Consider the following 72089-nt stretch of genomic DNA (forward strand, 5'->3'; position numbering starts at 1 on the left):
AAGATATAGCTCTCACGATGAGCTATATTATCAATGCTATCCACACCACTAGGTAATTCACTAGGAGCAATTTCGTTATGCTCAAACAAGATATAGTTCTTAAAGAGTGAAGGGTTTATACATAAAGAGGATGTAGAACATGAAAGTTCACTCTCTAAAATAAAATTAGCAAGCATCAAAGATGTTGTAAACACATGATTTTTCCCATGAGCCTAACTAATATTAAGATCTTCACTAGAGGACATGGTCAAAAGGTCACTCCTAGGTCAAAAGGTCACTCCTATTTACTTGATCAATATTTTCAATATCATCACTCATTTAAGGTCCATTAATCACATCACCCACATCCTCAATTAGTGGTAAAGTTTTGCACATAAGTTGATCAATATTATTTTCACAAAATGATGTACTATCATTCAACACAATGGCTTCAACACTAGGTACACATAAATTGATCTTACAAGAATAGTCAATTCAGTCATTAATAGGATCAACTAGTATATCCACTCTCACAACATGTTCATCATCATCAAGAGGTAAAGAATCATTACACTCATATGTAGGTAAGATACTACTCATACTTAATGGGCTACTAGCCACAGAATCATCATTCTCATGCACAAGAGTGTAAGAGTTAGCTATTTTACCTTGAATTTCTTGAGCATAGCTATTTTACCTTGAAGTTCTTGAGCATATTCTTTTTCACCTTGGTTTAAAGGTTCTCCACAAGCTTTGGAAACATCTAATATTATCCTCATCAAATCTTCAAAGGGAATTTTTTCTTTTGACACTTGTTCTCCTACGATTGCCATATTGGTACACAAACGTCTTTATTAAAAGAAGGACAAACAATGTTAGCTTTGGTTTGTGGAAACCCCCTTACTTCACTCCTCACTACCTCTCTTTTTTTCTCTCTTAGGTTGCCACCTAGAACTCACTTACTCCTCTCAATCTTTTATCTCTTATTTTCATAAGGCATGGAGTAAATGGGCATCTTTCCTTGAGATTTGGGAAGGGTAGGTGGAAAGAGATGTTAATCTTAGGCCAATTTTGCACATTTAGAACTCTATTCCTTACAAACCAATTGGTACCTAAGCATAGTTGTCCGTATTCTAATTGGAAGATATCACACCAAACCTCTTCATAGTATCCATCTCGGGTTTAGGAAACCTTCACTCTCTTGAAAACCCTATATCTATCCAAGAAATATAGGAAGGATAAGGATTTTTTAGGTATCCCTAGATAGTCAACCAAAGAAGGGGTGATGTAATTTTTCATTACAGCAATCATCAAGGATAAGAACACATCTCGAAACTCCATAAATCTCTACCCATCTTGAATAAATTTATCTTCTTAGATCACTATTATAAAGCTTTATGTTACCCCTAGGTATATAGATTGACCTCAAGAACTCTTTAAAGGCACCCTATGTTTGAGTGGGATTCTTACAAGTGTACACCATCCTAAGGCTGGACCTTGAATGTACTTAAGAGAATATGTATCTTGTTCAGCTCCGCTCATAAAATAATCCTCGAAGGTCCTTTCTCATTGTCATTCCCAATCAAGGTAGACTTTAGGATCTTGTTCTTATTTAAAGATGGAAAGAGTACGAAGACAATGACTCCTACTATACCCTCTATTTCTACCATGGTTCCCGCTTCCACATGTTTTAGCACTAGAATAAAAAACTTGAGATATAATATCCCTAGTCTTTGGAGATGGACATGTACTTAGTCCCATAGAGAAACCTCTACTATAGTTATTATAACTATTCACACAACTTTGACATTGATAAGAAGCATTACAAGGTGAGGAATATGAATCTTCATACTCCACTTTTGCACTCTCACCATGAATCTTTGAAGGTGCATAAGAGAAAAGGCTATAATTTATATTGTCATGATGTTTGGAGTGTGAAGTGTAATACTCCTCACTTTCCCTATCTTCTTCACAAGAACCCTTACAAGGCTCTTCATCATCTCCATATTCACTACAAGAATTAGGGTCACCATTTATCTCACATTTTCTTTTAGAATAGTATCCATCATTCCTACACAACTCTTGATCAAGGCTATATTCATAGCCCCTATAATCTCTTTCTTCTTCGTATACATAACTATCTTTACCACAATCATAGTCTCCTATGTCGTAGTCATAATTGTCTGAGTCTATACAAGACATGATTCCTTATATCACCATGTACCAACAAAATAAAAAATAAGATTAGTAGTAAAGCTCTTACCAATAATCATAATTATCTCACCTTTTTGATCATCACAATTGGAGTGGAAAATGTTGAAAGTTGCATATACTCCGGTGGACAATAAGGTGTCAATCTCTACTTTGCGGCCGGAGTGGATTCTTGTTTGAAATAACTCAAAGAAAAAAATGTACAAACTTGATTCAAGAAGCTATGATGAATTAAAAACTAGAAAGACTTGAAGTAAAAGGAACGTAGAAAGAAATAGGAATCAAGAACTCATCATCTAACTTAGTAGGTGAATTACTAGTTGTTGATAGTTTTAAGAATTAAGAGTTGAATTTAGGAATCAAGGAATGAAACTATGTAATCAAACCTGAGTAAATTGGAGTTTAGAAGTGTTAGAATGTATTTGGAAATTGAACTGGATGTTGGGAAGGCTTGAGATGTGTTTGAGATGAGTTACATACCTTGGGCGCACCTCAAAGGCATGTCCAGCTCATGAGAGGGCTACCTTGACCTGCTGGATCACCTTGGGCGCATGTACAACACATTTTGGGCATAGGTGAGTATCTTGGATACTTTCTTGACATGTTGCGGCAGCTCAGGCATAGCTGCAAGGCAGGCTGGGCGCAGGTCCAAGGCAAGTTGGCCGCCCCTTGCTTGCTAAATGGACAAAAATGCCTTTTTGTGGTCCTCTTTACACTTTCTCTTCAAATATGCTTGGAATACTTTTGAGATGCTTTAATAAAAACACTTTTACACTCTTTTTCTTACTTCTTTTTGGATCAAAAAACCAATTTAGGATGAACTTTCAAGTTGAAGATAACAATCACTCCAAGAACACCAACTATTCTAACTTTTTCTCCTTAGCTCGGAATGAGTTGAAATCCTAGACACAAGTAGTTCTTAGCCTTGTAAACTCATTCCAATCATCAATTTGCACAAATTATTCACTAAAATATTCAGCTTTTCAATTCACTTCAAACGTCTTCGACCTAAGCTTCCAAAAATAGTAGAAGGCACAATTTTAATCTGATTTAGCTCAAATTTGATTTATAGACTCGTATAGTGTTAGAAAACACAAATCTAAAATTAGAAACACAAAAAAAATAAAAAATCAATAACTCAAAATTTAACCTAAGAACAAAAACATGAAGATTAACTTTTTTGGGATATTCAATTTTTTACACTTCTTTTTTGTTGATTTTCAAGAAAACAAACCCAAGATTGACTCTGGAGGAATGAAATCAAGATCTTCTTTGATACCAAATGATACACAAGTATTCTACAACAACAAGAACAAACACAAACACTAAAGTAACAACGAAATTAACAAACAAAAAGTCAACGAATTAAAAGGATAGATGATAGAAAAATAGACACAAGAAGATAAACCAAAGGGTGTATCAAACCAAAAGACCTCCCTTATTGATTACCTATGAGCACCTATATCTTATGTTGACCGAAATGGGGATCAGGTCTCCCTCACAACCACCATTTCTAAACAAGGTGCAACCTTGGCTTTTCCAAGTACTCAACACTCACAATGTAGTTTCATGAATTCATCATCAATGTTAAATAAAAACTAACTAATGAAATGCCTAAGGCACCTATTATAGTAGTTTCCTTTGTACAACTAGCCTATTACAAAAATAGCCCAAAAGTGGCTATTTCAAAAATAACCCACAAGGGCTCTGTTTATTCCTTGCGTCATGGCTTTCATTGACTCCAAGCTATCTTTCAAATATGACATTGCTTGATTAAGAGCTTGGAGAAGGGCCTCCAAGCATATTATTGGATCCTTAGGGCGATCAAGGCTTAGAAATCCTTATGTTAGCCTCAAGTTGTGTGATCAAAAGTGTTGACACCCATTTGACTTGTATCACCTCTAAATCACATCCACACTATCATACTTAATTTTGAATCATCAAAATTAAATTCTTGCATACATTATTTCAAACCTACTAATTCACCTTTCTTACAAATAGCCCTACGGATTCAAGGTCTACTAAATCTAGACAAACATTATCCCTACTTTGCTATTGCTAAACTTCTAGGTTCATGCTTCTAACTCTAGATCATATGCTATCATAGGATTCTGAGAAAGGTTCTATGAGCACATCTAACTTCGACTCAATGCATAATTTTTTATTAATAATAATAAACACTTTCAAAGTTTGGAACATAAGGGCACTGATGGAATACTTTTTGAGCCAACATATAATTCCATAACTGTCTGTGGGGACTTTCTGAGAAAGTCCATCTATAGGAATTTAAGAGTCATTGTTTTTATTACCTTGAAAATAAGGCAGAGTTGACATGAATAGAGTTTGAAGAGAAACTATATAAGTTTCTTAGAGACCCTTTCTACAACACGATTTGACATATAAATGAAGGGAAATATTTTTTAAATTCCCTGTAGCCTCTCGAAGAAAAGTAAATACGTCTTCGTATCATTCCACAAGACTCTATTAGAAAAAACTTCATGGACACCCTAGGACACTTGAACTCTGCTCTCTGGTACTAAGTTTTTCATGACCCAAAACTACCCCTAGTCGTAACACAGTGCTAGGAACCACAGGTGATCCAAAACTAACCCATAAACTGACATACTGCTTGAGAAACTAATTCTAAATTGTATAAAAACTAAATTTGCTGAGCAGAAGCATGATCATAAGTAAATCTGAATAAGTATAATACTATAAGCTTACATCATGATAAAACTAAAAAAAGAAACTTGAATTACATGTAATGACTCTAACTAACTATCTATGAAGCCTCTACTATACTGACTATAGATAGCAAGGACATGCCTCCAACTATAACTAATCAATACATATGAATAATAATAAGATAAAATATAAAATACAACTGACTAAGTTTAACTGGACATTATTTCTGATAGTGCTAACATGATCATAAATATCTGAGTATAATAATAAGGTTCTTGGCTTAACTGACTTATTACTTGAAAATTTGAAATTATGTGAAACACATAGGTATCGGGTGTTCATAGCCTACAAGCATTGAATAATTATAAATATGATTTCAAAGCTTAAAACTGTAGTATGGAATCATGGTTCAAAGACCTAAAACATGAATATTTTACCAAAATAAGTGAGAAGCATAAACATGAACATGGAAATGTCTTAAACATGAGAAAACAACATGATTACATGACTCAATTTATAATTCGGGGATTTAACATGAAATCACTGGACTATGACATGGAAACTAGCAATTCAAAACCCAAAATAGCATAATTCACTTGCAGACATAACTTTTAAATCGATTTAGCATGAAATTCATAAAGTAGAATAATATTTATACTTGTAAGTAAAAATAGGGATTTTGGACTCAATGGGTGAAAGGGAACCATTGATGAATATATACATACCTTATTTGAAAGGATTCTTGAAGAAATCTAGAAATTGAAGCTTTAATCCTTGTGTTCTTGAGAAAAAAAGTTTGAATTACTTTTCTTGGGAAAGAGAAGGGCTTCTGTGTGAGTTATTTTGAGGAAGATGGGCAAATAATGCCCTTTTTAGTGTTATAAACTTTACTTTGGACTTCTGAGGTTGAGGGGAAAGGACTAAATTACCCCTTAGCCCATAGGAAGCTGAAACAATAGGGGAATATCCCATGTGGTGCGCCCCCTAGTCCGTGGGAGTAGCCCCCATGATGCAACCCTTAGTCCTGTGGAATAGCCCTACGAGGCAAGCCTATTACGAGCCCTTACTGTTTCTCACAAAAATGGTCATAACTTTTTGCTCGGGCATCGTATTAAGGAAAAATTGGTATTGTTTGAAATTTAATTCAAATATATATATTTTTGGTGGGTCTTGAGCTGAAAAATAATCATAAATAAAAAGTTGTACATATTCAAAGTTGACCTTTGTAGAATTGAATACCAAATTTTAGCTAAATAAAAGGCTCTTAGCTCAACTTTGCTCTTACAAATTCCTACAAATATTTTTCTCCATTATAGACGTTTACACACTAGGATAATGATCATGACATATGTATTCAAAATCAAATCATGGGATTAGAGTTAACATAGGTAGGAACGACGATTCAATGTCAAGCCCAAAAATGCGGGGTGTTACAGTTGGAGAAATATATCTTGATACAAAATTTTATCATTAAGGAATAAATCAATTATTTGCATCAAGTTATTCAAGCTTGAGTTCTAGTGGGACAATATTTGGAGGCTTTATGGAAAAATATTTCAGCTTTGGCGGCTAGGTAGGCTAGACTTATCCTACCTTTAGATTAAGCTTATTTATTAAAATTGTGTTTGATTATGCTAGTTTTTGATAAATAGTTGTAGTTGCATACTATTATATATATATATATATATATATATATATATATATATATATATATATATAACATGCCATATTTATTCAGTTAGGACACCATTCTAAAATATGTTGGTATTCTCTCTTTCAGTTTAATATAACATCTAGCACTTTTGGATGTGGAATTAAGTTGCAAAACCTTGGATTGTTCTTCTCTTTAATTAAGATGTGCATATAGTTAATTAAATGTATCTTAGTTCTAGTTCAGGTTCAATATATACTTTATTTGTATCATTGATTGTGAATTTCGGTACTACTTTGGCATTAGTTATGGTATGGTTTGAATTTTAATATTATATTTTTGGTTTGATCTTGACATATGGTTGTGATGGTTTGGGAGTTCTGGTACTGATTATGGTTGTTTTGGGTTTTATGTTTTCACTAAGTTTTGGTTTGAGTCCGGTATCTGATTATGAGTTCTGTTGTATATCATATATGTGGCCTCTCATTATTACCCATTATTTCCAATTCAAATCCATATGGCCTCTTGTTATTATCCATTACTACTGGTTCAAACCCAGCATTTGGTCTTTTGTTATTACCTATTAGTGTCGGTTCATGTTTGATGCCTATATGGATGACTATTATGATTTCTTGGGATCAACTCAGATACAAATTGTTCATATTTATTTTATTTAATGACTTATTGTGTGTCCAACTAGCTTATGGGTGTACGGTTTGGTTGATTGTCCTTTTTAATGTGCCTAGCAAGCTTATGGGGCCCTAGTTAGGTTCTGTTTGAGTTGTCTATTATTACTGCATTATTTACTTTTGGTATCGCTTAGGTTTATTCCTTTACTGCATTAGCATAGCTTTGAAGTTATTTACCTTTCTATAGAAATTTATTGTTGACATTGATTTCACCATCGCATTGTAGTTATACTTTTTCTGTATTGAGCTTAGTTGATCGATGATTCCTACTGAGTACCTGCTGCTTTTGTACTCATACTACACTTTTCCATCTTTTTCCTGACGCAGATTTGGGTACTAGTTGTTGGCGTTGATATGGTTCTTACCTTTCGTACTAATTTGGAGTAGGGTGATCTTACTGTCGTCCGAGGCTAATCCTTCTTTATCTATTCCAGTTTAGTCTTTTGTACTCAATACTTCCTGTATAGGTTGTGTATATTTTGTATTTTGTCTAGTACTCTTGTATCTTTTAGTAGTGGCTTTAGTACCGACCTTACCACGTCTTGGAAGAGATCCCTTTAAATATTGGGTCCTTTTCCCTTCTCTTATTTTCATATAGTATGTATGTTTTCATTCTATTTATCACTTGTTATTAGTATAACTATCATTGTAAGTGATTTTTTTATTTCTATCTATTAGCACATTACCTATTATTTTGGGATATGGCTTGGCTTGCTTAGTAGTGGGTTAATGTAGGAGCCATAATAACATGATAAATTGGGTCGTGATAAAATAGCTTGGAGAATCATTTGACCTAGGAGAGGACCTTGGCCTTAGAGGTTTTGTCTTTAGCTAACCAGATGGTAAGGCTTGATATTTTGATAGCTTGGCATGTTTTGGCATTTGTGGAGGCTATGTATTTTTTATTAGAGAAGATTGAGCTCATCAGCTTGATGATGCTAGATTGTGGTTTGTTTTAGGAAAAGGTGTTAAGTGGTGAGGCTAAGGAAGCCTCATTCAATTCTGATGGTGTTTTAAGGTTTGGGGGCCGATTTTATATAGTAAGAGTGTGTGATTGGATTAGATTAATTTTAGAAGAGTCCTATTGTTCTAGGTTTTCTATCTATTCGGGATTAACTAAGATGTATCGTGAATTAAGGTAGCATTACTAGTGGGGTGGTATGAGGAAGGATGCAGTGGACTTTGTAGCTCATTGCCTATGTTGCCCACCGGTGAAGGCTAAGCATTTGAGGCTTGGTGGACTATTTCAGAGGTTACCCATTCTCAAGTAGAAATAAGAAGGATCAATATAGACTTCATAACTATATTTCCTCGCAGTGCTCATGGTTTTGATAGTGCAGGTCACTTTCAGTACTGAGAGGTTAGCCCGTATCTACATTTGTGAGATTGTATGTCTTCATGTGGTACTAGTGTCTATTATTTCATATTGGGGTTCTATGTTCACATATCTCTTTTGAAAGACTTTTCATGATGAGTTGGGTACTCGGGTTGATCTTAGAACAATATTTCACCCGCATACTTACGGTTAGTTAGAGTAGACTATCCAGGTTTCGAAGGATATGCTCAACACTTATATGATGAATTTTGGTGGATAGTAGAAGCAATATTTACCCTTAGTGGAGTTTACATATAATAATAGCAACAATTCCAGTATTGATATGGCTTATTTTGAGGCTTTGTATGGTAGGCATTGTCATACTTCGATGGGTTGGTTTGAGGTTTCTGAGGTTAAGCCTTGAGGTACAAGCTTTCTTTATGAGTCCTTGGATAAATTTTAGATCATTCAGGATAAGCTTCATGTATCTCAGAGTAGGTATAAGTGTTATCGTTCCTTGAGATTTAGTGTTAGTGATCCTGTTTTCTTCTAGTTTCACGCATGAAGGATCTTATGAAATTTGGAAAGAGGCGTAAGCTTAGGGCCAAGTATATTGGACCATTTGAGATTCTTCAAACTATTGATGATGTGACTTATGATTTTGCTTTACCCTAATTTTGATAGCTGTTCATCTAATTTTTCATGTTTTCATGCTTCATCGTTACACTTTTAATGAGCTCATATCGTTTGTTGGAAGTTGGTTCAGTTAGATAAAAGGTTTGTTTTGTTGAGGAGCCGATCTCCAGATTATTTGACCTATTTACCTCTCCCCGTGGCTGTGTTGTGGTATTTCTGGAGTGTGGAGATGATTGGAATGGTTTCCAATGCATTTTGGTGCCATTTATGTGGTTCTGTGGTTTTTGGCTGCTTTGGGTGCCTGATAGTTGATTTCTTTTGATATACTTTTATCTGTGCAACGTACTACGCTATTAGATCTGAAACATCAATTTTAGGGTGGCAACATGATTGGTGTGGTTTTATGGCTTTCAATTCTTATTTTGACCCTCGGTTTGGAAGGTGTAATTTTTGGTTTCAGGGGTCAACTTTGTGAATATGACATTTTTTTCAAAAATCTAATATCTAAATTAAGTCGGGAGCATGGAACTTGATATGTTGGCATAGTTTGTTTGCATTCACGGGATTTCGAATGAATCTCGAGGGGCTCACGGAGACTTGGAATGCACCAAGTTCCCAGCTAGTGCACCAGCGATCGTGATGCTCTTGTCGCAATCACGATTGGTCTTGCAGTAGGAGTGTTGCAGCTATGATACCCTTTGTGCAATTGCGATACCTTTGACAGGATATGTATTGCAATCGCGACCCTGGACCGCGATCGCGAAGCCTAACTGTATAAATATTTGATTTTCACTATTTTTGAGACTTGGAGCTTAGGGTTTCTTGATTTTGAGCTATTTCTTCCACTTCTATGCTTGGGTAATCTCCATAACACCTATTTCAATTATTTTCTTCAATCTCTATCGTCTAATTCTTGTTTTAAACTTGAATTAAGTATGGAATTTGGGGATTTTGGCTCGTAAGGCCTAAAAATTGTAATTCTCAAATTAAACCCCAATTTCTACTCTTTTCACTTGGATGAGTTTCTAACCTCATAATTATCAACTTTTTCTCAATTTTATCTTCAAAACAAATTCAAAGGAACTCAACATTAGATATGTCTCCTTTGGATGGTGAGGCATGAACATCATCATCTTGTGAAGCCCGAGGAGGACTGGTAGGGATTAGTGGAACTCCATGAGGGGTAGTACAGTTAGGAGTAAGGACCCTAGACTGGGTCTGAACTCCATAAACAGGGAGAGTTTCATCCACATAGTCTTCAAGTTGGATAGAAGAATTTCTATGAGCTTCATATCTTTAAGGAGGTATAATCTAAAATGTGATCAAATTGAGATTAGAGGAGTTTTCAAGACCTTAGAGTCTATAGATCGAAAAATAGATCACAAGAAATGGATATATTCCTAAATGCCCCGTAGCCTCTCCCTTATAAATATGGCGCGCTACATACCCATAAAAGAGACTCTACTTGAGATGGCTTTATGGACACCCAATGACCCTAAACCAATGCTTTGATACAAACTATGTCACGTCCCCAACTAGGGTGTCATGACGCAAACCAGGTCCTGGCCGTTACGGGTATATCAAGTCCATCGAGGACTGGAGACCACCCCCATCACCTAGTCAAACCGAATACAATTCCCAAAAGAGGTTGAATTCCAAAGATATAAAAAAATAATATATAAAAGCTCAAAGGAATTCCAAGATAACTAAATATCCAACAACCAATAACCAAAACCACCCAAGTCCATAACAATATCCAAAAAGCCTTTAAGCAATACCTAAAGCCATTCAAATTCACTAATAATAATGTTAATGTGAACTCTTAAATTCTAGTATAGGAAACGAAACTGATGAAACAAACAAATCTTCCGGTGGATGGAATCTCACTATTTTACCACCAATGACTGACGAACTGAGCCGATTCGCCTAACACTGCACAGGAAAAGTTGAAGTATCTCCAGTGCCTACATCACATGGGCATATAACACTCAGAGACGGTTAGTGGGTTGAGCAATAGTATGAAACTTAGGGATAGAGGATAAAATAATGCCATGATCCATGCTAAAATTTATTCAAAATCAATACACATAGCCATATATATATATATATATATATATAATATAAGTATGTTATAACGGGACAGAGAACAAGGCTTAACATAAAGTAAACTTTATCTTGGACTATGTAGCTCAACCTTCATAAATAGGTACCCACAGGCTATATGGGTTTAGCTCTCCTTGCTGAAAGGGCCCTTAGTACGTGTTGGCATCACAGACCAAAGGTATCAAGAAAGACGAGGTAATGCCTCGACCTTACTTACGTTAATCCAAGTACAAATATATCAATAGTGTGAACTAGATATACTGGTCATTAAGACCAAACCTTACGTTGGCATACATGAGTTTCTTGTACAAGTCATCCAAGACCCACAAATTCACGGTTCTACAACATAACCCCCATTAAGCCCAATTCAAAACAAGTTTCAAATAACCCATTTATTAACCAATGAACCAACAGTTAAGGCACACCATGGGTATCGTCATACTCGTACACTTGCAAAATTACCTCTATCCCATAACAATCACTTTAACTTGAGGGAATGCCTCGACCCTCTTTGTTCATTAAATCAAATCATAGCTAACATGACTTTTAAAAATCCATTTCATTGTTTATTCATTTATGCAATTCAATAACATGGGTGAGTAAGTCAAACCAAGTGACAAGTTCACAATACAAAGCCATTAGCATAAGGGGGTTGAGGGAACACAATATTTCATAACCAATTCTAATTTCAAAACTTAAATTTGGGGAAAACCATGGCCCCTAAGTTTATTCACCATTCGCATGCACCCCACAAGTTCAAAACTATTAATAAAGCATAAAAAATGCATAATAAATCACGGGATAACAATTTAAGTATCAACCATGTCAAACCCTCAACCACATAAAAATCCACATTCAAATCCATGTAATTTAAACCATGTACAACACATACTTTTCATAAATTATGAATTGGGGAAGAGTATCATGCCTGAAATACAAAATTTTATAGAGAGAAATCAACCCTTGAGTCATTAGACCAACTTCTTAGAAACCCTAAGTATCTTGGCCTTGGAGAGTTTTAAGAGAAGAAAGTGTATTCTTATTGTGTTATGAATGAAAAATAACCCATTTTAGTGCTTTAAGGATGTGGGGTCTAAGTAAGGGAAAAAGTGAATTGACCAAAATTCCCTTAGTAAAAAGACTGAAAATTGATTCCCTAGTCGCTATGACTGACCTTACGGCTCATAGATTTACCTTACAACTCGTGAGGTCCCACTCGTAGTCTAAACAGTGTCCATAATCACAAATATTGACATGGCTATGAGTCGTACCATATGACTCGTACTCAGTCATTACGAATCACATGGTCCAGTTATTGTAAAAGCAGAAGCAATTGGGCATACACTGGTTAGGCTATGAAAGACACCATATGACTCATTTTGAGTTTTTACGACTCGAATCCCCTAGTTGTAGCCATAATAGAATCTCCAGACCAATATACTAGACATGCTATGATTGGGTTCTTAAGACCCACCAAGACTCCCTACGACTCGTATGTAGAGTCGCAGTCTGGGCATTGAGGATAAAATTTTAGAAATTTTTAAGGACCAAGAATCCGGTGCGTTACATACTCCCCCTTAGGATCATTTATCCTCGAATAATAGGATAAGGTATTTATTAGCACGATTTGACTTCAAACACAACCACACTTACTTTAACAAAGACAAAGTTATCAAGGAATTCACAATTTCCTATAACAAAGTCAGAAAACAAAGATGCTAAAGAATACATATATCTAAGCATGATTATCAAGAAAACAAAACAAGAATGGGAACTTGGACTTCATGTCCTCTTCGTCTTCCCAAGTGGCCTCTTCCACCTTATGGTTCCTCCACAGAACGTTTACTGAAGTCACATCCTTAGTCCATAACTGACGGACTTGCCGAACCAAGATTTTCACTAGGACTTTCTCATAAGACAAGGAATCCAAAACACTAACACTTTCCAACAAAAACACCAAGGATGGATCACCAACACACTTCCTCAACATCGAAACATAGAAGATCAGATAATGGAAACCCATACTCGAATGCAATTACAACTCATAAGCTATATTGCTTACTCTTCTAAAAAGATAATATGGACCCATATAATGAGGATTGTGCTTTCCCCTTTTTCCAAACTGCATCACTCCATTCATGGGAGACACCTTCAAGTCAAACACTGAGTATGGTAGCCTTACGTCTGCACAGGACTTTTGGCAACTTTGGGCAGTCTTAAGCATATCTCAAATTACCTTCACCTTTTTCATAGCTTGGTGAACAAAGTCGGGACCATACAACCTATTCTCACTAACCTCAAACTACCCAATATGAGATCTATATCTCCCACTATACAAATCTTCTAGAGGAGTTATCCCAATACTAGAATAAAAGCTATTGCTATATGCAAATTCAATGAGAGGCAAATGATCAACCCAATTTCCACCAAAATTTTTATCACACAAGATCTTAACATATCCTTTAAAATTTGTATCATTCTCTCTGCCTGCCCATCTATCTGAGGGTGGAAAATGGTGGAAAGGTTTAACTTAATTCCCAAACCTCTTTGAAAGAAATGTCAAAAGTGAGATGAGAATCGATATGATGGAAATAGGAGCACTATGAAACTTCACGATCTCCTCAATGAAGAGCTTAGCATAATCATTCGTTGAATAGTTAGTCTTCATTGGCAAGAGTTGAGCAAACTTAATCATCATATCCATGATGACCCAAATGGAATCAAATTGATGGCTAGACCGTGGAAAACCAGTAACAAAATCCATATTAATCACTTCGCATTTCCATATGGGTAACTTAATATCTTAAGATAAACTACTAGGCCTCAAGTGCTCAGCTTTCACTTGTTGACACACCATGCACTTAGCCACAAAATATGCCACATCCCTTTTTATATTATTCCACCACTAAATTTCCTTGAAGTCATGGTATATCTTTGTTGCACTAGGCTGAACAATATACCTATACTCTAAGCCTTAGCCAAGATTCTCCTTTGTAGTCCATCCACACCAGGAACACATAATCTACCCTAGTACCTCAAGATACCATCACCACCAACCTCAAAAGCCATCACCTTGTAATGACCCACATCTTCCTTGATCCGCAATGACAGCACCCAAGTACACACGCAAGTGTACGTGGTCTACCAAGTAATATAGTGTCCTTAAACAAAGCCGAATATCAATTCCACGGGGACTAGTTCCAACAACTATTCAAATTCTAGTTCACATATTAAGATTAACTTGACGCGAAGTAATTAAAAAGAGCTTGCAGATTAGTATAACTAACCATAAAGTAAACAATGCATAAAATAAAAGACTTGAGACACTCAATAGAGTAAAGCCAAGGTTAAAGCACTTTGAACAATCTTATTATGCTATTGATCTTCATTCGTTAAATCATTTCTTGGTTATTAATTCGTAGGGTTTATCGCATGATTATAGTCTTACTACCTCTAATCGTTCCTAACTTGGACATAATAACAACATCATTGAGAGGGGATATAAGAATCCAATTAAGTGCATAAATCTATCATCCTACATGTGAATCAAGTTAGGCTTCTAGGTACATCCCTATCCTAGATGCCAATTCGAATTTCTTATTTCATAGAGGAATACGAACCTTACTTTTTTTATCCCTGCGTCTATCTTTTTAATCCCCTTTCCGAGATCATACGGTCGACAATATATGTATTCTAAGGTTAGATACTCCTTAAAATAATTAAAACAAGGATCAACAAGCAACCAAATATGATAAGCAATTCAAACGAAATCAATTCAAAATGATAGAAGTCATGTTCTTGGCTTTAACCCCTGAAAAGGGGCATTTAGCCACTAATCGACACAATCATGATCTAAATAATTGAATACATAATCAAAGCAATTAAAAAGTTAAAGTTAAAGAATAAAAACTCTAAAAACAAAGTGTAGCAATGCCTTAATTTTTCTAAGACATTCCAAGATGATTTATAATGTGTGTAACATGTTCTATTTATAGTTGAATGGGTTTAGGCCGACATGTAAATGGAGGGGGCGTCTGCTCCTATTAAGCACTACACTAATGGGGGGATGTGTGGCTCTAGTGCACCACAGTAAAGGAGGATTAACAGGCTCTAGTGCACTGCAAAGGCTAGGGCCTTGCAGGTTAATCGCCTCCACACATTGGAAGTTGCTTCCTCAATTTTGTCGAAGTGTTCATCGTCCATCCTTTCTTATGATGTTATTTTGCCTTCAATTCCAAATTGTTCAACATCAAAATATCATCTACATCAACTCCACAAGCATCTTAAGATCAAAGACCATATATTAGAGTTCAACACAACATAACATTCACAACGACGAGTACGAAACACGAGCTAAGACTAGGCTTGCTTACTTGATCTTTGACATTATTTTGGCTCGACTTGACTAAATTACACTTTGCACATTACAAACAAATTGTTCCACATAATATTACATATTAAAAAGATTAGGAATTTATTTGACACCTTACAATCTATCACGATAGACTAGAACAATACCTAACTCAAGCTAGTAAAACTAGTTTTCTCGCTAAACTCTTATTGATCGATTTAAGTCCAAACTTGTTTGAAAAACCTTTCACTACAAGAAAAAAGTTTATTTAAGACCAACTTTCAAGGACGAGTTAATAATTAGGTCTCTAAAAATATAATTATTAGGACGAGATTAAATTACGATCCTTAATATTATATTTTATTGCGAAGGTAAAAAATCGATCCCTATATTGTTTTTAGCTGGTCCCAAATGTTAATTGGGAGCTTTGACGGGGAAAAAATAAGACGCCAAATGTTATTTACGCGCCATTCTTTTTACTTTTGACATTACTGCTGGAAATTAAAAGAAGCTAAGGGCTCGTCTTTATTTAACCCCCCCAAAAAATTTGCAAGGTCTGCTTCATCTGCTTCTCTCAAAATTGCTAGCTGGAAATCCAACAATTTCATCTGCTTCTCTCAAAATTGCAAAGTCTGGGTCTCTTAAATTGCAAGATCTAGTTCTCCACTACGTCATCCGGCTAAACTATTATCAGATTTTGATATCATCTACATTATCAGGTAACATTCAGAGTAAGTTAGGTTATGGCGTTTGATTATTAAGTTAATTTGTTAATTTTAGATTATGGGGTTTGATTATTAAGTTAATTTGTCAATTTTAGATTATGGGGTTTGATTATTAAGTTAATTTGTTAATTTAAGATTATGGGGTTTGATTATTTAGTTAATTTGGCCTCTGTAGGTTCATCGATTGGTGGTGAATAGAGATCCCAAATTCACCAACTTTGTTGAGGTAATGAAGTCCAGAATTGTTAATCTTTGATTAAAGCTGCCAATTTTCTGCTTTAAGCACTTTAATATCTATGGAAATGAGTTTAACTTGATTAGCTTGAAATGCAAAAGGCTAAAATGTGATTATATGTTTCTATTTTTTTTTCTTTTCGATCGACAGAACTCCATAATAAGCAAATTTGCTGCAATTGTGGTAAGCCAAAGGATAAACTTTTTTGCTAATCTTTAATTTTCTAAAACTATTAATGTGAAACTATCTTATAGTTTGAGTGAAAGATGTCTTCTTGGTGAATATTACCTTGCTTTCCCATCCTAAGTCTGTATGTTAGCATAGTGATACTTCACATTTCTGATGAAGTAGTATTATGAGGATTTATCGTATTTATCTTGTTGTTATTATTTCATTTACCGTTGTGTTTTAAATATTTGTTCCACTGGTATCAAAGGAATAACTTTGTTTAAGGTTTAATGGATGTGTGTGGGGGGGAGGGTGGGGGGTGGGGGTTCAAGAATGGTTTATTGTTTGATTGCTAACTTCTTTGTAGAGTAACCTATGTTATGGCTGACTATAAAATTCTTAATTGAGTCAATTTCTCCATATCTACATGTTTCCTAGTTCAATCTCTTGTCGTTAGAAACTTAGAGGTTGGAAGGGAGTGGAGGAAAGGGTTGGTTGGTGGTGGTGGGGGGGGGGGGGGGGGGGGGAGTCAAGAAAAAAAAGTCTTTTCCTTTTAGCTTGTGTATGATAGGATGATATATTGAGAATCATTTATCGACTACTTTTTATGCATTAAGTTTGGCTTAAATATTGAAGTTATATTCCTGGATCTGATTTCTTAAAGAATCAGTAATCTTTAACCTGCAAAAGGGAACGAAAGATGCATTGCGTTTTAACTTTGTTGAGTAATCATCAAGATGCTTCATGATCGATAACCTACTATTTGGAAACCCCTCAGTGACAAATTTACAAAGCAAGATGTTGGAAAATAGATCTCTTTTTACTTAAATAAGTGATCTATGATTGGAACTGTAAGGGGGAGGTAAAGCAAACGAAGGGAGAGAACAAGTTTGAGGTTTGAAGTTTGAACTTGTATAATCTACTTCAACAAAAAAAAATTTGAACTTGTATAATCTTCTTCATAAAAAAAAGGGTTTGAACTTGTATATTATATTGAGTAAAATAAGAGAGAATACAACAGAATGTGAATAATAAAAGGGAAACCAGTACCTTTTGTGCTGAAACCTGAAAGAAGTGAACCCTGTAAAGTTTTTGCTAATGATATAGCTGCTTTACTTATTTCAGTAATAGGTTGCATGAGATTTACATATCTGGCTGTCACTATTAGTTTTCAGTCTCTACTTCTTTTCATTTTTCGTGAAGATATGTTCCTTGATATGTCACTAATGGCTAGCACCTGCTTGTGATCTCCTCTTTGCAGTTCCGTACCCACAAGGTAATATACAGAAGATATGCAGGAATATTTTTCTCACTTTGTGTTGATATCACGGACAACGAGTTGTCCTATTTGGAGTCCATCCACTTGTTTGTGGAAATTTTGGATCACTTTTTCAGCAATGTCTGTGAGCTGGATTTGGTTTTCAATTTCCACAAGGTTAGACATTTCTCATCAAACATTGCTACTTACAAAAGCAACAAAGTTCATTACATCATAGAGCCAACATGGAATATCTTTATTGCTATCTATCTTTTATGTTTATGGCATCATTATATTATTTGGTTTGTCTATCCTCTGTTGTTTCCCAATAAATTTACTTGATTTTATAATATACCTTTTTTGTTTTCTTATAAAAAGGATGGATTAAATGTTCTATTACCTGTGTGAGATACGTGTTAACCACTTAAAAGTGTTGCAGCTCACTTTGTGAAGAGAATAGCTAGTGTAAAACATGATGGTACTGTCGAATTTGATATCCCGGATGATGTTGAAACCACCAGTGTGCTTGGAACTAGATCTGAAAGTGTACATTCTGCAGTTGAGGATGAACCTCTTGATGCAACAGAACTTTAATATTTTCCACCTATGCAGATTGTGATGCTTATTGTAGGAACATGTGGTGATGTGCAGCCCTTTACTGCAATTGACAAGCGTCTGCAGGTACTTCAATATCATTTGGTAAACAGATTGTATGTGTACAAGCTAAGGTTGTGTCTAATTTTTAGAACGTATATAGGTGCTCTTTGCATCTCAATTTGGTGAGAATGGATTTGTAGATCTTTCTAATAGGTGTATCTATTTCTCTATGTATTAAGTTCTGCAATGGAACATGGCCATGCCGCATTTTCTTTTCTTTGTTTCCATCTTTTTCTTTTGGCTGCAAGATTAATAATTTATAAAGATCCAACATTCTGAACGCTAGATCTTGGTACTCAACATCCTGCTCCCTCTCAACCCTTTCCAAATCTTATTGCATTGCTGCTGGTTGTCTGGCCTAAATTTTGTTGTAGAAATTGGATTTGATAACTTCTTGTGAAAAAAGATCTCGTAGTGATTTTTCAATCCTTGTCATAGTGGAAAGTATGATGTGGTCTATGTTAGTTTCTTGACAAAACTGTTGATGCAGGATTTTGGCCATCAGTGAGGTTGGCAACCCATGCAAATTTCAAAGAGTTTGTCTTGACTGCTGGATTGGAATTCTATCCGCTTGGGGGTGATCCAAAAATTTTGGCTGAATGTATGTTCCTAAGTTCCTGTTTGTTCTCTAACCGATCTGGCAATGTACTTCTGGTCTCCTGTCTTGCTTGTCCTTTGTGCGATCGCTGCTCATTTGTCAATGGATGTTTCCTATTTTTGTAAAATTTGAACTACATTGTGAGATTGAGTAGCTTGTTCATCATGATCTTTTTCCACTGTGCTCAGCCTGAAATAAATGGGGGAGAACCAGCTTTGTCTTGGTTTACATGCTTACAGGAGAACCTTGACATTAAATTATCCCCAAGGAGAATTTAATGATAAGCCTGCACTTCAACTTCTTATTATTTTTCTAATTCAGATAAGCATTTTATTGCGTTGCTTAGACTCACTTCATTTTTTTCTAAAACTCATTACAGATGTGTTCTGTGGGACTTGTCACTTTATGTACCCTGCAATAAACGACTGCGTCTTTTGTCCCCTACTTTGTTGTGCCTGTAGATTTTCTTTTTGTGATTTCACTTGGACATGAATTTGAGGAACAGTATATCATTCATCTTCATTCTATATATTATTTGCAAGATAATTTCATACTTGCATTTATGCTGGTCTATCTGGCAGTGTATATCTGGTATAGGCATCCCTCATGCTTACAGTCATCAAGTGTATAGTTCGACCATATGATGTCAGTTTTCTTTTTCTTGCATCTACAGACATGGTAAAAAATAAAGGATTCTTACCTTCCGGACCTTCAGAAATCCCTACTCAGAGAAATCAGATGAAGGAGATTATATACTCTTTACTTCCAGCCTGCAAAGAAGCTGATATGGATACAGGAGTTCCCTTCAAAGCAGGTGCAATTATTGCTAATCCCCCAGCATATGGTAAGATTAGTTGGTTATCTACATCTTTGATACTATTTAATTCATTTACTTGTTTATATATATTGGCTTGTCTCTAGAGGCGAACCCAGAATTGAAGTCTACGGGTGCACTACTAGAGGTCGATGTGTGTTAGTACAGTGATGTGGCGCCACGCCTTAATGCTTTTGTCAGAAAAGTTAAAACTGCTATAAAGCCAAAGGTATCCAAATAAATATTAATTATTGATGTGGCGCCTCTTTCTTAGTGACTTTCTAAGGGCTATCTTCACTCCTCAGGTATATGCATTAATATCATAAATAGTTGTAATTCTCACAGTTTTTGATAAATGATTTTCCTTTTCATGATTGAAGGCCCATTTCAGTTTCTCTGAAACTGGTCCTGTGTTTCACATTCTGCTTCCATGTTCTGTTGTAATTCAGGTCAGTAATACCCTCTAATGGATCTGCTTTGCTATATACGAATAGTATTCTCATGAAATCAAAATACATATATTGATGGGCCCTTCTTAAAGTTATAGCTTGATGACATGAGCCATTTATGTCTTCATGGTGAACATAAAAGGGTTAACTGATTCAATTGAATTCTCATTTGTTCATGAATCTATAAGTTTAATAAATAATAAGTTTTTCCTGCAAGCCTTGTTTTCTAGATGACAAGCAACTACTCTTAATTACTTTCTATAAATCAGGTTACAAGGATCTGGGTGATGTTATCAATTTTGAATGAGTGGGATTCATCAATTGACAACTAGACTTTCAATCATGTTCGCTGTAGTAACATGTACAATAACTCCGCACTTACCTTGAAGATCAGTTCTCCTCGATTGGCTTCAGTCAAACTGAATTGTGGGTTGCTCAAAATAGCAGTTGGACTTGGCACTTTTCAGACAAAGAAATTGTTGGTGTTTGAACTCAAAGGGCCTAGGTAGTCGGATAAAGCCAACAAGACATCTATATTTATAGTATTAGTTAATAGAGAATGTCAATTTTCTTTTTTCCATGAAGTATTTGTGTAAACAATGACATGACTGATGTGTGTATATATATGGTGTTTATATGTATATATGAAAGCAAATAATGGTAATTTTAGAGACCAATTTTCCCTTTGCTATTGAGCGTATTTCTTGTATTTCTTGTTGCTAAAGAATAATTTAGGACCAATTATTTCTTGTCCCTGAAAGATAATTTAGGATTAGGTAGTTAAAAGATAATTATGATCAGGTATTTAGTCTATTTGGGACAAGATATACTGTTGCTAAAAGATAAAGATAATTATGACCAAGTAGTTAGTCTATTTGGGACGAGATATATCGTCGCAAAAGGATAATTACGACCAGGTAGTTTGTCGATTGGGACATGATATATCGTCGCAAAAGGATAACTAGTACTAGATTTTTGGCCGTCGCAGAAGGTTTTTAGGGACCAGATTTGTTGCGTTGTCGCTATTGAGCTTTAGTGGCGGAGCTTATTAGGACAGGACGTGACCGTTTTTTTCCCGTCCCAAAAGACCAATTGGGACAAGATTTGGACTTTTTGGAACCAAATTTTCCCTTATAGGCTATTTTTCTTGAAGTGTTTTAAACATTATAATCACCTACTTGAACACTTAAATGATTATTTATACCATTATTTCACTCATTAAGCAAACGAATAGTCCTAAAAAATGTTAAATAGGCTAGAATAGCAACATTAGGGTGCATAAATACACCCCACATCACCACCCCACATTTAAAGCCTTGTTCGTCCTCGAACAACTCTTAACTCTAAGCATCACAAGATGAGGAGACTCTACACTTCTATTTCATGTAAGACACTCAAGCTAGTATTACACTAAGCATGTTATATACACAATTGAAAGCTCAAGAACACTGCTCCAAAACATCCTAGACTCGAGAATTGGCTCACCTAGTTGTCAAACCCAAGCACATTGCTCAATCAAGAACATCATATAAATCACCCACATTCATCAAACATGTGCCCTCATAACAAGAGAGTTACCCATAATCACTCATATAAATGCAATTTATAACAGAATGGATACAAGAATAAAGATACGCTCACTCTGCCAAGGAATTCACAAATTACACTTAATGAACCATAGACTTGCCCTTAGTGTAGTGCTCCACTAATATTAGAAGCTTAGAATCAAATAGGTCTTTCATGGTTGTAATGTAGGCTAAGGGATAGGTAGGAACTATTTTTTCTTAATAGTGACTATCTTCCCTAAGCGCTTTAACACATCACTTTATACATTCAATTCAACTCTAACAACCAAATAACACCATTTTTATCTACCCCAATCTTTTATTTTCACCCTATCTTATTAAGCTTATTTATATACACTATGGTGGGAGGATTACATGCACAACTCATTCAATTTTAACAAATTTTTATTCCTTTCATTACTCCACTTCCCACCATAACACATATGACTTTCTTTGAACATCAATAACTAACACTTAGGGGCTTTAATTTCACCTTTTCCTTACATAAATTCAAACTCCTTACTCAATTAATTTACACTAAAGCACTTAGGAGCTTTTGGATCAAATTAAGGTCTATCAAAGAAGGGAATTAGGCTACACATAAAGCTGCCAAAGAAAATGTTAAAGGCTCAACCGGTCTTAATTAGGATTATGCTCAAGAGTAGGTCAGAAAAAGGTATAAAACAAGACTATCAAAGAAATGCTTATATCATCTCTTAAGCCCACATTCTTTATTTTGCTTTGCAGACACAACAAGAAAGTTCTAGGCATCACATGCAACAAGGAATATGCAAATACCTCACACGCATATGGAACATGCTCAACTTCAAGTAGGATCATCATATACTCTTAACCAAATAATCACATGAATTCAACTTTAAGCCAACAAGTATAAGAGTTATAATGAAGAGCCTAGGGGTATTAAAAGTAGTCATTCACACAATCAACATGCTTTTTCCATACAAACACATTTTGCATCATGCAATCAAATATAGCACCAACAAGAACATCTTAATTATTCCGAACACAAAAATTTTAAATTTATCCTACAAATTAGAATTTCTCCACCCCACACTTAAAAATCTACTTTGTCCCCAAAGTATACTTTGAAGGAAGAGGTAGAAATACTCCCTGAGTCCTCTAGGCCTAGCTAGTAGCATCTTTATACATCAAAAGGGTTCGAGGACCCCCACAATTAGTGTTCGCCATACTCCTCAGCTCAGGTTTTCTGGTACTCAGACTTCTCATCAACTTGTGACTTAACAAAAACAAAAAATAGTAAAGTAAAATACTAAAAGTTAAACAAACCTAATTAACTTGGGTTGCCTCCCAAGCAGTGCCTGATTTAGTGTCGCAGCACGACCCAATACGACTTAACCAAATTCCTTCATCCTTTTCCTAACACTTGGAGGCCATCTTCTAATTTATTTCTGGCCTCTTGAGTATGAACTCTAATGGTCAATAAATTTTTCAACAATAACCTTTTCAGGCTCATCAATTTGCATTATGTTGGGCTTAGGCAGTTCTGGCTTAGGCTACTCAATAAGGGACTCCAAGAGGTCTTTTGTGGAATATGCTTAACCACCCCACACTTATTCCCTTTAATCATAGTAATCATGCATAAGTATTTGTAATGGGATAGTGTATTAAGCGGTTTGTACACTTTAAAAACTGCCTCTTCATCCTCCAACCTCATTATGAGCATGCCCTCTCCCACATCAATCGAAGCTTCTCCTTATTTCTAAGAATGGACGTCCCAAGATGATTGGTACTCTTTTATATTCCTAAAAATATAAAATAATAAAGTCAGCAGGAATAATAAATTTACCAACCTTTATGAGAATATCCATTATTACTTCTTTAGGATGGGCTATGGTCCCATTTGCCAGCTACAGTCGTACAGAGCTCGGTCTAGGCTTCCCCAAGCCCAATGTGTTGAAAAAAGATAGGGGTATCAAGTTGATATTTGCCACTAAATCACTAAGTGCCTGAACCACCTCGCTGTTGCCAATTTGAATGGACAGAGTGAACTTCCCTGGGTCTTTAAGCTTTTTTGGCATCTTTGAGTCACCACAAAGCTAAACTCCTTATGAGTGCTATCGCCTCCACATCCATAAACTTAGCTTTGTTAGCAACCACATCCCTCAATTGCTTAGCATACTAAGTCATTCCCTATAAAACATCTAAGAGAGGTAAGTTAATGTGTAGCTCTTTGAAAGTGTCAAAGAACTTCTTGAAGCATGGATCCTTCTTTACCTTTATATTCTTCAGTATGAAAGGTAGTTATGGGATCTTCTTCACTTCTTAAGAAACTTTTTCTTTCGAGTACTCAGACTTCCTCAACTTTTCAACAAGTTGGTCATTTACCTATTTAGGATTCAAATCAGCATCTACCTCTTTAGTTTTCTTTGGAGGTTCTCCATGAAGCTCCTTACCACTCCTCAAAGAAATTGCCAAAATTTGTTTTGGATTTTTAGTATCACTTGGCAACCCACCTTGAGGCCTGGTATTTTGTGCCTGTTGTATTTGACCTAAATATAATCCAAGCTCCTCATAATGGTCTGTTAATTCTTCATACCTTTTGCCAATTTTGATTGGGCAGCTAGAATCTATTTCATCATATCCTCCAAATTGCTATTTGTGGTCCAATTTACTTAAGCTTGTGGTTCTTAAAACTGCTAATGTTGCTTGTTCCATGCTGGATTCGGTGGCTGAGTCTGCCACTTCATGTTATAGGTGTTTCCATAATTCGGCCTTTGAACATTGCCCACAAACATCACAGACTTAGGATTTGCAGCACATATATTTGTAGAATGACTACTATTTCCACACACCACATACCAAGTGCTTGTCTGCTGAATTGCATTTACTGTGGCTGCAGGCTGTGTAGCACCCAATTTCATATTGCTGAGCTGCGTAGTCAACTAATTTTGTAATGCAGCAATTTAAGCAGATATTGCGGTAAATTGATCCATTTCCAAAACACCTGTAACCTTTTTAGTAGCACTCTTTGAGTCTGAATGCCACTCTGGATTTCCTAGTGCAATCTGGTTAAATAAAGTATACAACTTATTGTACATCATCTCTAAAGATTGATCACCTGTAGCTGAATCTAGAAAAATCTTTGTGTTATGGTCAAGTGCCTCAGCAAAAGATGAGCTAATACCTCATTAGACAATTCATGGTGTGGACAGTCCCATAGAAGAGCCTTGAAACTCTCCCAATCATGATGTAAATTTTTATTTGGCTTCTATTTAAAGCATAAAATATCACTGCAAAGTCTCGCAGTCTTTCCAAACGGGAAAATCGGATAAGGAATCTCCATACTAAGTCATCCCACAATATTTAGCCACTTCTTTGCTTCCCCTAACAATGAAAAGGGAAATAGTGTAAGCCCCACAAAGTCAGTTGGCACACACATAGGAATGAATGTGTCAGTAATCTCCAGAAATTCCCGTAAGTGGACTTATGGATCTTCATGTGAAAACCCGATAAACTGTCCACAACTGATCAAAAGTTGCACCATATTCTGTTTGAGCTCAAACTTACATCCAACAACCAATTTCTGAAATGAGGAGGTCAAATTTGTTGGAAGTAGGATTGCCACTACTTTATCTATCCTACGGGATGCTTGTTCTTCAGCCATGAGAGTAGGATTATCTTGATCTTCTTCTATTTGCGGAATACTGGGGAGAAGGAGTGCTTCTCTCTTTTGTCTATGGCAGAGTTGCTTAGGTTCGTGGCTAGGTTCAACCAATTCCAAAACCTTTGCCAGCCTATTACTTTGAAAACCTTTTTCATGAAAATACAAAACAAATACAAAGAATAAAGCACCAAAGTAATTGAAAAAACAAAACTAAAAATAAAACAGTTGCAAAATTACAAGTCCCCAACAACGGCGCTAAAAACTTGATAGCACCCAAGCACACACACAAGTGTACGTGGGCTACCAAGTAATATAGTGGGCTTAAAGAAATCCAAATATCAATCCCACATGGACTAGTTCCAACAACTATTCAAATTCTAGTTCACTTAATAAGATTGACTTGATGTGGAATAATAAAAAAGTTGAGATTTGTATAACTAACTATAAAGTAAAAAATCCGTAAAATAAATGTCTTCATACACTCAAAATAGTAAAGCCCAGGGTTAAATCACTTCGAACAATCATACTATGCTATTGAAATTCATTCGTTAAATCGCTTATCTTGGGTGTTGATTCGTAGGGTTTATCGCATGATCATGGTCTCCCGACCTCTAATCGTTTACCTAACTTGGACATTACAACTACATCGCTAAGAGGGTATGTAATAATCCAATTAAGTGCTTAAAGCTATCATCCTACATGTGAATCAAGTTACGCTTCTAGTTACTTCCCTGTCCTAGATGCTAATTTGAATTACTTATTTCATAAAGGAATACAAACCATACTTTGTCTATGCTCACGTTCTATCTTCCTATTCCCCCTACAAAGATCACAAGGTCGACAATATATGTATTCTAAGGTTTACTCCTTACAATAATTAAAACAAGGATGAAAAAGCAACCAAATATGATAAGAAGTTTAAACAAAATCAATTCAAAACGATAGAAATCATGTTCTTGGCTTTAACCCCAGAAAAGGGGCGTTTAGCCACTAATCGATACAATCATGATCCAAATAATTGAATACATTCTAAAATCAATTAAAAAGCTAAAGCTAAAGAATAAAAACCCTAAAACCGAAGTGCCACAGCCTCTTAATTTTTCTAAGACGTTCCAAGAGGATTAACAAAGTATGTAACATGTTCTATTTATAGTTGAATGGGTTTGGGCCGACATGTAAATGGAGGGGGCGTTGCCTCCTATTGTGCACCGCACTAATGGGGGATGTCCAAGATCTATTGCACCTCTATAAAGGAGGCTGAGTGGGATATAGTGCACTGGAATGGCTAGGGCACCGCAGGCTAATCGCCTCCATACACTAGAAGTTGCTTCCTCAATTTCGTCTAAGTGTTCATCATCTATCCTTTCTTATGGTATTATTTTTCCTTCAATTCCAGCTCTTTAAACATCAAAATATCATCTAAATCAAATCCACAATCATCCTAAATAATAAAACACCACACATTAGAGTTCAACACAACATAAAATTCACAACGACGAGTAAGAAACACGAGCTAAGACTAGGCTTGCTCATTAGATCTTTGACTTATTATTTTGGATCTTGAGTTGACTAAATAACACTTTGCACATTAAAAAAAATTTTTCCACATAATATTACCCATTAAAACCATTAGGAATTCATTTTACACCATAGAATCCATCACGGTAAACTAGAACAACACCTAGGTCAAGCTAGTAAAATTAGTTTTCTTGCCTAAACTCTAATTGATTGATTTAAGTCCAAACTTGTTTGAAAACACTTTTAAACACTATAATCACCTACTTGAACACTTAAATGCTTATTTATACAATAATTCACTCATTAAGTACACAAATTGTCCTTAAAATAAGGCTAAATAGGATTGAATAGCAACACTAGAGTGCATAAATACACCCCACATCATGCATCAAGATAGGATCTAAGACCTGCTTCTCTTTGACCCCGACACAAAGAGATAACTTAATCACCTCTTGCACAAACACACCACCATTCTCGGAGTCCTAAAGTTTATGTCCAAATTGGCAAAAATGCTGAATATCCTTCACCAGACCTTGCATCTCCTCATCAACATGAGACAAGCTCCCCGTGGATAACCTGCAAAGAGCAACATTAACCGCATTAGATTTATCTTGGTGATAATTAATACTCATGTCGTAGTCCTTGAGCCACTCAAGCCATCTCCTGTGCCTTAGGTTTAACTCCTTCTTAGGGAACACATACTGCAAAATCTTATGGTCTGAGAGGATGTCAAGAAGAATCCCATCAAAATAGTGACGCCAAATCTTTGAAGCAAAGACCAAAAAAAAAATCCAAATCACACATCGGATAATTCTTCTTACGCACCTTCAACTACCTAGAAGCATGAGCAACCACTTTTCCATGTTGTATTAACTCATAATCTAGTCCACACATGATATATCATAATAAACAGCAAAGCCATCAGTACCTTCAGGGATATCAAAATAGAAGACAAAGTCAATTTATTATCTAACTTCTCGAAACTTCCCTCATAAGAATTAGACCATATGAACTTTCTTTTTTCTGAGTCAACTTAGTCAATGGGGCTACAGTGGAAAAGAAACTCTCTACAAACCTTCTATATATTTGGCTAAACCTAAGAAACTCTGAATATCAACTGGAGTCGTGGTTTTAGGCCACTTATTAACTACCGTAACTTTTTGTGGATCTACCATGATCCCTTCAATAAAAACAACTTGACCCAGATAGGTCACAACATTTATCCATAACTCACACTTTGAGAACCTCGCATACAACCACTGATCTTTTAAGGTTAGAAATTGAAGGCGGTGGTGATCGTCATAATCTGCCTCACTCTTAGAGTACACCAAAATATCATTAATGAATACAATGACAAACAAATCTAAGAACTGGTGGAATACCTAATTCATAAGATCCATGAATGTCGTCGGGGAATTAGTCAAACCAAAGGTCATCAACAAAAACTCAATATAACTATACTGGGTTCATAATGAAGTCTTTTGGATATCCACCTCCCTAATTTTAATTGATGAGAGCCTAATGAAAGATCGATCTTAGAAAAGTGCTTAGCTCCCTGAAGATGATCAAATAGGTCATTAATCCTAGGAAGAGGATACTTATTATTCACAATCACCTTATTCAACTAGCGTTAATATATAGACATACTAAGGGGCCCATCCTTCTTACACACAAAAAGAACTGGAGCACCCTATGGAAAAACACTAGGGTGGATAAAACTCTTATTTATAAGATCTTTCAACTGCTCCGAAAGTTTCTTCAACTCAGCCGGAGCCATTCAGTAAGGAGGGAAAGAGATAGGACGAGTGTTCGAAAGAAGATCAATTCATAAATTAATTTCCCTATTACAAGGAACACCAGAAAGATCACCAGTAAACACCTTAGGAATTTCATGGACCATAGGGACTGATTGCATAGAGGGACCTTCAGATCTAAAATCCTTAACATTATCTAAATGGTATAGACACCCTTAGGAAACCAACTTCTGAGCTATAAGATAAGAAATAAACCTTCCCCAGGGAACTAGGGAACTACCTTCCCACTAAATCCTCGGCTCATTTGGGAATAAAAAATTGAATTTTTGGGTCCAACAATCAAGAGTTGCATAGAATGAGTGCAATAAATCCATCCCTAAAATCATATCAAAGTCTAATATATCTAATTTAATCTGGTCCACTAATGCATCCCTACCATAAATGGATACCACACTACTCCTATAGACTCTTCTAGCTATAATAGAGTCACCCACTGAGATAGACACATAAAAGGAATACCCTTAGGATCCAAACCAAAATGAATAGAAACATAAGGGGTCACATAATAGAATGTAGCATACTAGTAACAAAATTAGGAGATTCCTCATAATATTAACGAGTGTCAAGAGTATACAAATGATTCCAACTAGTGTCGAAGACAGAAGAAGCACCCTTTGGCATAGAAGCAGAAAAAGCAGCAACCGGGACATTATTAGCCCCCATAGAAACATCGCCTGAAAGATTGTTTCTCTGGATATGGCCAGGATGACCACATCTAAAAAATGTATCCCTTACCTCATAAAAAAAACCCTGATACACCTGGCCATAGAAATAATAAGGAAGGTAATATAGAGTCGATTGAGCCCCACTGGCCTTAGATTTGGCACCCAGTACCTTAAATCTATCATTGCTCTAAAAATGGCGATCACCAGATGACATAGGATATGAAGAACTAGTAGTATAATATGAACCAAAAGTCCTTTGCTTCTTCTTTGACTACTGCCTGCTATCCTTGCCACTATTCTACTAGCAACCATCTTGCTCAAATAATCAAGATCTTTTGCTTTATCTCTCCCCTACTTTGTCTTGTTTCTTCTTTTCATTTTCCACCTGTTGTATATACACCATAATCCTAGAGATATCTATGTCATTGTTCAATAAAGTGGTCTTACACTCTAACACTACGTCTCATGATGAACTCAAAGCAAATTTCCTTATCTTATCCCTTATACTAGATACTAGCCTAGGAGCATAATGGGGAAACTACTGAAACTTCAAGGAATACTCATTCACAATCATTTTATCTTACTTCAAATTCACGAACTCCTCAGCCTTTTCCTCCCTCAACTTCTGAGATAAGAAGTGGTTAAGAAATATTCTTAAGAAATTCCCCATAATGCAAACTTTGAATCATCTCTTTAGAATGATCCCACTCCTCATACCACTGATATGCCACATCTTTTAGTTGGTATGCAGTGAATTCCACACCTCCAGAGTTAGAAGCATGGATCACACAAAGAATCTTCTCTATCTCATAGATGAACCCTTGAGGATCTTCCTAAACCTTAAAATAAGTAAAGGTCGAAGGATTTAGCCTTATAAACTGGCCAACCCTGGTGGCCTTAGAAGAACTCATAACAACACCAACATGACCCAAATAACGTGATTGAGATATCACCAACCCGGTCAGCAAATGAATGGAATGACAAAACTTAGCATTGGAAATATCTCCTAGAGGTGACCAAGAAGGAATGTTACCAACAGGAGAAAGATTAGTGGGGGTCGGTGAAACTCCAATAGGGAAATCAAAAACGACCCTAGACTTGGTCTGAACTTCTTGAGTAGGACGAGCCCCATCCATATTTTTCATAAGAGAGACAGAGGAGTTTCCACGAACATCAGATCTTCTTGGAGTCATAATCTGAAAAGCGAACAAATGAAAATTAGAGAAGACTTTAAAACCTTTGACACTACATCTCTATAGTAGATCACAAGAAAGGGAATCATTCCTAAATGCCTTATAGCCTCTCCCTTATAAGTGTGGTGCTCTACACACCCATAAAAGATACTCTACTTGAAATATATTTGTGGACACCAAAAGACACAAAACCTAGTCTCTGATACTAATTTTGTCACAACCAGAACTAAGGCCTAGAAATGACAAGTATCTAATGTCCACCGAGGATAGGAGACCACCCCCGTTGCCTAGTCAAACCAAATACATTGCCCAACAGAGGCTGAATTCCAATCATATAAAAAGATAAGATTTAATAGATTAAAGGAATTCAAAGATAACTAAATATCAGGCATCCCCCCAAGTTAATTTGATAAACTAAATAAAGTCGAGGTATTCCTTTAATTTGATTTAATAAATAAAGGGGGTCGAGGCATTCCTCTAATTTGATTTAATAAATAAAGGGGTTGAGGCATTCCCCTAAGTTAATAGAATTTTCATGGCATAATTATGAGCTTGCAAGCAAAATGGTATGATGATATCTATTGTGTGCCTTAAGGTATAATTTCTTGGTTAATAAATGAATTATGTGAAATTTGTTTTTAATTGGGCCTAATGGGGGTTATGTAGCTAAGCCGTGAAGGTATGAATCTTGAATGACTGATACTAGAAACTCATGTTTTTTAAAGAGAGGATTAGACTTAATAATCGTGTGCACGGTTCACACTATTGATATACTTCCATTTAGAATTTACGTGGGGTTGGGAATTCATTGGTCTTTCTTGGTACCTCTAGTTCATGCAGATAACACACACTGGGCCCTTTTAAAATAGGGAGCTGAACCTATATAGCTCATGGATGCGTGTTTAGGACGGTTGAGCTACATAATCTAGGCTAATATTTTAATATCATTCTAAACCTTGTTCGCTGCCCTAGCATCTATTATATATATATGTATTAATGAATATGAACTTTTACATTGAGTTTGACATTGAGTTTTTGACCGGCAACACTTTATTCTTGTCTTGAGTTACATTTAGCTCTCAACCCTATAACCGTCCTCGAATGCTGTATCCTCATGTGATGTAGGCACTAGAGATATTTCTACATTTCTTAAGCTGTTATAGGATTTTAGGGTGTTAATAGTTACCTTAAAGTCACTACTAGAAATAAGTGCTATGGGAACACTTAGATAGCGATGGTTTAAGAACCATTACCATAAATAATCTATGGCGATAGTTATAACAATCGCATATAGTTGTCTATTCTATTAGGACAAAAGTTAAATATAACCGTCATGTAATACATATAACCGTCTCAATAGAGTAATCTATGGTAATAGTTTTAAGAACGTCGCTATAGACTATTTATAGAAACAATTATTTTATGATAAAAACAACATTTCTCGGGAATTTTCCCTAAAATATTTTATTTACCCATTTTTAAAATTAAATTTATTAAAAAATAAAACATGTGAAAATTAGTCTTAGGGTTTATACAGGCCCCATTTCTTTGATATTCATCAAAGACCGCAAATCATGACCTTCATTCTTCTTCTTCAATACTCATCAATTATTAAAGGAATTGAGTTTTCAAGTGAGAAAATTGTTCAAGAGAAAATCGTTATATGAGATTTTGTCTTCTCTATTTAATTTGGTTTCAATCATTCATTGTAGATGTACCTCTGTGACTGGGAAAGCAAAGAACTGATGGTTTTGTAAAGATCACTTGAACTAGTTTAGCCAAGCTTCGAGGGGTATCTGATTTAGAAAGTAGTATGCATGTTATCTACACATACTCAAACAATTGCAGTCTTTCATCTTCTTTCCCTTTCACCATTCTTGAATTACTTGGGGTTGCTACTTGGATTTTCCTACACAGTAGTTCACGTTTAAGAAAGCTTGTCCTATTACTTATTGATCATGAGAATTGTTCAAAAAATTAGTTGGTGTTGCTACTTGGATTTTTCTATACTGTAGTTGCCATGATTAAGCAGAGAGTGTATTGTTGCTTATTTGATCTTCTTCTCCAATTTTACATCTTCAGCGAAAGGTCTTCTTCGCAGGTAGGTCTTTTTTTTGTTTATAGGTTTGCCAGTTATGTTTATGGGTTTGGATGTAATAATAATGAACCAATTGTTTGTGATTTGTATTAAATGTGATTTTTCATAATTGAAAATCTTTTAAGTGTGTTTTGTTATCTGAATTAGTTTTGTTGCATTTTCCTCTTTCCGCCCATAAAAGTACTGTATCAAGGTAAAGATTCCCTTTTCTACCTGTGAATCTTTATCTATTGTTACCATTATTAGATTTAATGTGATAATAGTATGAGAAGTCCATGAGTACATTTAATTTTTGCTTACAAATTAAAGTCAGTGGAGGGAAAAGTCAGTGTACTAATTGAATGGCAAAAAAGTACTTGGGTTGGTTTTGATTTTGTTCATTGATGTAATTTAAGTTAATAATCTTTCAAAATATTGACTAATTAGAAATTAGTCAGTAATATTTGGTTCTTGGAAGTATGTGGAAGGATAAGATTGTAGTATTAGATAGATAATGGATCAATTCTGTGGAGAATTGTTTTTGTTTCGTGAATTTGTTTAGTTTGTGATTTATATTGTTTCATTGTTGAGTTGTTAAGAATTGTAAGAAAAAATATGACATTCATATTTATTTTGGAGGTACTAGCATGATAATGTTCTCTCAATTTGTTTGTGTTACTCTTCTTTCGTTTTTGTAGGTCTACGTTTTTTATTTTTTTCTCGAATTTGTTTAGTTTTTGCCGCCTTTTACTTTGGATAAGTACATTGTAAATGTGTCAAATTGATCGATTAAAATTCAAATAGATATTTTTTCAATAAAAATCAAAAGGGTTGATTTAATGTGCCGTTGTGAAAAAGAGCGGCCACAAGGATAGGTTGAAGAGAATGATTAATAGGCATCTAGGTTGACAAACTTTCTAAGAAGGGGTATGTTAAAACTTAGGCAAATTATATATCAAAACGATAGGAGAAAGGGAGACCTTTTAGTATCAATTATGGTATAGCCCAAGGCTTAATAGGCTTAGGCTACATCACTCGAGTACGAGCTGGTCTCTCCTCTTGCAATATAACATCTATTGAGTCAAATGTACTTGGTCACAACCAATTTGGTGCAAATAAAGAATTGGGAATTGGTTTGTAGGTTGTTTATTAGGCCTTTTAGTAGTTGTCCTATAAATGAATTGATTGTGCAAGAGTCCATCATAGTGTGCCCTTAAACTGTTAAGCCCAATACAAGGGCTATTGTACTAATAATCTAAGTCCTAACAGAAAGTATTTAGAAAGTGTATAATTGATGTTTGCAGTAGGGATATAATGAAATAAACTATAAACTATAGATCATTTGGAAGTTGAACCAAAACAAAAACCAAAAGCATGTCCTGTAATCACACCCTTAGGTGCCCCTATTCTTTCTGTTTATTACTTTGCTTAGTAATTGATCTCTGTTTTGAAATATTTCTATATTTTCAAATAAAGCTGATTAAACTAACAAAATATAAGTACTTGTTTGACCCAACCCGAATAGAGGCCTTGTTGTAATAGGCATCCCAAGTCATATCGGGATCGGAGACCACCCTATTACCTAACCCAACCTCTAGCTACTTGCCCTGAGTTGTCTGATTTTTGAGCATGTAACAAGATAGTCTAATAGCTCACATGATGACTTTGGGATAGGATCACAACCGTGATCGACCCAAACAAGCCCAACCAAATGAAACCAATACCGAAACAAAGGTCATAAACCAGGCCATAACCAAATAAGTTCCAAAATATAATATGATTAATCCCAAAATAAGATACAATGGAACAGTGAGAAATTATCTCTAGTGATGTTCGTCTCAATACCAATTCCAATATTAAGGCCGACACCAATACTCATCTTTCCATTCCAATCTATAGCAGTACCATAAAACCTCTAACCAAAGAAGTAAGAATATCCAGTTGGGACATGCCCCCAACCATTAGTCAAAACCAATATCCATAAATAAATCAGAATGTCTAAAAATATCCATAACAAAAAATGGAGCCATCCGGAAAGATGGAAGCTCAACACTTTAATCCAATAGTTGTCCCCGAGTCAATCACTATGTAAGAGGAATAGAAAAGTTGGTTTTTCCATAGTGTGGGTATGCAGCCGCTCAAAGATAGGTTAGCGAGTGATCTCTAACATGAACTTAGGATAAGGATAAAATAAGTAAAACCATCCCTATGCATACAACCATACTATAACTCCCCGAATCTGGTACCCGAAATGCTACAAGGTGCTCATGACCCCAGAGGACCATAAGCTAACCCATGACTGATATCTGTAATTGTGTACTGAATAATATATTAAAAATATGTGAATATAAGTCCATAAGGTTCAAAACTGAACTAATACTAAATATAAAACAATGTCTGTAATAGGGTATAATAATACCCAAAACTAAAATAAACAGTCTGAAACATGTTGTAGTCTGAAAGCCTCTAAACTGTCTTAAATTTGTGGAGTTGATGGGACATGTCCCTAAATAACTCTGAACTACTGAAATAATAAAGTAATAAAATAATCATGATACCCTTGAATAATGAGAACTCAATGCTAGTCTGGCTGCTGAACGTCTAATCTAGTAAGGATGCTCAGGAGCTCGTGCTTCTAAACCTATAGTATAAAACACCATAGCATAAATGTGTCAGTACGTGTAATGTACTGGTATGCAAGTAAGGTGGCTGAATGTAATGGTTTATATGTATTAACAATACTAACTGACTGAATAACATAAACATGAGAATGCATAAATACGTAACTGAAATTGAATACGTGGTAATACTGACTACTAAGTTTGATTATTGATAACATGAGCTACTGATAACTGAGATAACTGATACTGAGTGACTGTATCTGACAATCTAGATCTGATAAAACTAGTTGAGTTTCGTATTGTACTAAGTGACTGTATCTGATAGTACTGATATCTAAAGAACTATCTGAGTTCTATTACTAAGACTGAGTGACTGTATCTGACATTCTTGATTCTGTAACTAAAACTATGGGAGAATTCATCTAGCCGATAAGCCCTAATAATCTATTATAGCTAAGTTGGGGTCCAATCTGTAACCCCAATTGGAAGGGTGTCAATAGAGCGCTACTGGTAAGGACAAGCTGTGAGTGACCCTCTTCTGACAGTGTCCCCAAAGGAGAACGGTGGGACCCTCATCTAACAGTGTTAATCCACCTCATCAACCCTCAACTGATAGTGTTGATGTCTTAACCTATGCTGGCTACATAGTTCTGGAATGCAAGGATTGCTTCTAAGAATCACACCCTCTGCTAATAGTGTATGTTCCCATCCTTAGATTTACTCGGTGCTGAATCCTACTCCTATCTGAATATATACTGAATTGGACTGGACTGATCTGTTACTGATTGTATTGATTAACTGGACTGAACTGAGTTCACTGGATTTCGTTGACTGATGTAATACTATTGAGATTTGATAACTAACTGATATTTCTGAGATTTTTGAGTACTGAGAATACTAGATTACTGAATACTGTACTGATACTGAATTTACTGAGTTTTTTTTGAGTTATGTGACTGACTAAATTCTACTAATTGAGGCTTAACTGAGAGTTTCGTGAAAACTGACACTGGCTCTAGGCACACAGCTAAATTGTCGGGTCCAGGTATGCCCAGGACTCGATAGCATGAAACTGATAAGACTTGATATTTATTGAACATATGACCAATATCAACAATTCATAATACAATAAGTTGGTGATTTCATGAAATACATAGTTATCATAAACTTGTACATGGAAGGAATGCATATAATCAATGTCATAATTCCATATTCTAGCATCATGAGCATTTCAACAAACATCTATATTGCACATCAATAGCATGGGAGTAATTTGAACATAAGGGTAAAACATGAATCCATCACTTAAGTCACAATTTAGCTATATTACATAATTTCTTGTCGCTTAGGCATTTTGTCAAACACTTAGGGTGCATGACTTAGGTCATGGAGTAATTAATCAAATTAACATGTCATAACAAACTAAAATTTATGGTTTTCAACTCACATGCTAACATATTCTCATAAAAACACATAAAGATTCCAACTTGGGAATCATACAACAACAACCACATGAACATGATCAACACATTGGATGAATATCATAATTCATAGTTTAAAACTTGATTCTTGGGCTTCATGGAAGAAAGGAATCCATGAATGAACACTATGCATACCTGAGTTAATGGATTTGGAAGGATTGATGGAGAGTTCTTGTGATTTAGCCCTTGAATTTGAGAGCTAAGGTTCTTGTTCTTGAGAGAGAAGGATTTTCTTATTGAGAGAAAGTGAGGAAAAGTGATGTAATAGGGGTTTTAAGGCATAATTTCATGGTTAAAGGCTGATCTGGGTCATGGAAAAAGACCCAATTGCCCTTAGAAGGTTTTTAGTTTTCATCACTGCAAACCCGATTTGGGAACCTGGCGCGACGTAACGCTATCGCATCATGCCACTGGAAATTTCAAACTGGGAACTGGGATGATGGTGCGACACGTTGAAATCGTGTTGCAATACTGGATGGGACTTGGAATCTTACCACGACACGATGGTATCGCGCTGAGACACTGGAATTTGACAAATATGGATTTTAGCCTTGGCGTGATGCACCATAATCACATAGGCCCACTGGATTGTGACGATTGCCATTTTCGCATGCTCCGCAATGTGTTGATGGTTCAGGTGGCATACTGTCTTACTAAAATGACTCTAACTCTTCGCCTGGGTGTCGGATTTGGGCGAATTTGATATCGATGGAAAGCTTATTCAATTTCCTATAAGTTTAAAAGTGGATTCATCTTTTAAAGCAAGTCTTTACTATTTTTGGGACAATTTTAAGCTAGGTAGATGTATGGGGTATTACACACACACACACACACACACAGACATATATATATATATATATATATATATATATATATATATATAACACCATGGCTGGAAAGGGGAATCAAGTTTAGGATGTCATATAAACCTTTACCTAGGTTGTGTAGCTTTTCCATCCTAAAATACCCATAGGCTATATAGTTTCAGCTCCCCTTGCGAAAAGGGTCCCTGTGCATAAAGCCGCACAACCAGGGAAGAAAACTTGGGATGACTAGTGCATCACCCAAAATATAGTGTGACATCATGTACACGGTTACTTGTACCAAACCTCACATCGGCAAATATGAGTTTTCAGTTTACATCTCCCCGGGACCACCACCTTTTATGTCTTTGCTACACTCCTCTCCTTTAAGCCCAACTAAAATCATTTACCATCCAAACCATTATTCTATTATTATTAAATGAGGCTATTAGTAGTGATATCATCATACCAACAATAACTCAGTTATGTAGCATAATTCAGTAGTATTCCATCAGTCCATAAAACACAGTGAACTCAGTTTAGTTCAATCAAATAGTAATATCTGTTATAATTCAGTCCGTTCTAGTACAAATTAGAAATCAGTTCAGGGTCCATTCAGTTGGTAGTAGGATTCAGCACTGAGTGAACCCAAGGATGGGGGCTTACCTGCAAGTAGAGGGTGTGGGCCGTAGAAGAAATCCTTTTATTATAGAACTATGTAGCCAGCGTAGGTTGAGATATCTCCTTGCAAGACTAGGGTTGATATATCTTATTTGAATTTTTCTACCAGGTAGGGTTGACAGAAGAGCTTCCTGTCAAAGAGGGCTAACTCACAATTTTTCTCTACTCGTGTTACAGTATTGACACCCTTCTAACTGGGGTTATAGGTTGGACCCCAATCAGTTTAGATAGGGGCATGTCGGTTAGATGATTATCTCCCATATCTTAGTTTCAGTCTCAGTCTCAGAATAGAACTCAGTTCAGTTCTACAAATTTAGGACTATCAGATATAGTAACTTAGCTCCGTATGGAACTCAGTATAGTTCTACAAAATTAGGGCTGTCAGATACAGTCATTCAGTTACCATTAATACTATATCAGTACACTCAGACATCAGTTAATCAGTATTCCATTTCAATATTTAGCATTATCATAATCTCAGTTACAGTATACGTATTCATTCATGTACTCTCATTCAGTCATACTCATGTTATTCAACTAGTAATTTTCATGCATATGAACCCATTCATTTCATCCTACCTCAGTGAGCATACCAGTATATTCAAAGTACTGACGCATGCTTTTCTTTTGCACTATAATGTCTTATATCATACGGTTAGATGTACGGGCTCCAGCGCACCTTTAGCAGTTTAAATTTTTTAGCAGTCAGTGTAGTGGTAAGTCCTCATAGTTCGAGGACATGGTTGTTTTCAGTATTTTAGTATTATTTTTAGTAGTCAAAGTTAGTTGGGGACTTGTCCCATCTACTCCATAATTCAAATAGTTTAGAGGTTTTCCAGACTAGAGTATTTATAGTCAGTTGTTTAGTTTTTTAGTATTGATTTTCAATTTTAGGTATTGTGATACCTTATTCATCATTATTCAGTATTATTCAGTATTGAACCTTATGGAAAGTTTCTGCCTATTTTTGCATATTTACAGCATTATTATTCAGTTGTTACAGTAGGTACCAATCATGGGTTAGCTTGTGGTCCTTCAGGATTATGAGCATCGTGTAGCGTTTGAGGTATAGACGGGGAGTTACAAACTTGGTAACAGAGCCTAAGGTTCAAGAGATTTCTAGGAAGTCTAAAAGCCATATCTAGTAGAGTCTTTTGCATGGGTGTGTTGCGTGCCACACTTATGGACAAGATGCTATAAGGTATTTTAGGAAAAGTTTCCCATCTTTCAGTGTTCATGTCGTGTGAGTGAGCATTAGATCCAATAAAAATATCAGTCTAATCCACTTCTTCCTTTCTCTTACAGAATATGCCTCCCAAAAGGACTAACAAAAGAATGACCAAAAATCAGTCAGCACCTCATCCCATTCAAGCAGATCCCCTGGATGAGCACGTCTTTCATGTAGAATTCAGGGCTGCGTTCACTACTCTAGCCAATTAAGTTGCAACTCAGAATGAATGGCTAGCTGCTATTCCGGCCAACCTAGTGGTAAATACTGTTACATCTAGAATTCGAGAATTTACCTGAATGAATCCTCCCTTATTCTTAGGTTCTAAGTCTAAAGAGGATCCACAAGATTTCCTCGATCAGGTTCAGATATTATAGGAGTGACTTTCTATGAGAGTACTGAGATAGCCATCTATCAGCTATAATATATAGCCCATATATGGTTTGAGCAGTGGAAGGTAAACAGGGGTACAGATGCAGGGCCCATAGGATGGAAAGAGTTTTCTATGGCCTTCTTAGATAGATTCTTCCCCTTTGAGCTAAAAGAAGCTAAGATGTTAGAGTTAATCAATCTCAGGCAAGGAAATATAAGTGTGAAAGGATATTCCCTCATGTTTACTTAGTTATCCAGGTATGCTCCCCATATAGTAGCAGACAATAGATCCATAATGAGCAAGTTTATGCCTGGGGTATCGGGTAGAGTAGTTAAGCAGTGCAGTACTGCGATGTTGATTAGGGAGATGGACATATCTAGTCTTATGGTCTATGCTCAACAAATTGAGGAATAGAAACTTAAGAAGAATAATAGAGAAAATAAGAGAGCCATAATGGGTAGCTTTAGTTTTGCCCATCCAAAGTCAGAGGGTGGTAACCGTTCTCAATTTAGTCAAAAGTTTTTAGCCCTAGTTCTATCTTCAGTAAGTACACTAGTACCAAAGTTCAGGAATGACAGTTATGATGAGGCACCAAGCGGTGTTCGTACTAATATGCTTTGCAAAGAATATGGTAAGTATCATAAGGGTATGTGTAGAGTCGATAGTGATGTGTGTTTTAGATGTGGCGAGTCAGGTCACAGAGTTCGAGAATGACCTAAGGATGGTCTACAAAGTTAGCACAGTCGTCCTTCAGCTCAGTCCGATTACACTAATCAGTAGGATGCCTCTTCCAGTGCCATCAGTGGGAAATTCCCAAACAAACTCTATGCTCTTCAGTCCTTACAGGAGTAGGAATGTTCTCCTAATGTGGTCACTAGTACGTTATAAGTTTTCCATTTACATGTTTATGTATCATTAGATCCAGGAGCTTCTCTGTCTTTTGTAACTCCTTGCATAGCAGTTAACTTTAAAGTCAGACCAAATATTAACAAAGCCTTTCTCAGCCTCCACCTCAATGGGTCAGTTTGTCATAGCCCGGTGCGTATTCAGGAACTGTCCGGTTATATATCTTAGGAAGTCAGGCTTCTAAATTTCAATAGTAATATTAGTATGTGTAGAAAAGTAATGGGTGGGAATGATGCCCAACCCATTTTTACCTAAGTTCAAAGTTTTGTACTGTAGTCATCACAATACCTACGCATACTTCACATCTCAGCTCCATGAACACAGTTTATATTCATGCACTTTCCATAGAATTGTGTGTGTTTCTATTTCTTAGTATGAGGAGTTCCCGTTCACTCAGTAGTATGAATCATGTTCCATGAACATGAAAACTCCAAACTCAGGTCATGCAACTCATAAATTCTACACTCATGCCTTATAGTGTGTTTACTCCCAGTTACCGTTTGAATCATAGTCTCAGTTACAATCTTAGTTATAGTATCAGTCTCAGTCTAGTAATCAGATCAGGTACTGAGTTCAATTTCAGGTTTGCTTGACCATAGAATACAGTTATCAGTTACACATTAGTATTTCATTAACTCAGCTTACAGAATATTTCAGAACCATGTTAAACGCTTGGTCTTGCATTCTCAGATAATATAGTTTTTCCTAAATTCATGCTCAGTTATCTCATATTACCCAGTCAGTCCCTACCTCATATACATGATATTCTATAGTTTCAGTCCAATTATTCAAACTAAGTATAATTCTATCTTGCAGACCCATTATTCAGCTATCAGTCATTTAGTTAATTAGATAAGTTAGTATACTTATGCATTCACGCGCAGCGCCCATGCAAATATTTTTCAGTTGTCCCAAGTGAAGTGTTGTAATAAGTTAAAGAGTGTAGTTAAAAGAGTGTGAAAGAATAGCTCCAGTCACGATTTAGTTCGTAGGTGCCTTGTGTATCGCCCCAATTTTCCTCAGTATCTCAACCAAGTCGGTATTCTTCGGGGGACATAATTTCCCAAGGGGGAGATGCACTATAACCCCGATCTTTCATGTCCTAAATCTCCTAATTCTCTTTATGTAATGAATCTAATTTGGAGTGGTGGGTACTTATAAGTTGACCCACAAGTTCCAATCTTAGTCGTAAGCCACGTATTCAAGGGGCTCAATTTAGTTCACAATATTCTGTTCATGTATCACGTTCCAGTCTCAGTCATGTTCTCATGTTCCCATTATGCATACTCTAAAAATGTCTTGGGTTCATCATTATTTTTCAGTTTCAGTAACAGTTTTTCCTTAAGCTTATTCAGTTTCATGCTCAGATTTTCTATTACAAGATTGGTATCAGTTACCATAGCATATACAGTCACACTCATGAGTCAGTTCAGCCATGTATTCATGCATCAGATATGCATGTTTAGTATGAGAAACTAAGCTTATCAGAAATCCTAGTCATGCATTCATGAATCTATTTGGTCATGTAATTATCCATCAGATATGCATGTTTCGTATGAAATTTAGTATGTCGGTAATGTCAGTCAGATAATCATATTTCAGATGATCATGTTCAGTAAGTAAGTTTGGTCTACCAGTATTCTTAGCTTAGTTAGTCTCATTCGAGGATGAATGTTTCCAAGTGGGAGATATTGTAAGACCCCACAAAATTCGTAGCTTAATTCGGTCCTTTAAGCTTGTTAGTGGTCCCAGGCTTAGAATATATTAACTAATTATTCAGAATTAGTGAAATTTTAGCTTTCAAAAGTTGGCAATATTATTTCATGACCTTTACATCCTTTAAAAATTGATATTTGAGTTAATTCATGATTAGGAATGTCAGTAGAGGTTCCCAGACATGTTTCAGATTTTTGGACCATGTTTAGACCAGGTTTGAGTGCCCAAAATAGTGGGTCAACACGATATTGATGTTTTATGTCCACCATCGCATTGATAAGATAGTTTTCCCCAGCCTTAGTGCAAATTATAATGAACCGACCAGACTCGATGTAGCGCGTTGGCTATCACGTCAATGCCAATGACGCGGTACGTTGGCCTGTGCGTAGGTAACATAGTTTACAGGCATTAAAAAGTCACATCCTCAAGATTAATTAGGTATTTTTCCCATGCTCTTCAGCCCCCAAAATACGAAATTAAACCCTTTTGAGAGCAATTATACTCATTCATTCTCAAAATTTCTCAAGAACAAGAACCCTGGGTGTTTAAATTTCAATCAAGAACTTAAGAACTCACCATTAACTTTCAGAAATTCATCAACTAAGGTATGTGAAATGTTCATCCAAGGGTCCCTTCCACCCTTGGAGTCCAAGAAACTATTTTTAAATTTCAAGTTTAGGGATTTCATGAATTCCATGTTGGGTTTGATTTTGTTCATATTTATAATGATTAATTGGGATTATAATCTATGTTTTATGTTACATTTCATGTGAGGTTAATTGATATATAAGTAAGATCATAAGGATCTATGTAAATCCCTTGAAATTGTCAATGGGGATTTGAATTATGATGTCTACTTGTTGTTTAGTGTTATGTGTATATGTATGCTCACCAAGTACTTGATGAATTGTTCATATGAATTAATACGGGAAAGAAATCATGTCATGCTAGCTTATTTTCAAGTTATACCATGCAAGAGTTTAATAAGATATCTTTATATATGCATTATGAATTCAATGTGCATGCTTATACTAAGCAAGATCATGTAATGCTTTATTTTCATGCTATCGTGTCCTGAGGGAATTTAATACCAAACAATTTAGATGTTTACTTAGAGCCAGTGTCAGTTGCGAAGTAATCTCAGTAATGACTCGATCAATAAAACTCATCCAATTATAGAAACCCAGAAAATCTCAGCAGTGTTCGTAATTAAGTCACAGTGCTCTGTGTAGACCTCAGTAGCACTCTGTGCTCAGTCATGTAATAGAATTCAGTAGTATTTCATAGGTCCATGAAACTTAGTGAACTCAGTTCAGTTCAGTCAAATAGTAATATCAGTAACAATTCAGTCCAGTGTAGTACAAACTAGAAATCAGTTCAGTGTCCATTTAGTTGAGAGTACGATTCAGCACCGAGTGAACCCAAGGATGGGGGCTCACCTACCAGTAGAGGGTGTGGTCCTTAGAAGCAATCCATGCATTCAAGAACTACGTATCCAGCGTAGGTTGAGTTATCTCCCTGAAAAACTAGGGTTGATATATGTAATTAGAGTTTTTCTACCAGTGAGGGTTGATGGAAGAGGTTGTTGTCAGAGAGGGCTAACTCACAGCTTTCTCTACCCATGGCATGGTAATGACACCCTTCCAACTGGGGTTATAGGTTGGAACCCAATCAGTTCAGAGAGGGGAATTTTGGTTAGATGATTATCTCCCTTGGTCTCAGTTTTAGTCTCAATCTCAGAATATAACTCAGTTCAGTTCTACAGAGTCAGGACTATTAGATATAGTCACTCAACTCAATACGAAACTTAGTATAGTTCCATAGAATTAGGGTTTTCAGATACAATCATTCAATTACCAATAATATAGTATCAGTAAACTCAGACATCAGTTAATTAGTATTCCAATTCAGTATTCAGTACTATCATGATCTCAGTTACAGTATACATATTCATGCATGTACTCTCATTCAGTCATACTCATGTTATGCAGCTAGTATTTTTCATGAATATGAATCCATGCATTTCAACCTACCTCACTTAGCATACCAGTACATTCAAAGTACTGACGCATGCTTTTCTTTTATGATATGATGTCTTATATCATAGGTTTAGACACGCGGTCTCCAGAGCACCCTTAGGGTTTAGATTTTCAGCAGTCAGTGTAGTGATGAGTCCTCATAGTTCAAGGTCATGGTTTTTTTTTAGTATTTGGAGTTAGTTGGGGACTTATCCCATCAACTCCACAGTTCAGACAGTTAAAGGCTTTCTAGACTAGAGTATTTTTAGTTAGTTTTTTAGTTTTTCAGTTTTGGATATTGTGATACCTTATTCATCATTATTCAGTATTATTCAGTATTGAACCTTATTGCAAGTTTTTACCAATTTCTGCATATTTATAGTATTATTATTCAGTTGTTACAGCAGGTACCAGTCATAGGTTAGCTTGTGGTCTTTCTATATTATGAGCATCGTGTAGCGTCTGGGGTACAGACTCAGGGAGTTACAGTTAATGAATTGAAAATTAGCGTAAATAACTTCCCAATAGCAATATAAGTCATGGGATTTCATTTGGATATGTTGGGAAATACCCAAATTTCCCCCACTTAAGTTGTACAAAAATTCAATCACTGTTACGAGTCGTATCCTCCTTGTACGAGTGGTACCAACCACTTGTACCCTTGGCCTCCCCTTTGGACCCAAAGTTTTCCCAGGTATAACTCATCCCACTCAATTCGTATCCAAATACACGATCCATAACCTTTACCTATAACCTAGAAGAATGTAATTCTAATGGGATTGAACACTGTCTACCATACTAGTCCTGGGTATGACTCGTACCCTACCATATGGCTCACAATGAATCACTCGTACTTAGATCCTACCTAGGTTACCAAGTCTAAGGTTAAGTTATTAAACTAAATAATCCATATCCGACCATACGACTCATACCATACAAGTCATACCCATTCCAGAGACAAAATCCATCCCACCAACCAACACTAGTAAACATATGATTGGAACATACAATTCGTACCCCAAATTACGGCTCATACCCATGAGTCATATTGCGTCCAGACACTAGAATTCCAGGAAATTTTATAAGGTCAAGAAACCAGCGTATTTCAGTCTCCCCTTCAAGAAACATTCATCCCCAAATGATGGGTAAGGTAAGGGTAACCATACGCACGGGTCATTAGCTTTATAAAATTTAATTCTAATCTTTAACAAAGTTTGAAAATAAAGAGGCAAAGATATTAATCTGTAACGACCCAAATCTGATACCCGGAATGCTACATGGTGCTCATGACCCCAAAGGATCACAAACTAACCCATGACTGATATCTATACCTGTATACTGCTACATAATATATAATGTGGAAACATGAATTGAAAGGCCATAAGGTTCAAAACTATAACATAAGATCTGATAAATCATAACATATGGATGGGGTATGAAATACCAAAAACAAAACTTAAATAAGCTATCTGAACATACTTTAGTCTGAAAAGCCTCTAAACATGACTGTTTGAATAAGGAGTTAATGGGACATGTCCCTAACTAACTCCAACTAATAAACTAATTAATGAGCTAATACAATGATGATTGTGTCCTCGAAAGATGATGACTCACTTCTAACTCTGACTGCTGAGACTTGAATCTACGGATGCTCTGGAACTCGTGTCTCTGAACCTATGGTATAAGACACCATAGGACAAATGCGTCAGTACTTTTAATGTACTGGTATGCATGTAAAGTAAGCTGAATGGATGGGGTTTATATGCATGAAAAAATAATAACATGTTGACTATCATTAGCGTGAGAGTACATGCATGAGACATAAAAACTAACACTAATATCGTGATAACAGAATTACTGAATCTAAATACTAATAACATATCATACTGATAACTGATATAACTGATAACATGAGTGACTGTATTTGATAGTCCTGAATATGATGGAACTAGCTGGGTTCCATACTGTATCTGAGTTGACTATATAAGACAGTCCTTAAATCTGAATAACTATTTGAATTCTTGACTGATATTGATACTAATACTATGGGAAATAGTCATCCAACCGATATGCCCCAAATAATGCGTTATAGCTGAATTGGGGTCCAATCTATGCCCGATTAGAAGGGTGTCAATACCGTGCCACTGGAAAGGACAACATGTGAGTGACCCTTATATAACAGGCAACTCTAATGAGAACGGTGGGAACCCTCCTATAACAGGTTAAGCCAACTCATCTACCCTCATATAGCAGGCTATGATGTCTCAACCTATGCTGGCTACATAGTTCTGGAACATAAGGATTTCTTCTAAGAATCACATCCTTATATAACAGGTAATTTCCCATCCTTGGGTTCACTCGGTGCTAATTCCTACTCCCATCTGAATAGACACTGAACATGATTAACTGAACTGATTGGATTGAGTTACTAAATTCCGTTGACTTACAAAAATATTTCTGATATCTGATAATTGACTGAGCTCTTGAGATCATGGAGATTTCCTGATTCATAAGACTGTCTAAAGCCTAAGGAACATAGCTTAACTGAGAGTATCGTGAAAACATGACATGGCTCTAGGCACACAGCTAATGTTGTAGGTACAAGTACTCCCAGGACTTGATAGAAGGAAACTGACAAAAGCATGACTTTCTTGAATACATACTAATCACCATAATGCATTTACTAAAGCATTTTATCAAACATATGATAGGCATAAGCTTGTACATACATGGGGATTTAATGACAACATGCTAGTTAGACACTTTTCCTTTATTTAGGCATTAAATCAAACATATTGTAGGCATGGTACATGTAAACATCATTGTGTAACAATTAAACATCATGGTCCATCGTTAGTCCGACAGTCCCGTCGGCCTTACCATCACACCTGGGTGTTTTTTACTACCTTCTGTGTTTTGGCCATAACTTTCTCCTCTAATGTCGGATTTTAACGAAATTGGTATCATTGGAAAGCTAATTCAATTTTCCACGTGAAAAAAGTGAAAATCTTAAAAATACCACATGTAAAAAAGTGGATTCATCTTTTAATGAAAGCTTCTAACATTCTTGAGATGATTTTAGGCTAGGAAAAGTACGGGGTATTAGAATATCTCCCCCTTGAGAACATTCATCCTCGAATGAGACTGAGAGTGAGGGGAGAAGATAACCAACGTACATATTGAACATGAATAACTAAAATATGATCTTATGACTGACATGAATGATAACTAAATATATCATACTAAATATACATATCAGATGCATATGTAACTGATTCATGAATGCATGACTGGATGTTCTGAGGAACTAAATTTCTCATGATGAGAATGCATGTCTGATGCAAAATTTTATAACTGAACTGATAAATGAATGCATGACAGAATATGCAATGGTACTTGTTACCAAGTTTGCAATGAACACTGAACATGAAACTGAGTAAGATTAAGGAGACTTGTTACCTTGAGCTTGATCTGAGTCTGCGGAGAAGTGGTGAGAGTTCTTGGTACACATGTCTGCTTTTATTTCCCAAGTATCTCCCTCGACAGAATGATTTTTCCAAAGAACTTAAACTAGAGGGACTTCTTTTTTCCTCAGTCTACGAGTCAGATAGTCTAGGATTTCAACTGGAATCTTTTCGTAAGAGAGGCTATTTTGAACATCAATGCTCTGAATAGGGAATACAACTGCTGGGTCACCTATACATTTCTTAAGCAAATAGACATAGAAGACTGGATGAATTGAGGCTAGATCTGAAGGAAATTCGAGCTCATAAGCTACCTTACCAAAGCGACTGAGAATGTTGAAGGGAACGACATATCAGGGACTGAGCTTTCCTTTCTTGCTGAACCACTTTACTTCCTTCATGAGAGAGATCTTTAGATAGAAATAGTCACCAATCTCGAACTTGTGATCTTTTCTACGAACATCTGCATAATACTTCTGTCAGCTCTGAGCAGCCTGGAGTATTTCTCTAATCAACTGGACTTTTTCTAAGGCATCGAATACCAAGTCAGGACCTATGACTGAGGCCTCACTAACTTCAAACCAAGAAATTGGAGATTTGCATCTCCTACCATATAGAGCTTCGAATGGATCCATCTGAATACTAGAATGATAGCTGTTGTTGTATACAAATTCAATCAAAGGCAAGTGGTCATCCCAACTACCCTTGAAATCAATTACACACGCCCGTAGCATATCTTCTAAAGTCTAAATGGTCCTTTCTACTTAACCATCTGTATAAGGATGGAAGGCTGTACTAAGATGAACCTCGGATGAATAAGAGGTATAAACTGGAACAAAATGGGATTATTTGGTCATTCTGGCTATGATAAACCAAACTGAATCATGCTGATGATGATTCAAGGCAAACCCATCACAAAGTCCATGTTCACTTCTTCCCACTTCTAAGTAGGAATAATGAACTCCTGCATGGACCCACTAGGCTTGTGATGCTCTATCTTAACTTGCTTATATGTAGAGCACTTAGATATAAACTCTACAACTTCTCTCTTCATCCTACTCTACCAATAGACTTCCCGAAAGTTGCGGTACATCTTTGTGGCCCCTGGATGAATAGAGTAGCATTCACCATGCGCTTCTGCAAAAATTTGCTGCCTTAAGTCATCTACAACTGGAACACAGAGACGACCCTGACAATGCAAAACACCATCTCACTCTTGGGAGAAAACCTCTACTTTCTGATCCTGAACTGACTCTTTCAACTTGACAAGGATGGGATCTCTATCTTGCTTTTCTTTTACCTCAGAAACTAGAGATTATTCTGAACTACTCTAAACCTATATATCACCCTTATCTGTGTCGACTAAGTGAACGACTAGTCTGGAAAGCTGATGTACTTCCTGAGCTAACTTTTTCTTACTGCCTTCGACATGAGCAATACTACCAATGGATAGTCTACTGAGAGTGTAGGCCACTACATTGGCCTTTCCCAAATAATAAAGGATGCTCATGTCATAATTTTTCAAGAGCTCTAACTACCTTCTCTAACGAAGATTGTGATCTTTCTGAGAAAAGACATACTAAAGGCTCTTATGATCCGTGAGCACATCTACATGAACACCGTATAGATAATGCCTCCAAATCTCTAAGGAAAATACTACGGCGGCTAACTCAAGATCATGAGTAGGATAATTCTTCTTATGGGGTTTAAGCTGTATGGAGGCTTAGGCTATGACCTTACCATGCTACATGAGGACACAACCTAAAACCACTCTTGATGCATCACAATACATTACAAACCCATCTGAGCCATCTGGTAATGCTAGAACTAGAACTGAGGGAAGTCGAGTCTTTAACTCTTGAAAACTCTTCTTGGAAGGATCTAACCACTGAAACTTGACTTTCTTCTGAGTCAATCTGGACATAGGGGATATAATAGAAGAAAATCCCTCAACAAACCGTCTGTAATAGCTTGCCAAACCCAAGAAACTTCTAATATCTGATGGAGAGATAGGGCAAGTCCAGTTTCTTACTCTTTGGTCTTTTGAGGATTGACTCTAATGCCATCACCGAAAATAATATGACTAAGGAATGGTACTAACCTTAGCCAAAATCACTTATTAAATTTGGCGAATAGCTAATGATCTCTGAGAGTCTGAAGTACTATCCTGAGATGGTCTGCATGATCTCACTCACTGCGGGAATAGACCAGAATATCATCTATGAAGACTATGACAAACATGTCCAAGTACAGCTTGAACACATGATTCATCAAGTCCATAAAAGTGGCTGGGGCATTGGAAAGACCAAATGACAGAACTAAGAATTTGAAGAGACCATACCGAGTACGAAAAACTATTTTTGAAATGTCATATTCTCTGACTCTGAGCTGGTAATAGCAGGATCTGAGGCCTATCTTTGAGAAATATCTTGCACCCTGAAGTTGGTCAAACAAGTCATCGATTTTGGGAAGAAGATACTTGTTCTTAACCGTGAATTTATTGAGTTGAAGATAATCAATGCACATTCTAAGAGAACCGTCTTTTTTGTGCATGAATAAGATTGGTGTGCCCCACGGAAAAATGCTGGGTCTGATGAATCCCTTATCTAAGAGATCCTTCAACTACTCTTTTAGTTCTTGGAGTTTTGCTCATGCCATTATGTATGGCGGAATAGAGATAGGCTGAGTATCCAGAAGAAAATCAATACCGAAGTCTATTTCCCTTTTGGGAGAAATTCCTGGAATATCTTCGGGAAAGACATCTGAATATTCATTCTTTGCTGGGATAATTCAAGACTGGGAGTCTTGGAATAGGGATCCATTACATGAATAAGATGATAGACATATCCTCTTGATATCATTTTTGTGCCCAGAGGTATGAATAAGATGATCCATTACGCAGAAGTACTACCCTTCCACTCAAGGATGGGTTCATTTGGAAACTAAAACTAGACTATTCTATTTCTGCAGTCGACTGTGGAATAGTAGAAATGAAGCCAATCTATGCCAAGAATGACATCAAAATCAGTCATCTCTAATTCAACTAAGTCTTTTGAAGTGACTTTTTAAGATATCATAACCAGGCAGTTCCTGTATACCTGTCGGGCTATGATGGTTTTACCCACTGGGGTAGAGACTGAAAAGAGCTCTACTAGAATTTTAGGACTAACTCCAAAATCGACTACTATATAAGGAGTGAGAAAAGACAAAGAAGCTCCTGGATCTAGCAAAGCATAAACATGCAAATAAAAGATCTTTAATGTATCGGTAGCCACATCAGGAGAATTATCCTGATCTTGTTGGGACTGAAAAGCATAGAGACAATTTAGGCATTGCCCACTAATAGCACTGGAGATGGAACCCTATTGATTTAGGTGATCGAACTGAGCTGAGGAGCAATTCTGTTAACCCTGAGGACCTGGCTGAGGACAGTCTCTGACTCTATGGCATGGCTTGCCATATCTAAAATAAATACCACTTCCAGCTCTGCAAATACCCTGATGGTGCTTGCCATAAGTCTGGGAAAGAAGATAGGTGCGGGCACTGCTAACACTGCCCTGGGACTTAGATCTTGGCGCTCTATCTTTGTTACCCTCTCTGAACTTAGGAATTGGAGCACTGGCTGAAGAAGGAGCTGGAATTGATGACTTAGGACAAAACTGAGAACGGTTTCCTCCTTCTGACTTAGGCTAAGTAAAGTTGAAACTACCTATCTTCTCTCTTTTATTCTGCTTCTCCCTCATCTTAATTTCTACTCCTCTATCTGCTGAGCATGAGTCATAAGCTTGGCTAAAGTCATGTCACTATTTAGCATGGCGGATCTACAATCATTAACCATACTATCATTCACTCCTGAAATAAAATTACTCATCCTTGCCCTGCTATTTGCAACCACATGGGGGGATATCTGGCTAATTGAGTAAACTTAAGAGAATACTCTTTCACTGTCATATTTCCCTGCCTAAGGTTGATGAATTCTAGCACCTTAGCTTCTCTAAGCTCTAGGGGAAAGCATCTATCAGGGAATGCTGAAACAAACTCCTCCCACTTAACTGGCCCTGCATCATCTTCCCTCTCTAACTTTCACTACTTGAACCAAGTATGAGCAACATCCTGCAACTAATATGCAGCTAGCTCAGCACTCTCACTAGACATAACCCGCATTATGTTTGTAATCTTCTGCACCTGATCTAGGAATTCCTGAGGGTCCTCATCTGTCTTAGACCCAAGAAAGGATGGAGGATTTATTCGAATGAAGTCATTAATCCTAGATGCAGCTGAATTGGACACTGGGTTGGCTGGAATGACTGTTGGTTGTTCATTCTGAGAAGCAACTGATTGAGCAAAAGTAGTGAATGCGGCCCTGAACTCCGCATGAGAAACATGATCGCCCAAAGGATCTTCGGGCTGAGGGGTTGAGTGGTTTCCGTTTCTTCTTTTAGGAGGCATGTTCTGTAGAAGAAAGGGGGAAATAAATTAGACTGAGATATTGACATGAGATTATGCTCACTGGCATGACATGAATACCAAAAGAAGGGAGACTGTTCCTAAAACATCTTATAGCCTTTTGCACATACATATGGCACACAACACACCCATGTACAAGACTCAACTAGATAAGGCTTTCATACTTCCTAGGACTTTATTGAACCTTAGGCTCTAATACCAAGTTTGTAACGCCCTAAATCTGGTACCTGGAACGCTACACGGTGCTCATGACCCTGAAGGACCTCAAGCTAACCCATGAATGATATTTTTGACCGTATACTGCATATATACTGTATAATGCAGAAACATAAACTGAAAGGACTTAAGGTTCAAAATTGTACCATATGATCTGATAAATCATAACATATGGATGGGGTATGAAATACCCAAAACAAAACTAAAATAAATTATCTAAATATAGTATAGTCTGAAAAGCCTCTAAACATGATTGTCTGAATAAGGAGTTGATGGGACATGTCCTCAAATAACTCCAACTAATAAACTAATTATTGAGCTAATAAAATGATGATCGTGTCCTAAAAAGGTAAGGACTGACTTTTAACTTTAACTGTTGAGACTGGAATCTATTGATGCTCTGGAACTCATGTCTCTGAACCTAGGGTATAAGACACCAAAGCGCAAATCCGTTAGTACTTTGAATGTACTGGTATGCATGTGAGGTAAGCTGAATACATGGGGTTCATACGCATGAACAAAAATAATAACAAACTGACTATCATGAGCATGAGAGTACATGCATGAGACATAAAAACTAACACTGATACCGTGATAACATGATTACTAAATCTGAATACTAATAACATGTCATACTGATAACTGATATAAATGATAACATGAGTGACTGTATCTGATAGTCCTAAATCTAATAGAACTAGCTGAGTTCTATACTGTATCTGAGTTTACTATGTGTGACAGTCCTAAAATCTGAAGAACTATCTGAGTTCTTAACTAATACTGATACTAAAAATGTGGGAAGTAGTCATCTAACCGACATATCCCAAATAATGCATTATAGTTGAATTGGGGTCCAATCTATGCCCTGATTAGAAGGGTTTCAATATCCCGCCACTGGTAAGTACAACATGTGAGTGACCCTAATATAACAAGTAACTCTAATGAGAATGGTGGGAACCCTTGTATAACAGGTTAAGCCACCTCATCTACCCTCACATAGCAGGCTATGATGTCTCAACCTATGCGGGCTACATAGTTCTGGAATGCAAGGATTTCTTCTAAGAATCACACCCTCATATAACAGGTGACTTCCCATCCTTGGGTTCACTCGGTGCTAATTCCTACTCCCATCTGAATAGACACTGAACATGATTAACTGAACTGACTGGACTGAGTAACTGAATTTCGTTGACTTACGAAAATACTACTGATATCTAATAATTGACTGAGTTCATGAGATCATGGAGATTTCCTGAGTCATAAGACTATCTAAAGCTTAAGGAACATAGCTTGACTGAGAGTATCGTGAAAACATGACATGGCTCTAGGCACACAACTAATGTTTTGGGTACAAGTACCCCCAGGACTCGATAGAAGGAATTTGACAAAAGCATGACTTGCTTGAATACATAGTAATCATCATAATGCATTTACTGAAGGATTTCATCATACATGTGATAGGTATAAGCTTATACATACATGGGGATTTCATGACAACATGCTATTTAGGCACTTTTCCTTCATTTAGGCATTAAATCAAACATATTGCAGGCATGGTACATGTAAACATCATTGTACAATAATTAAACATCATGGTCACATTCTAATTTCATCATTCGAGGGTTTAGTCATAGGTTTGCATGAATCTATATCTATAATAATTAAACCCACATAGAAATTATCAACCAACATGGAGTAAAATTCAATTTCTCATTTATCAACGTGGACAAGAACAACCCAATCATGAAATCATAAAGAAAATCCATAACTTGAAGTTGGAAAAGGGATTCTTGGACTTCATGGATGAAAGAAGTCCATGAATGAACACTATGCATACCTGAGTTAAGATTTTTGATGTTTTTGAACTTGAAGAATTGGAAATCTCTTAGTTCTTGAAGAGGATTGGATTTTGTTCTTGGATATTAATGTTAGAGAGACACCCTAATATTTGTTCTGAAGTAATAATGAACCAAATGGCTGAAATTGGATATAATTGGGTATATATAAGTGGGTGGTAAATGAGCAAAATACCTTTTTAAAATGGATTTAATTTGCTGAATTGGTACCTGTGATGGCTCATGCGACGGTCCATCATTTCAACTATCATACGTGGACCAGGGAAGGGGATTACTGCCTAAGTTGGGGATGGCCTCGGTGATGGTCCATCGCAAGTTCGACTATTTGTCAACCTGCCCATCGCACCTTATCCGGAAGTTGGCCTCACTATTTCCCTTGCGGCGGTCGTGGCCGATTATCCGTCGGCCCCATCATCGCACCTGGGCGATTTTTACTATCTTCTGTATTTTGACCATAACTTTCTCCTCTGATGTTGGATTTTGACGAAATAGGTATAGTTGAAAAGCTAATTCAATTTCCCACGTGACAAAAGTGAAAATCTTAAAAATACCACATGTACAAAAGTGGATTCATCTTTTAAAGAAAGCTTCTAACATTCTTGAGATGATTCCAAGCTAGGAAAAGTATGGGGTATTACATAATCATTCCTTTAAGAAATTTAGAAAATAAAGATTTGTTGAAGACACATACCTTCTATACGAATCCCAAGAGCAGAAAGCAGATGCGGATACTTAGAATTCATGTCCTCCTCCACTTCCCATGTAGCCTCTTCCACCTTATGGTTCTGCCACAGAACCTTAACCAAACCCATATCTTTCATTGGAAATCGATGAACCTACCTATCCAAGATCTCAATCGGGACCGCTTCATAAGACAGAGAGTCCGACATAGACATGAAATATCGGATAAATGGAGTTCAAACTAGAAGTAAACTCCAGTTCATAAGCAATAGTTGAACCCTCCATAAAATCACATAAGGATAAATATACCGAGGACTGAGCTTCCCCTTTTGCCAAATGGTATTACTTCCTTAATCGGAGATACCTTGAGGAATACCTTATCCCTAAGCTCATACTCCAAGTTTCTATGCCTTACATATTCATAGGAATTTTGGTGACTTTAAGAAGCCTTGAGCCTATCCCGAATTACCTTCACCTTTTCCATAGGCTGATATACCAAATCCCAACCGAACATATCTGCCTTACTATGCTCGAACCAACCAATAGGACATCTACACCTCCTACCATAAAATGCCTCAAAAGGGGCCATGCTAATACTAGAATAATAGCTATTGTTGCAAAAAAACTCCACCAAAGGTAGATGCTCAACCAAACTGCCACTATAATCAACCACACATGCCCGAAGAATATCCTCTATTGTTTGAATAGTTCTTTCCACTTGTCCATCCATCTGAGAATGAAAAGTCGTACTCAGATTCTCCTTAGTGCCCAATACCCTTTGAAAAGATCACCATATATGGGACGAGAAATATGTACAATGATAAGATATAATCAAAACAGGTACTCTATGCAGCTTCACAATCTCCTGAAGATATAACTTTACATAATCCTCCACCGAGAAAGTAGTCCTCACTGGCAAGAAGTGAGCAAACTTTGTCATCTTATCAAAGATGACCCAAATCAAATCATATTTATTTTGAGACCGAGGAAGACCAGTAACAAAGTCCATATTGGTTACCTCCCATTTGCATTCGGGTAAAAAAATCTTTTGATACAACCGAATAGATCTTATGTGCTTAACTCTAACTTGTTGAAACACCAAGCACTTGGCCAAAAAATCAGCCACGTCCCTTTTAATACAATGCCACCAATACATCTCCTTGAGATCACGAAACATCTTTGTTGAGCCGGGATGTATAATGTAGCTCTATTCATGCGCCTCAGAAAAAAATCTTTACCGCAAACTGTCGACATCTAGAACTCACAACCTCCCTTGGTAATGTAAAGTACTGTCACCACTGATCTCAAAGACTATTATCTTCGGCATACCCATATTACTCTTGATTTTCATCAAGATAGGATCTAGTACTTACTTCTCCTTAATCTCTACACCAACCGATGACCGAACCACTTTCTGTACCATAATACTACCACCCAAGAATCTAAAAGACAAACTCTGAGATTTTCCAAGCGGTGAATATCTTTCACAAATTTCAACTTTCTTTCCTCCACATAAGAGAAACTCCTCATGGATAACCTGCTAAGAGCATCAGCAAACACGTTAGCCTTACCTAGGTGATAGTAAAGACTAATATCATAGTCTTTGAGAGGCTCCAACCATCTCCTTTGCCTCAGATTTTGCTCTTTCTGAGTGAACGTATATTGTAGACTTTTATGATGAGAAAAGATGTCTACGTGCACTCCATATAGATAATGCCGCTATATTTTTAAGGCAAAAACCACCACGACTACCTGCAAGAATAGGCAATCACCTTCCCATGATGCATCAAAACTTAACCAAGTCCCAACCTAGATGCATCATAATAAACCACAAACCCCTCACTACCCTTAGGCAATGTCAAAACCCGAGCCAAAGTTAGCTTATCTTTCAAACTTCTCAAAACTCACCTTCCAAGAATCCGACTAAGAAAACTTTACCTTTTTTCCAGTCAACTTAGTCAAAGGAGAAGCTATCATCAAAAAGCTCTCCACAAACTTTCGATAATACCCAGCCAAACCCAAGATGCTCCTAATATCATTGGAATTGTGGGTCTAGGCCACCTTTTAACCATATCCACTTTTTACGAATCCACCATGATCCCCTCGCTAGAAATAATATGACTAAGAAAAGTCACAGCGTTCAACCAAACTCACACATGGAGAACTTAGCATAAAATGTTGTTCTTTTAAGGTCTGCAATACCACACGAGGTGATTAGCATGATCCACCTCACTTTTGGAATAAACCAAAATGTCATCAATAAACATAATGATAAAAAGATCTAAGAACTGCCTGAAAACCTTGTTTATCAAGTCCATAAATGTCGTCGGGGCATTAGTCAATTCAAATGACATCACTAAGAATTGAAAGTGCCCATATCGAGTACGAAAATCCATCTTAGAGATATCCTCCTCCCTAATCTTAAGATGATGATACCCAGACCGAAGTTCTATCTTAGAAAATAATTTGGTACCTTGCAACTAATCAAACAAGTCATTTTTCCTTGGAAGAGGATACTTGTTCTTAACCCTTACATTATTCAACTGCCAATAGTTAATTCACATCCGAAGGGAACCATATTTTTTACGCACGAACATCATTGGTGCACCACATGGAGATATACAAGGATGAATAAACCCCTTACCCAGATGATTCTTAAGTTTCTGCTTGAGTTCTCTAAACTTAGCCGAAGCCATTCTATAAGGAGGAATAGATATTTAATGGGTGTATAGAACCAAGTCAATACCAAACTCTATTACCCTATTCGGAGGAACACCAGGAAGATCACCAGGAAAAACCTGAGGAAACTCATTTACAATCGAAACCAAAAGAAAAAAAGGACCCTCCGAGTTAGAATCTTTAATCAAACTAAGTTATAAAGACAACCTTTAAAGATTAACCGCCAAGCACTAAGATATGAAATAAAACTCCCCCTAGGAGTTAGGGAAATATGCTCCTACTCTACAATCGGTTCACCAGAAAACCTAAAGATTACCTTACGAGTTCGACAATACAAGGATGCATAACAATAATATAACCTATCCATTCCTAGAATAACATCAAAATCCACCTTTTCAAGTTCAAAAAAATCCACCAAAGTCTGCGTACCATAGCACCCAAATAGACTCTCTTCGCAATAACTGAGTCACCTACAAGGGTAGAAATAGAAAAAGGATCTGAAATGATCTCAGGATCAAAACTAATACATACAACTGCAAATAGGGTCATATAGGAATAAGCGGACAACAGATCATGTAGAAAATATAGACCACGAGAAAATATTTGTAAGATACCAGAAACAATATTAGGCGATGCCTCAAATTCCTGCCAAAATGCAAGAGCATACAACCTATTTTGTCCAGTGTCGGTACCGAAAGCAGGAGTAGATACTAAAGTCATAACACTAGTAACAAGAGCAGAAGAGGAAAAACCCAGATCTTTGACTACTCTTGAAGCCCCCTTACCAATTAGATAATTCTTGAGCATATGGCCTAGCTGGCAATATTTAAAATAGTTATCCCTTGCTTCATCCTAATAACCCCAATGAAGATGACCACAGAATTGACAAGGAGGGCATGAAGAAACTTACTAACCCCCACTTGCTTGATATTGAGCACCCTATCCAAGAAATTATTACCACCCTGCTGACACCTATCACCAGACTGCCTCGGGTAAGGAGTGCTAGTAGTAGAGAAGGAACCAGAACTACCCTACTTCTTTTTTGGCCATTTACCTCTGTTACGACCATATTGTAATTGAGCACCTCCCTAATTAGAAAACCCGCTCTTATTACCTTTCCTATCCCTAAACTCTATCAGTTTTCTCTTCTTAGCCAACACTTGTTGCATGTGGACAACTAACCTAGAAATTTCCATATTCTTAATTAGCAAAGCAATCATGCTTTCTATGATCGAATCCTGATTAAATTCTGAAGCAAACTTTCTCATCTTTGTGCTCAAGTCATCCTCCAAATCAGAAGTATACCTTGACAGCTGATGAAACTTCAAGGTATATTTCTTGACAGACATTCTCCTTTGCCTAAGATTCACAACTTCCTCCATCTTTGCATCCCTCATCTCCCGAGGAAAGAAAAGATCTAGAAAAGCTCAAGAAAAACCATCCCATAAAGATGGATCCTCTCCATCTCCTCTGTCACTATCCCACACTTTGTACTATTGGTACACAATTCCTTATGTTGATAAGCTACAAAATTTACACCTTTCATATTAGCTACCTATATCACCCTGAATATCTTTTCCATTTTATCCAAGAAACCCTAAGGATCCTTATTATAATACCCCGCATGTTTCTAAGCTAGGAAGTGAATAAGTATTCCTATGTATGAAATCTCCTATCCTATTATTCATACTTAAGTACATGACTTAAAATGAATAGCCTAGTGATATGAAAGCTTATGATACATTAAGCATGTTCATATAAGTCACTTAAGGTAATACAAGCTAAAAGTTTTTAAATCCATCAAGTTTTAGTATTCGATTTTGCAAGGGTCATCTTTGAACGAGTATAACTCAATTTTAATATGGTATTTTGACTGATTTAGACCCACCAAATTATAGAGAATTGAATTAGCTTTTCAACGATACCAATTTTACCTTAATCTAATACCCAAGCGAAAAGTTATGCCTAGTTTTGAGAGAGACAATAAGCATAGGCGATTGGTTAGGAGCCGCCTAACTTAGCTTAGGAAATCACTTGGGTGCCACCTAAGTCAATTTCAGGTGCTAAAAACACTCCGTTTTGAGTTATTTTAAGGGTAATTAAGTCTTTTAACACTCCTTACACGTCCCTAAACTTAACCCTACGAAATATATAGCTTTTAAACATATTACAACCCTATTTTTATCTCAAAGCTCATCATCCAAGAGCACTAAAAGAGAAAAACAACTAGGGTTGCGTAACTAAGCTTGAAGATCCAAGTTTAAGAAAATTCCTCCATCAATCATCAAGAATCTTCTTTCTAAGGTATGCGTGAGTTGATTTATAGATCCTTTTCATCCATAAAGCTCAAAAACCCTCTTTTTCATTATAAAGTATGATTTCTTTATTGTTGGGTGTTGATGATCATGTTTTTGATAGTGGGTGATTCCCAAGATGGAATCTTTATATGTTTATTTTGAATTTCATGATATCATATGAGTTGGAAACATGTAAATTGGGTTGTTCATGATGTATGAATTTGATGATTTCACCTATGCTTAAGATGTGCATGTAAGGTGTTTGATAAAATGCCTAAGAAACTAGAAATAATGCAACATAGCTAAATTGTGACTAAGTAAAGGATTAATGATATGCCCTTACGTTCCAATGACTTCTATGTTGATAATGTGCCTTGTAAATGTTGTTGGAATACTCATGAACTATTCTTATGAAATTATGCTATGTTTACTTACAAATCCTACTTATGAACAAGATGTATGATAACCATACAATCCACATGAACTTCCATGCTATTGGTATGTGTTGCCAATATGATTATGCAATGAACATGATATTAAGATTGTGCAAGTACTTCCATGTGATATGAAATCCTTTTCATGCAATACATTGTTGATAACCATGCTTAGTATGAGATCCCTACTTATGATATTATAAATTATGGACTCTACTCTTATGATCAAGTCAGTCATGTGTGTCAGTTTCCTTCCATCAAGTCTTGGGGGTACTTGTACCCAAAAACTATAGCTATGTTCCTAAATCTATGTCATGTTTCACGATATCCAAACTCAAGCTATAAATCCATAGACTTTAGTCAGTCATGTGACTCAGGAAAACCTCATGATCTTAGTCAGTTTTCAGATATCAGTAACATTCCACCAGTCAACGGAAATTCAGTAATATTAAGTCGTATGCAGTTAGTTATTCATGTTCAATCCCTCCAGATTGCAGTAGAGGTTAACACTGAGTGAACCCAAGGATGGGAAATCACCCTCCAGTTCAGGGTGTAATTCTTAGTAGTCATCCTTGTGTTCCAGAACTACGTAGCAAGCATAGGTTGAGACATATTAACCCGTTATATTAGGGTTGATGAGATAGCTTAACCTTTCAGTTTAGGGTTCCCACCATTCTCATTGAGTACCCGCCAGATAAGGGTCACTCACAGGCTGTACTTACCTGTGGCACAATATTGACACCCCTCCAGTCAGGGCAGAGATTGGACCCCAGCTTTGCCATAACGACATACATGTGGTATGTTGGTTAAAACTAATTCCTACAGTTTTAGTATCAGTCTCAGTAAAAGAACTCAGGGCATTCTTTAGATTTTAGTATATACAGGACTGTCAGATACAGTCGTCCATTTTATCAGTTTCAGTATCAGTCATGACAGTTATTAGTAAACCATGTATTAGATTACAGGTCATGCTATCACGTATTCACGGTCTTAGTTTCTATATATGTGTGTTTGCACTCCCACGTTCATATTAGTCATTCAGTGTGGTTCATGCATAAAACACTTTATGTTCAGCCTACCTTTCTCGTATACTCAGTACTCCAGTTGTACTAACACATTTGCGCTATGGTGCTTTATTTTCATGTTACACCATAGGTTCCGAGACACGAGCTCTAGCCCAGCAGTAGCGGTAGCATTCCAGTCGTAGAGAGACAGTGTGTCCTCATTGATTTGAGGACAATATGATTTGATACATTTATTTATTTCTTCAGTTAACTTTTATGGAGTTAATTGGAGACATGTTCCTTTAACTCCTTATTCAGATAGTTTAGAGGCTTTCAGATTTATGTTTAAATTTACGTTCAGATTGAGTTGTTTTGGGTATTTTCACCCTCATTATTATATTTAGTTGAACCTTATAGCCTTATAGTTCTATGTATTCCATATTATTATATCATGATTTGCAGTATATAGGTACAAATATCAGTCATGGGTTAGCCTATGGTCCCTCGGGGTCATGAGCACTGTGTAGCATTTCGGTTCAGCAAATCGAGGTGTTACAAACTTGGTATCAGAGCCTAAGGTTCAATAGAGTCCTAGGAAGTCTGAAAGCCGTATTTAGTAGAGTCTTGTACATGGGTGTGTTGCGCGCCACATTTATGTGTAGGAGTCTATAAGATGTTTTAGGAACAGTCTTTTTTCTTCAATATTCATGTCATGCTAGTGAGCATAATCACAAGTTAAACTCTTAGTCTAATCCATTCTTCTCTTATTCCAGACCATGGCACCAAAGAGAAGAAAACATCCAGCTCCTCAGCCCGAAGATCTTTTGGGCAAACATGTTTCCAATATGGTGTTTAGAGCCGCATTTACCACACTTACTTAGTCCATGGCTGCACAGAATGAATGGCCACCAATTATTTCGGCCAATCCAGTGGCCAATCCCAAAGCAGCTAAGGTTCGAGACCTCACCCAGATGAACCCTCCATCTTTCCATGGGTCTAAGTATGATGAGGACCCTCAGGAGTTCATTGACCAAGTCCAGAAGGTTATCGACATCATGGTGTTACTTCTATTGAGAGTGCTGAGTTAGCCGCCTACCAGTTACAGGATGTTTCTCATGATTGGTACAAATAGTGGAAGTCTGAGAGGTTAGATGATACAGGCCCTATCAAGTGGAAGGAATTTGTCATGACCTTTTTAGATAGATTATTTACCTAAGAGCTGAGGGAAGCTAAAGTTCTTAAGTTCATCAACCTCAGGCAAGGGAATATGACGGTTAGGGAGTATTCTCTTAGATTTATTCAGCTAACCAGGTATACTCATCATGTGGTTGCATACAATAGAGCTAAGATGAGTAAGTTTGTGTCAGAGGTCTATGATAGCATGGTAAATGAGTGTAGGTATGCGATGATGATCGGTGATATGACCTTAGCAAGGCTCATGACCTATGCCCAGCAAGTAGAAGAGTAGAAGTTTGACACTAGGGAGAGGCAGAACAAGAGAGCAAGGTCAGGTATTTTCAATTTTGCTCACCCCAAGTCAGATAGAGGAAACCATTCATAGTTTTGCTCTAAGTCAGCCGTTCCAGCTCCTTCCTCTACCAGCGCTCCGGTGCTAAAGTTTAGAGATGGCAATAGAGACAAAGCGCCAGGCTCTAAATCTCAGGGCAGTGTTAGCAGTGCCCAAACGAATCTCCTTTGTCAGACTTGTGGTAAGAACCACAAGGGCATTTGTAGAGCCGGTAGTGATATCTATTTTGTTTTTGGTAAGCCATGCCACAGGATTAGGAATTGTCTGCAGTCAAGTCTTCAAGGTCAGTAAAATTATTCTACAGCTTAGTCCAGTCGCCCGAATCAGCAGGGTGCCATTTCTAGTGCTACCAGTGGGTAACGTCCAAATAGACTCTGTGATATTCAGTCCTGGCAGGATTAGGAAAATTTTCCTGATGTCGTTACTGGTATGTTATAGATTTTCCATGTTCATGTTTATGTTTTGCTAGACCCAGGTGCATCTTTGTCTTTTATTACTCTATACATAGTAGGCAATTTTGGAATCAGTCCTGAAGTCCTAGTAGAGCCCTTCTCAGTCTCTACCCCTGTGGTTAAAACCATCGTAGCTCGGTGGGTATACAGGAACTGCCCGATTATGATATCTTAGAAATCCATGTCAGTAGATTTAGTGGAGTTAGAAATGACTGATTTTAATATCGTTCTTGGCATGGATTGGCTTCATTCCTGCTATGCCACAGTCAACTGTAGAAATAGGATGGTTCAGTTTTAGTTCCTAAATAAGCCCGTCCTAGAGTAGAAGGGTAGCATTTCAGCATTCAGGAATCAACTTATTTCCTACCTTCGGGCAAGAAAAATTATTTCTAAGGGGTGTGCGTATCATCTCGTTCATGTTAAAGATTTCAGTTCAAAATATCCCAGCCTCAAAAAAGTCCTTGTTGTTAATGAATACTCAGATGTCTGTCCCGAAGAACTTCTAGGCATTTCTCCTAAAAGGGAAATAAACTTTGGCATAGACCTTATTTTGGATACTCAACCTATTTCTATTTTACCATACAGAATGGCACCAGCAGAACTCAAGGAACCAAAAGATTAGTTGAAGGATCTCTTAGATAAGGGATTCATCAGACCCAGCATTTCCGCATGGGGTGTGCCAGTATTATTTGTGCGCAAGAAAGATTGTTCTCTCAGGATGTGTATTGATTATCGTTAACTCAACAAGGTCACTGTCAAGAATAGATATCCTCACCCCAGGATTGATGATCTATTCGACCAACTTCAGGGTGCCAGTTACTTCTCCAAGATAGACCTCAGATCAGGCTATCATCAGCTCAGAGTTGGAGAATGTGACATTTTGAAGATAGCTTTCCGTACTCGGTATGGTCACTTTAAATTTTTAGTCATATCATTTGGTATTACCAATGCCCCTGTAGCTTTTATGGATTTGATGAACTGTGTGTTCAAGCAGTACTTGGACATGTTTGTTATAGTCTTCATAGATGATATTCTGGTCTATTCTCGCACAGAGCATGATCATACAGACCATCTCAGGATTGTTCTTTAGACTCTCAGGGATCATCAATTATTTGCTAAGTTCAGCAAGTGCAAATTTTTGCTAAGATCAGTAGCATTCCTTGGCCAAATTATTTCTGGTGATGGCATTAGTATAGATCCTCAGAAAACTGAGGCAGTAAGAAACTGGCCCAGACCCGTATCTCCATCAGATATTAGGAGTTTCTTGGGTTTGGCTGGCTATTACAGACGGTTTGTTGAGGGATTTTCTACTATTTCATCTCCCATGTCCAAATTGACTCAGAAAAAGATTAAGTTTCAGTGGTCAGATTTATGCGAGAAGAGCTTTCAAGAGTTGAAGACTCGACTCACCTCCGCTCCAATTCTAGCTATTCCAGATGGTTCAGACAGTTTTGTAGTCTATTGTGATGTATCCAGAGTAGGTTTAGGTTGTGTCCTAATGCAGCATGGTAAGGTCATAGCCTACGCCTCCAGACAGTTAAAGCCACATGAGAAGAATTATCCTACTCATGATCTTGAGTTAGCAGCGGTAGTTTTTTCCTTGAAGATTTGGAGGCATTATCTCTATGGAGTTCATGTAGATGTCTTCATAGACCATAAAAGCCTCCAGTATGTCTTTTCCCAGAAAGATCTCAATCTTCGCTGGAGAGGGTGGTTAGAGCTCTTGAAGGATTATGACATGAGTGTTCTTTATCATCCGGGCAAGGCCAATGTTATGGACGACGCTCTTAGTCGACTCTTCATGGGTAGTATTTCTCACATTGAGGATAGTAAGAAAAAGATGGCTCAGGAGATCCATCAGCTTGCCAGACTAGGCGTTCGCTTAGTCGATTCTTCAGAGGGTGGTGTATGTGTTCATAGTAGTTCAGATTCATCTCTAGTTTCTGAGGTGAAAGAGAAACAAGACATGGATCCTATCCTTGTCAAGCTCAAAGAGTCAGTTCAAAATCAGAAAGTCAAGGTTTTCTCCCAAGGGGGAGATGGTGTTCTTCGTTGTCAAGGTCATCTATGTGTTCTAGGTGTAGATGAATTGAGGCAACAAATTCTTGCAGAAGCGTATGGTGCACGATACTCTATTCATCTAGGGGCCACTAAGATGTACCACGACATGCGGGAGATATATTGGTGGAGTGGGATGAAGAGAGATGTTATAGATTTGTGGCTAAGTGATCTACATGTCAGCAGATTAAGATAGAGCATCAAAAACCTAGTGGTTCCATGCAAGATTTCACCATTCCTACTTGGAAGTGGGAAGAAGTTAACATGGACTTCGTGATGGGTTTGCCTAGAACTCGTCATCAACATAATTCAGTCTGGGTCATTATAGATAGAATGACCAAGTCAGCTCATTTCTTTCCTGTTCGTACTTTTTATTTCGCCGAGGATTATGCCAAACTCTATATCAGGGAGTTAGTCAGATTACACGGTGTTCCACTATCTATCATCTCAGACAGAGGTACCCAGTTCACTTCTTATTTTTGGAAAGCATTCCAAAAGGGTCTCGATACCCAAGTCCATCTCAGCACAACATTTCATCCTCAGACAGATGGTCAAGCAGAGAGGACCATTCAGACTCTTGAAGATATGCTAAGGGCGTGTGCAATTGAATTCAAGGGAAGTTGGGACTACCACTTGCCTTTGATTGAGTTTGCATATAACAATAGCTATCATTCTAGTATTCAAATGGATCCATTCAAAGCTCTCTATGTTAGGAGATGTAGATCTCCGATTGGCTGGTTCGAAGTTAGTGAGGCATCAGTCATAGGTCCTGACTAAGTATTCGATGCCTTAGAGAAAGTTTAGTTGATCAGAGAGAGACTTCGGGCAGCTTAGAGCTGACAAAAGTCCTATGCAGATGTTTGTAGAAGGATCTTGAGTTCTAGGTCAATGACTATGTCTATCTTAAGATCTCTCCTATGAAGGGAGTGAAGAGGTTCAGCAAGAAAGGGAAACTCAATCCCCGATATGTCGGTCCCTTCAGAATTCTTTGTCGCTTTAGCAAGGTAGCTTATAAGCTTGAGTTGCCTTCAGATCTAGCCTCAGTCCATCTAGTCTTCAATGTCTCTTTGCTAAAGAAGTGCATAGGTGACCCAATAGTTGTTGTCCCTATTTAGAGCATCGACATTCAGAACAACCTCTCCTATGAAGAGATTCTAGTAGAAATCTTAGATTATCAGACTCATAGATTGAGGAACAAAGAAGTCCCTCTAGTCAAGGTTCTTTGGGGAAATCAGTCTCATGAGGGAGCTACTTGGGAAGCAAAAGCAGATATGCGTACCAAGTATCCTCACCTCTTCCCCGCCAATTTAGATCAAGCTCAAGGCTCCTTAATCTTATTCAGTTTCATATTCATGTTTCCAGTATAAACTTGGTACCTATTTACCATTTCATACTCAGTCATGCATTCATGTGTCAGTTGTCTGTGTATCAGATATGCACAATTTCAGTATGTTTAGCATGTCAGTCATGAGATCAAGTTTCAATTCTTCATGTTCAGTTCAGGTTCTATTGTCTTGTATCCCTTCTCAGTAAATTCTCATTCAAGGACGAATGTTCCCAAGGGGGAGGTATTGTAATACCCCGCATGTTTCTAAGCTAGGAAGTGAATAAGTATTCCTATGTATTAAATCTTCTATCCTTTGATTCATACTTGAGTACATGACTTATAATGAATATACTAGTGATGGATAGCTTATGATGCATTAAGCATGTTCATATAAGTCACTTAAGGTAATACAAGCTAAGCTTTTTTAATCCATCAAGTTTTAATGTTTGATTTTGCAAGGGTCATCTTTGAATGAGTATAACTCTATGTTAATATGGTAGTTTGGATGATATAGACCCACCAAATTGTAAAGAATCGAATTAGCTTTCCAACGATACAAATTTTGCCTTAATCCAATACCCGAGTGAAAAGTTATGCCCATTTTCGTGAGAGACAGTAAGCATAAGCGATTGGTTAGGCGCCGCCTAACCTAGCTTAGGCAATCACTTGGGCGCCGCCTAAGTCAATTTCAGGTGCCAAAAACACTTCGTTTTGAGTTATTTTAAGGGTAATTAAGTCTTTTTACACTCCTTACACGTCCCTAAACTTAACCCTATGAAATATATAGCTTCTAAACATATTACAATCCTATTTTCATCTCAAAGCTCATCATCCAAGAGCACTAAAAGAGAAAAACAACTAGGGTTGCGTAACTAAGCTTGAAGATCCGAGTTTAAGGAAATTCCTCCATCAATCATCAAGAATCTTCCTTCTAAGGTATGCGTGAGTTAATTTATGGATCCCTTTCATCCATAAAGCTCAAAAACCCTCTTTTTCATTATAAAGTATGATTTCTATATTGTTGGGTATTGATGATCATGTTTTTGATAGTGGGTGATTCCCAAGATGGAATCTTCATATGTTTGTTTTGAATTTTATGATATCATATGAGTTGGAAACTTGTAAATTGGGTTGTTCATGATGTAAGAATTTGATGATTTCACCTATGCTTAAGATGTGCATGTAAGGTGTTTGATAAAATACCTAAGAAACTAGAAATCATGCAATATAGCTAAATTGTGACTATGTGAAGGATTAATGATATGCCCTTACGTTCCAATGACTTCTATGTTGATAATGTGCATTGTAAATGTTGTTGGAATACTCATGAACTATTCTTATGAAATTATGTTATGTTTACTTGCAAATCTTACTTATGAACAAGATATATGATAACCATGCAATCCACATAAACTTCCATGCTATTGGTATGTGTTGCCAATATGATTATGCAATGATCATGATATTAAGATTGTGCAAGTACTTCCATGTGATATGAAATCCTTTTCATACAATACATTGTTGATAACCATGCTTAGTATGAGATCCCTACTTATGATATTATAAATTATGGACTCTACTCTTATGATCAAGTCAGTCATGTGTGTCAGTTTTCTTCCATCGGGTCCTGGGGGTACTTGTACTCGAAAACTATAGCTGTGTGCCTAGATCCGTGTCATGTTTCATGATATCTGAACTCAAGCTATGATTGCATAGACTTTAGTCAGTCATGTGACTTAGGAAAAACTCATGATCTTAGTCTGTGTTCAGATATCAGTAACATTCCGCCAGTCAATGAGAATTCAATAAGATTAAGTCATGTGCAGTCAGTTATTCATGTCCAATCCCTCCAGATGGGAGTAGAGGTTAGCACTGAGTAAACCCAAGGATGGGAACTCATCTGCCAGTTCAGGGTGTGATTCTTAGTAGTCATCCTTGTGTTCCATAACTACGTAGCTAGCATAGGTGAGACATCTTAACCTGTCAGATTAGGATTAATGAGGTGGCTTAACCCGCCAGTTTAGGGTTCCCACCATTCTCATTGAGTACCCGCTAAATAATGATCACTCACAGGCTATACTTACCCGTGGAATAATGTTGACATCCCTCCAGTCGGGGCAGAGATTGAAACCCAGCTTTGACATAATGGCATACATGGGGAATGTCGGTTAAAACTACTTCCCAAAGTTTCAGTATCAGTCTCAGTAAAAGAATTCAGGGCGTTCTTTAGATTTCAGTATATACAGGACTGTCAGATACAGTCGTCCATGTTATCAGTTTCAGTATCAGTCATGACGGTTATCAGTAAACCATGTATTAGCTTATAGGTCATGCTATCACGTATTCACGGTCTTAGTTTCTATATATGTGTGTTTTCACTCCCACGTTCATATTAGTCAGTCAGTGTTGTTCATGCATGAAACCCTTTATGTTCAGCCTACCTTCGTCGTATACTCAGTACTCCAGTTGTACTGACGCATTTGTGCTATGGTGCTTTCTTTTTATGTTACACCATAGGTTTCGAGACACGAGCTCCAGCCCAGTAGTAGCGGTATCTTTCCAGTCGCTGAGACAGTGAGTCGTTATTGATTTGAGGACAATATGATTTGATCCATTTATTTATTTCTTCAGTTCAGTTTTAGGGAGTTAGTTGGAGACATGTTCCTTCAACTCCTTATTCATATAGTTTAGAGGTTTTCAAATTTATGTTCAGATTTACGTTTAGATTAAGTTGTTTTGGGTATTTTTACCCACATGATCGTATTCAGTTGAACGTTATGGCCTTATAGTTCTATGTATTTCGCATTATTATATCATAATTTGCAGTATACAAGTATAGATATCAGTCATGGGTTAGCTTGTGGTCCCTCAGGGTCATGTGCACCGTGTAGCATTCCGGTTCAGCGAATCGGGGTGTTACACTTATCCATCTTTACACCAGTAAAAGTAGGAGGATTCAGTTTCATAAACTAGCCAACCCTTGTGGCCTAGCAGACAACCCATCAAATGCATCGTGCTTAGCCTGAGCCGCAACGAATTTAGAAATAACATGAATAGACTGAAAAATTATACATTAGTCACCTCACCCTGAGGAGGACTAGTAGCAATTGGAGGAACTCTAGAACTATTAAGGATAGGACCCTAAGATCGAAGAAGAACTTCAGATGTAGGATGTGCCCCATATAAATTTTTCCTAGATGGATTGAAGAGTTTTCTTGTGTTCTATATCATCAAGGTATGATCTAAAAAGTGAAAAACTAAGGATTAGATAAAAATTCCAGGACTTGTACTCCAAGCTTGAAAATAGAATATCAAGTAAGTAAAACATTCCTAAATATCTTATAGTCTCTGTATTATAAGTGTGGCACATTATACACCCTTAAAAGAGACTCTACTAGACCCGGATTTGTGGACTCCCTATTTACCATGAACCTAAATCTCTAACACCAACTTGACATGATCCGAATGGGGGGCTTATCGTGATAGGCATCCCAGGTCCGACAGAGATCGGAGGCCATCCCCTTACCCAACCCAACCTTTAGTCGCCTGCCCTGAGTTGGCTAAATTTTGAGCATATAAAAAGGTAGTGTAATAGCTCACATGAAAACTCTAGGATATAATAAAAATCATGACCCACCCAACCGAGTCCAACCATATCAAACTATACCAACACCGAAATAAGGGCCATAAACTAGGCCATAACCAAATAAGTTCCAAAACATAATATGATTAATCCCACAAAGACTCTAACTAAAAGAGTAAGAATATCCGATTGGGACATGCCCCTAACCATATCCAAAACAAACATCCATAAATAATATGAATTTCTAAAAATATGCATAACATGAAATAGAGCATTCCAGAATGATTGAAGCATACTACTTCTGTCCAACAACTATCCCCAAGTTAAGCACTATGTACGACGAGTAGAATAGTCAGTTCGTACATAACTTGTGTGCACCGCCGCCTAGCAAGTGATCGCTAGCATGAACTCCTAATAATGATAAAATAATTCCATTTATAAAATCAAGTAAACCCATCCATATGCACATAACTGGACATATTTATATATATAACCATATAGGGAAAGAGAAACTGCATTTAGCATGCTAATAAAACTTTTACATGGGCTATGTAGCTTTGTCGTCCTAAACCACCTACAAGCTATATGGGTTTAGCTTCCTTTGCTGAAAGGGCCCGAGTGGATGAAGCTGCATGACCAGGGAAGAAAACTTGGGATGATTAGTACATCCCTTAAAATATAGTGTAACATCATGCACATAGTCACATAGACCAATCCTCACATTGACAAATATGAGTTTCCAGATTAGATCGCCTTAGGACAACCACGTTCCATAGCTTTACTACATCTCCGTCCTTTAAGACTAATTAAAACCATTTTCTATCAAAACCATTATTCCATTATTATTAATAGAGGCTATTAGTAGTGGTATCCTCACATCAACAATAACTTGAAAGTATTATCCTTGGCCAAAACTTAGGGGATTCCATGTACCCCACATGATTTCCAATTAACCAAAACCCTGGATAACAAGGCCCTTCTAATCTATTTAAAATCATTTAAACCATTCATACCATATAGGGTTCTATTACCAAGTTTACACCATGCATAACTTCCATTTAAAACCAATATTATAGTGAAAACATTATTAAAGGCATTATCAAAAAGATTAGGGGCATAGTATTTCTAAAACCAAAGTCCATTACCAAAGAACCATTCCCATGCAAAAAATTATCCAAAACCACCATTAATGTGTACAAAATCGTAATTAAAAC

The 72089-nt window shown here is 36.8% G+C and overlaps 1 long non-coding RNA gene and 1 other non-coding gene across 8 annotated transcripts; both read left to right on the forward strand.

Annotated features, from left to right (window-relative positions):
- The first annotated feature begins 16097 nt into the window (after positions 1-16097).
- On the forward strand, positions 16098-21201 carry LOC107868046. 7 transcript variants are annotated; one of them, XR_007054863.1, is made up of 8 exons: positions 16098-16339; positions 16521-16571; positions 16731-16763; positions 18010-18183; positions 18619-18687; positions 19154-19264; positions 19935-20524; positions 20794-21201. It is a non-coding gene; the product is annotated as an uncharacterized LOC107868046 (long non-coding RNA). The 7 variants fall into 7 exon arrangements; XR_001673609.2 differs by lacking the exon at positions 16731-16763 and having other exon boundaries at positions 18446-18687; positions 19935-20105; positions 20183-20524; XR_007054862.1 differs by lacking the exon at positions 16731-16763 and having other exon boundaries at positions 16099-16339; positions 19935-20304; positions 20456-20524.
- Positions 21202-25265: 4064 nt separating this feature from the next.
- LOC124898299 lies at positions 25266-25372 on the forward strand. The gene has a single exon (XR_007055274.1). It is a non-coding gene; the product is annotated as a small nucleolar RNA R71 (small nucleolar RNA).
- The last annotated feature ends 46717 nt before the right edge of the window (positions 25373-72089 follow it).

This window comes from Capsicum annuum, chromosome 4 (assembly GCF_002878395.1).
Source record: "Capsicum annuum cultivar UCD-10X-F1 chromosome 4, UCD10Xv1.1, whole genome shotgun sequence".
NCBI lineage: Eukaryota > Viridiplantae > Streptophyta > Magnoliopsida > Solanales > Solanaceae > Capsicum > Capsicum annuum.